Source organism: Chinchilla lanigera, unplaced genomic scaffold, assembly GCF_000276665.1.
Source record: "Chinchilla lanigera isolate Chin_1 unplaced genomic scaffold, ChiLan1.0 scaffold00060, whole genome shotgun sequence".
Taxonomy (NCBI): domain Eukaryota; kingdom Metazoa; phylum Chordata; class Mammalia; order Rodentia; family Chinchillidae; genus Chinchilla; species Chinchilla lanigera.
The window spans coordinates 4586900-4637961 of record NW_004955461.1 but is presented as its reverse complement, the minus strand read 5'-3'; the positions used below and the strand labels follow the sequence as shown (position 1 = coordinate 4637961).

The window sequence follows — 51062 nt, the reverse complement described above, 5'->3', positions numbered from 1 at the left end:
TTTTTTTTTGGTTTTTCTCCGGTACCGGGAACCGAACTCACGACCTTGCGCTTGCCAAGCAGGCGCTTTTGCCGCTGAGCTAAATCCCCAGCCCCGGTACAAAGTGTTTCATAACTAGCTTTTTCCTCTTCATGTTGTCTTAATTTCTGGGTTCATCAGTACAGATCTGTATTGTTTTTGTGCATGTCTTATAATGAAAATGCAGCAGTCATTAATTTCATGTATTTTCTTAGATCTTCAGGTAGTTACTGAAGCTCCTAAGAATACTAGAATATTTTTAAATGAAAAATCTTAGCACTTTAGAATGTCTTGCGTATAGAGATTTAATTGGTAGTATAATTTTCCTAACCTAAAGGATGATTTTCCATTCTTGATTATTTGGGATTTAAACACAAAAATAAGTGTTTGTGTAGTTTATATGTTTATGTCATAAAGCAAAATGTAGTCTGTGTTATTTCAGCTCAATGACAGACACCTTTGAATCATTATTAAGATTATGAAATGTGATTCTAAGCAGTGATTCCCTGTATAAAGTAGATCTGTTCCAAATGAACATTAGAAGGGTTAAAGAACTTAATTGAAATCCATACGGTGTCAAGCTATTTCACCCATAGCTTGGTGTTTACACCTCCCCTCCTTTTTTTCATTAGTACTGGGGATTGAACTCAGGGATGCTCTTCCACTGAGCTACAATCTCTAGCCCAGCACAGCCCAATCTCTTGGGATTGGCTGTGTTCAAGGACGGCTCTAAGACCTGCTAGAAGCACATTTGCATCTCACAGAAGAGAGAGGGTAGAGAAGAATGCACTGGCAACTCTTTGAATATTACAATACACTGCTGAGCGGTAATATTTCTAACTTCAGTAGATTACATTGTACACATTCTTTGGCTCTTCACTGAAGAATAGTGAAAAAGAAAGCAGTGGGTGTTAAGACATCAGTAGGATTACATGTAGCTATATATTCCTTATCTATGTAGGTAAGACAGAACAGTTATTTCTTTGCCCCATCACTTTGCCCTTCCTATAAATATTCCTGTAAGGATTTTTCTTTTCAACTTGGCAGCCTACTTTTCCTTCCTTCCACAACACTTACTGAGCACTTAACTTTATACCAGCTCTCCAGTGTGTATTCACTAATAAGAGAAGAGTTTGGAAGCATCATTGTAGAGAGTACCTAATGTCAGGTGCTTAATAAGTATGTGTGTGTGTCTGTCCCTCTCCTCCCACAACTGAAGACTGAACCCAAGACCTTTGCGCTAACCCAGTGATGTCGAACCTGTTAGAGCTTTCAGAGATAACAAACAACCCACTGTAGCACGCATGTCGTAGGCTCGCCACCACTGCACTGAGCTACATCCCCAGCCCACCCTCCCTCCCTTCCTTTTTCCACCCTCCCTCCCTTCCTTTTTATATTTTGAGATTGAGTCTTGCTACATTGCTAAGTTGCCCAGGCTGGACTCAAACTTTGGATTCTCTTGCCTCAGCCTCCCAGAGTGCTGTGGTTACAGCTATGTATCACTGCACCTGGCTTATGTTTGTTTCTTTGCCTGTCCAGAGATTTACTTGAGTACAGGAAAATTTTAAAAGTTAAATTTTTTAATTTATTTGAAATGAGCCTAATAGTTTAAATTTCTTTAACACAGAAAGATCACCTCTGTGTTGCTACTTAAAATGATATAGTCCATGAAGATTGTATATGGGATGGCCAAGCAGTGTTGCTTATTGTGATTCCACGTACTCCAGAGGCTGAGGCAGGAGGGACACAAGTTTAAAGCTGCGTAGACAATGTATGGAGACTCTGCCTGAAAATAGAAACAGGGCTGAGCTGGTGGCTGAGTGCTGCAGCACTCGACTGCCATGCACAACGCCTGGGTTCAGTTTGCAGCATAAAAAAAAGTGAAATTTTTGTAAACTAAATGAATCTGTGAATTATCTCCAGAGTATATCTCACAGTCAAGCATCGCTACTAATGTGGTCCAAAGCCTTGGGCATCTCTCTCTCTGTTCTCAGTGGATGCTCCATGACGGGTCTCCATCTGCTCCCGACTACACTCCCTCAACAGCCTGAACGAGCCTTTAAAACAGTCACAACACTCCCCTGCTTATATCCTCCAGTGGCTTTCATCACACTTAATCGCCAGGCACTGTGGCTTCCAAATGTCCACGTGAGCTGGGTTTTCCCTGTCACTGTGGCCTTGTCTAGTACTGTCCTTTTTGCTCCAGGGTTACCCCTTCTGTAAGGTTACTGCCTCGTTATCTTTCTCCCTCTGCTAGGTGGGAAGCTTCTAGAATAGTGCCTGACACAGTAGGCTTGCTCATTGGAGTTCTGGTATTTGAAGAAATCTGTGGTGAATCTTCATAATCATTCTATTATTAGAGTGTTTGTTTTGGACTCTTAGTTTGGATTTGTGTGCATGAGCAAACTACACCTGCCTGGAAGTTTAAGGCACTCAGAGAACAGATTTTTTTAGGGATGTGAGCTGTAGTAGTAGAGCTGTTTTAATACAGAGTAGAGCAGAGCCAGTAAGGGGCCAGAAAGTGAAAACACGTTTGGGCTTTGTGGGCCACAGGGTTTGTGTTACAGCTACTTAACTCTGCCATTCAAATATGTGTGGCCGACTTCTCGGATAGAGCAGTTACTTTTCTCTTAAGTGAGAGGTTGCTCATTGTTAATGTGATATTTACTCAGTCATTTCAGCATGGTAGTTAGGACTAAATGAAACAGCAGTTGCCCGTTCTCCTAGGTGGTGGGGAGGATGAGCTGTGCAGAACCTGCTCGGGTAAAGCCTCAGTGAGAAGGCAGCTTTCTGTGAGATTTGACTGACCAGTTGCTCATTTGTCAGTTACAGAACTCAGTGCAGATTTTAATTCCCTAAATTTGATCAGTGTTTGTCTTTTAGGTACACAACAAAACATTTGAATGATGAGACTACCTCCAAGCAAATAAAATCCATGCTGCAATAACAGTTCTGGAGTAAGCCCCTGCTGTAGACAGAAGACAGTATTCTGCAATGACTGAGAATGCACAGTTTTTTAGTGATTGCAATTACTATCTCATTTACTCTTGCTTTTATTTCTTTCCTCTGTTCCTCTTCCCTCTTTTTTAATCATGTTCTCGACTTCTTTTCTGTGCCAAAATCAGTACAGTTATATTCTGAAGGGAGAGTGTCCTTTCAGACAGGCCATCTAAGGCAGCTAATTATGCATTGCATTAGGGTCTCTACTGAGAAAAATTCCGTGACTTGAACTAAATATTTTTAAATGTGGATTTTTTTTGAAAACTAATATTTAATATTGCTTCTCCTGCATGGCAAAACTGCCTATTCTGCTATTTAAAAACCCTCAATGACTTTATTTTCTACTGCCGCTTTTTTCATGTGCAACCAAAATGAAAATGTTTAAATTAACTGCATTGTACAAATGGTACCCAACACAAACTTTTTTTAAATTAGTAAGATTTTTGTTTAAAGTTTTAAGTTTGCATTTTGACCTTTTTTGTAAGGATGTATGTTGTGTGTTTAACCTTTATTAACTAACGTTAAAAACTGTGATGTGTGCGTAGAATATTACGTATGCATGTTCATGTTTAAAGAATGGCTGTTGGTGATAAAATAAAAATCAGCTTTCATTTTTCTAAGTGTGGCTTGTTTACTGATGTTTTGTTTTTAGGCTTCTGAGGTTTCCCTTGTGTATATTTTTATGGAATGCATATACACATTACATAATTTCTCCTTTTTTCAGAGAATAGATAGCAGTGTCTTTTCCATGGTATTTTTCTCCCATTGTCTATGTAAATAATTTTAATTGCTTTTACTTTGCTGTGTATAATAAGACCAGGGATACCAACCTGACTTCTGTTCTTGATTTGCTCTTGTACAGACACAGTGGTAGAAAGAAAGCCAACTTGCTTGATTTTCAGTTTCAGGAGTGAAAGGGCAACAGTGTAAAGCAAAGTGGTGTGGCAGGAAGAGCAGCCCTTAAAATTCATAGGAGCGCGAGCACAAGAGGGGCTTCCATGAAGAAAGCAGGAGGTCGTGAGATCACTAGTGGGAGAAAACTACTGTGTTTGTACCTTTAGGTCATGAAACCTAAATCGTGGAATCCAAATCTTAAGGCTGGGAGAAGCTGCTAGAAGGCTGTCTGGTCCAGCCATGCCAGTGGCTCAGTGACAAGAGCACCTGAGCTGAGTGAGGTCTGATACACTTGAGATGGTCAGCCGTGGAAGAGACTCCCAGAGCCTGCCCTCGGCCTTCTGAACTCACAGTGCCAGGTTGTGGCACCCAGCCCTTCAAGAGCAGATCGTACCGCCTTCTCACTGCTCTCCTGCTTCACACCCTGTCCTCCAGCCAAGCTTGATGGCCTGCTGTGTACAGCTTGTTTCATTCAGGTGGTGTTGCTTCCATAACTGATCTCACTGGAACCTGAATCTGACTTCCTTTTTCTCCTTCATGTCTATCTGACGAACACCAACTCTCATCTTTCAGGGATCAGCTTATGTTACCTCTTTTAAGAAATCTTCTGGGTAATGTGGGCCATGTCTGTCTGCACATCTAAGAGAACTGTAATGAGTTGACTTGTATCTGGAACCTGTACCTATGACCTTATTTGCAGATGAAGTGCAGGAGCTGGAGGTGACATCATCTGGGATTCAGGTGGACCATAGATCCAATGACAGTTCCTTAGCAAAGAAAGGGAAACAGATGCAGAGTGGAAGCCGTGGGAGGATGGCAGGAGAGGCAAGCACTGTGTCTGCAGCCAAGGAAGGCTTGAGAATTGCTGGAGCCACAAATACAAGGGGAGAGTCCTGAAGCCTTCCTCAGACCACTCAGAACCAATCTGACTGCTGTTTCCATTTCTCACTTCTGTCCTCTAGGATGTGAAACAGTGAATTTCTATTGTTGCAAGCCACCCAGTTTGTAGTAATTTGTTATAGCAGCCCTAGGGATTTCATGCAAGTATCTCATACAAGATTTCTGCTATTTAAATGCACTTTTGGCTGTCTTTTTTGATACTATGAGAAGCATAGTGTCAGGATCTGAGAAGATGGTATTAGAACTTTACAGAAGAGCCATGTCTTGATATCCTTCAGTGTCCAAAGGAAGGATCTTGCACAGAACCCAAATCTGAATAGGTGCCAAATGAATGACTGAAGTGAGTACTGTAAAGTAATAACTCAGCTGAAGTAAATGTAGTGATACCACTATGGCCTATTCAGGTAACAGGTCATGTTCTGCATGTTGAAGAATAAGTTAAAAAAAGTCTCAACTCTAGCCCAGGAGTCAGCAAACGTCAGTGGGCCAGTCTGTCCACTGTCTGTTTTTGTACATCCTGTGAGCTAAAGAATGATTTTAAAAGGTTAAAAAAATGATTTTTTTGAAAGTTGAATATTTTGTAGCATGAGAAAAGTATATGAAATCGAAATTTCAGTGTTCATTAATAAAATTTTATTGGAACATAGCCTCGCTTGTTTATATTTCTTTGGCTACTCTCTCATGATAACAGCAGAATTGAGTTGTGACAGAGGCCATGTGGCCCTTAGAGGCTAAAGTACTTACCTGTCTCCTGCAGAATTTGATTGCTCTCCCTCTAGTTACAAGCTCAAGTTTATTTGCGAACCTAGAGTAACAGAAACACTACTACAGTATGATAAAAGGAGAATGGATTCAACCTCAGGGTTCTGACTTGCTCCTGAGCCCAGTAGAAGCAAATCGGCATCTTGCCTCCTGCCAAAGCTTGGCCCTACAGTGGTGTCAGCCCTAGGGATGAGGGTTATGGGTCTGGGAGCGGTCTCATTGGGAGGAAGGCTGTGAGTAGCAGGGCTTGCCCTGCCTGAGATGGGTGTGAACCCCCTCCGGTGGAGGCAGATCATCTGCTCCAGGCTGACCTCTGCCTGCTACCTCAGCTCAAGTACATCTCTGCTCAGTGTGCTTAGCCGTCCTTAGCCGGCCCTTGTGCCACTTGATCACAGCAGTGTAACATCACATCAGCTCTTCTACCCAGGATTATCTTTTCCCACTCCTCTTTTCTGCAGCCCTCAATGTGGCTGAGTGACGCTTTCCAACCAGCTGTTTTTTCACTTACAAAGATTCAGGTGACAGTGTTCTGAACTATTTTAAGATTGTGTCGAGTATTAGACACAAAAGGATAACTGCTATTGTGCTCACCTTTAGGTTTTTGAAGTGCCATGCTGGTTCATTCCATTTGTGGTTGCAGGAACTGCCACCCCAAGAATTCTAATTCCTCAGCATTTTTCAGCATCTTTAGAATTTGATGTAATCCAGGAAAATGTAATGGAAAGATGAGACCTAAACCAGTTCACAGATGACCTTTAACATTGTTTGATTCCTTGTCATAAACATACCTGTTCTCTGTACTATCTGCAAAGGTGTTACTGACGTGCATAGCTAATGCATAAGCTTCAGGCAGTGGGCTTGGTTGTATTTTGGCCTTCTCTTTAACTCAGTATAACTGGTTAAGTCTCTCGTGTCCTCACTTAATAGGGGATTCTCCAAGTACTTGTGTCTCTAAGATCACACTAGTTTATGCCCATAATGTCCTGTGCATGTTGGAAGTTGAGTTCTCACAGCAAGGACTTCGTAAAGAATACGGATAAGCTCACTTCGGCATTTTAAAGGCACACAAAGCGATCCTTTTATATCTCCTTGATGCCCTGTGAAGATCTTGTCTTTGGAGACGTTTTATTTCTGCTTTCTGAGCAGTCCCAGCCTGGAAAGTAGTGCTGTTGGACAGTTAGCTCAATGGCAGCGGGGTCCTAGGGTGCGAGCAGCTCTGCGGAGCCTGTCTGCTGTTAGAGCCCTCAGTCTCGGTGAGGGAGGTGCAGGCAGGGGTAAGGGTCAGATGGGGAAAGCCTTCAGCGCCGCCACACACCTGCCGCTCTGTGGCTTTGGAGGGTGAGAGCAAAAGAGTGACAAGATCTGTTTGAAAAGTGCTTCCACTGCCCCTAGAAAACGAAAGACAGGAGCAGGGACACCACTTCAACAAGCGCTATAATTGAGCAAGGAATGACACCGAGCATAGTGGCGCATGCCTGTAACCAGCACTCAGGAGGCCAGCCTGGGCTACATCGTGAGTTTAAGGCCAGCCTGAACTACATGATGAGACTTTGTCTCAAAACAAGATGGCGGGTCATTGCGGAGGACTTGGTGGCTAGGGAGACTCAGGATGTATTTTGAAGGCTTTCCAGCAGACTGCGTGTGGGAATGAGAGTGGCAGAGCGAGCCTAGCTTTTGGTTTGGGTACCTGGAAGGGTGCACAGGCATGGGAGGGCTGGAGTGGAGCAGACTGTGGGACTGAACAGAAGGGAAGCTCTCTGGGCCTGGTCAGCACTGCTCTTGGCCGTTGGAGGGCCTCTGTGGAGTATTCTGCAGGAGGGGCTCAGAAGAGGGGGATGGGATGGACCAGGCGGCCCAATGCAGGAGAGACTCCAGAATGAACTTGACTTCATTAGTACATTGTTGCTTCAAATTTTAATCACTTCTACTTTCAGGCAAAGGTTGCTCTTGAAGTTGGACTCAAATGGATACATCATGCAAGCTGGAATCTATTAATACATTCAGCAAACCCCGAGGGAAAGCCTGGGGTCCATTCCCTCTCCTCTGCAAAAGGTCCAATTCTTGCTGGGAAAGATTAATCGGGCCGGGGAGATAGCTCAGTGACATAAGCGCTTGCCTGGCAAGCGCAAGGTCCTGAGTTCAATTCCTGGTACCAAAAAAAAAAAAACCGATGGGTCAATCTGAGCAGTAAAATTCAGAGGGCAGGGTGAATAGAGAAGGCTGGCCAGAGGCTAGGGCAAGGGCTGGTGAGTGGGGCAGGGTTGGCTACAGGAGGTGAAGGCAGAGGGGAAAGAAAGGATTTTAATGTAGATCGCGTGCAGGGAGTATTCATTGTCCTTTAAGACATGAGGAAATCAATTCCTTTGAAGTTACCTGTGGCTGCCTTACTGTACATCTTGATTAAAAGGGATTTGATTGATTTGATAGATGAGACAATAGCGGAAAACACGTTCTCACCTCTGCAAAAGGAGCGCGTGCCAGCCCTGCCCAATAAGATGAAACCCCAAAGGGGCTGTTTGGTGGAGGTATGGCAGGGTGCATCTGTTTCCAGAATAATGGATCTGGCAGGGTTTCCTTGCCTAAAACCAGCTTTCATGTTACAGAACATAATTTACTAAAGAAGTTTGCATTACCGAAGTCTACAAGTTTTCCTGCAGGACAGTTGATGTGCACATGTGACGTTAAAAAGATAAGGACCCAAATGTGTATTCAATACCGGGCATACCTGGGGCCTGGAATTAGGTTAAAATGTTCTGAGGCTGGGGGCGTGGCTCAGTGATAGAGTGCTTGCTCGATGAGTGCAAGGCCCTGGGTTCCAGCACTGAAAAGGGTGTTTATAACTTGCTTGTTAACTTTTACCATTAGAAAAGAACATACAAGGTGATTCTGTTCAGTGTGGGCAGCGGCAGGGGCTCTCACTAACTCATCAGCCCTGGCTTAATGAGGTTTGACTCTGTCCAGGATGCTTTGTTAGGAAGAGGCCAAGGGCAACGTGCTGGGACAGGGAAGATAGTCCTGGGCTGCTGGCTGTGACATGTCCTCAATACTTGCCCTGCTCATTGTCCACGGCCCCCAGCACACACATGGTCATGGGGAGTGTGAAGTTTACCAGAAACACCCAATCACAGAAGAAAGCAGTCCTAGGGAGATGCTGGGAGTGCCCAGGAAGTCCACGGGCAGAAGACTGAAGCCAGGCTTGGGGGTCTGTGCCTGTCACCTCGGAACTTTGGGACTGAGATAGGAGTTTGGAAAGTTTGAGTTCTACCTGGACAATTTAGCAAGACCTTTTCTCAAAATTTAGAAAAACAATTTAAAGAGGCCTGGGGATGTAGCTCAGTGATTGGATGCCCCTGGGCTTACTCCGCAGTAACACACACACACACACACACACACACACACACACACACACACAACATACCAAGAGCCCTGTGAGGCGAGGTCCCAGCCTCTGTCACATGGGAAGGACTCCTCTCTTGGCCCAACCTCTGCCTTGTGCCCCTGCTTTGCAGTTGGGCAAGACCTGGGCAGTTCACTCCGTCTCTCACCTGTTACTCATGGGGAAATTGGGGCCAAAGGAAAACTGCACGGAGGTGCAGTTGGGGTGGGAGTTGTTCTAGTCCTTTGTTACCCTGCAGAGCAACTTGCTTCAGAGTGGTGTTAATATCAACAGTAATGGCTGACAGCCAGGTACTCTTCCAAGCACTTTAACACAGTTTTTAGAATTTTCACTGCAGTCCTATGTACCAGGGGTTATTACCACCCTCACTTTACACGAGGTGATTTCATAGGTAGACAAAGATTGGTCTTACTCAGAAGGTAACATATGAGCCAAGACCGGAAGGAGGGAAGCCACAAAAAGAGTTGTAGCTCCAAAGCTATCCAGCTGTCACAGAGCCCAGTTGTTCTGTGTCTTAGTTACTTTTCTCATTGCTGAGACAAAATACCTGACCCCCACAGTTAGAGGAGAGCTTGTTTGGTGCAGAGCTTGTAGAGGGTGCAGTTCGTGGTTGGCTGGCTCTAAGGCAGGGTGGCCTGGCAGAGGGGCATCACAGAAGACAAGCAGCAGAGGCAGCAGCGGCAACAAGCAGCGAGCAACAAGTGGCAATAGCAGCTTCTTTGTGTCCACTTACATTTCATCCAGTACTCACACCCTTGATCCCAGCATCACACTTCCTTGATCTAGCCACTTCCGAAAAGCCCCTCTATGGACCTGTGAGGCTGTGGGGGGATGTTGACATGAGCCACAACATCCTGAAGCCAGTCTCCATGGCTCACAAGAAGAATCTTGATCCAGTGTGGGACTCTAGCCCAACCCTTGTGGACAGGAGTTTCTAATGTCTGGGAGCCAGCCCTGAATTGTGTGACCCTTGGCCTCATGGAGCCTGTCATCACCTGTGGCTGCCAGAGGGTCCAAGAAATCCTGCTTTGCATGGAGGCTCTGGGCCAGTGACTGCCTAGAGTTGGGATGGCTGTGGCCCCAGGGACAGGATGGGGCTCCCTCAGGTACTGACCTAGAGCAGGGCCAGCCAGCAGCTGCAGCCTCCTGAGGCACACGTAGTACAGAGAGCTCTGGCACCCCAGGGTGTCTGGTTGAGCGGGTGACTGGGTCCCTGCAGCTCCAGCCCACACCCTTCCACCACGCTCAGAGCCAGGGTCATATTCTCACTATGCAGGGCCCAGAGGACTTTCGGCAGGAGGGAGAAGGTTCCTCCATCTGATTAAAGTCAGGTTCTAAGATGCTGGCCACCTGCAAAGAACCAGTCGCAAGGAACAGAGGGGCCTCCTGACCAGGCAAAAGGCAGGAAGGGGTCTCAGACTTGTGCTCCCCACCACAACCAAGCTGCAGCGCTAGGCCTGCTTCCTGTGGAATTTGGTCCCTGGGAATGTGCAGCTGATGCTTGCCCACTCTAACACTGCTCCTTACTATGGCTGGCTGCGTGGCTGGTTTTCAGTGCTCCCCAGAGCCCCCCATTCTGTGCACCTGCTATTCTGTGGGGTCCCCTGTCCCTGTTGCTTTACCTGGTCATTCACGAACTACCAAGGAAGCTGCCCTTCTCTGGGAAAAACCTGCATGAGTTTAATTAAGTGTTGTCTGCTATCTCCTGTCTCCTCAGCCCCCAGAGCAGACCTGAGCTGTGAGGTCACCCCTTTCCTGTGGGGCAGCCTTGTACCCCACATAATCAGTGACTAAAACCTGAAGGACTGAATAGGGCTGGTCCACAAGAAGCCACAGGGATTTGGGTCCTGGGTGGTTGGAGTCCATGCCTTGTGCCCTCTGTGGGAGGGGCCTGTCCAAAGGGGCTGATGAGGGGCCTGGGGACAGGTTCTCCAACAGACTACTTCTGGCCATTTCCCGATGACCCCCCCACCACCAGCACCCCTTGCTTTGACCATTCTGACCAGCTGCAATTCCTGGGACTGAATTGTCTCTTCAGGGACTGGGCCAAGAGGCATTGCTAGTGTCCCTTGGTGCTAGGGAAAGATGTGTCTCCTTGCAGGCCTGGTGGGCAGGGCAGGAAGTCTTAGATGCCAGGGCCCTGTTAGCTCCTAGCCCATCTGGGGCTGTATTTCCTAAGAAGGTTATAAAAGGCAGGAGCTGTGTCCCCTGGGCCTAAGGCAGCCTTGGGCAAGTTGTTACCCTTTCCCCCATAGACCCACCCCATACCTCAGTTTCCCCAGCACATCGTCTATTCAGGGTCAGGGATGGTCCTTTCTTTTTTTTTTTTTTTTTTTTTTTTTTTGCAGTACCAGGGATCAAACTCATGACCTTGCGCTTGCCAGGCAGGCGCTTATGCCACTGAGCTATACCCCCAGCCCAGGGATGGTCCTTTCTTTACAAATGGCTTTCCCATGTACCAGGTGCTCTGAGACTTGTGGCCCAAGAGGTGCTTATTAACCTGTGTTTGGTGAGACTTAGCCAAAGTAGCTCATGCTCATAATGCAGAACCAGGAGCCAGGACTAGACCAGGCCAACATGACCCCAAAATCACCCCACCTTTGAGCAGCAGCACCATTTCCAACCCCATAGGGTGGGCCCAGCCGTGCCTGCCTCAGCATCCTGGGGCCAGGCACTGGGCGTCTCTGCACCTTGCTGTCCTTTTCACTCATGAGGAGGGAACCCCTGGATGTTAAGCACCTGCTATGCACAGACACATGTGCTGTGGAACAGGTGTCATTATTTCTCCTCTGATAGGAGGGGCTTCTAGTAATACTCACATTCCCCAGCAAGGCTCTGTGTGTGTGGATAATACAAATAATACTGCTTGCTTTTATAACTGGATCTTACCATTATGGCAGGTGAAGATGGATGATACACTGCTACGGCAAGCAAGTTCAATGAGAAAGACACTCACAAGAAAACCAAAAACGCAGGAATGAACAAAGTCTCACCAAACACAGGTTAATAAGCACCTCTTGGGCCACAAGTCTCAGAGCATCTGGTACATTATTGAGCTGGTGGATGGACAGTCTCTAACCAGGAGCCAGAGATATCCACTCATAATTTTAAAAATTCTCATAGGATATTGATACACATTGTACTCAATTTTTAAAATTTTTTTAATTTTTATTTTTTTTAGTACCAGGAAACAAACAGCACTTTGAACTTGCCAGACAGGCACTTGTGCCGCTGAGCTATATCTCCAGCCCCTACACAGTTTAATTAAGCAAGAGTTTCACAGACTTTCTCTCACTTGTTAAGTGATTTTTTTGCTTAAGTCCTCATTCCATGCCCCTATTCTCACTAAATTTAATTGCTTAAAGACAGTGATTTATGTCTTGTCTTTATTCTGTTCTCAGCACATACTATCACAATAATGATCAATTACTGTTCCAACAAATATTTATTGGTTAAATGACAACAGTCAATTGAATGAGTCAGTGAACCAAGGAAGGAGTATATAAGAGGAATAGTATAATCTGGAATGTTACCGTCTTCATTCTGAGTCTCAGCAACAGAGCCTGCTCAAGGCTCCTTTACCCGTGAGCACAGCATCTCCTGTGGCTCTGTTGACCTGTCCTCTTCCCTCCAAAGCCTCCCCTCTTTGGAAGGTCTTTCTGGTTGGGGTGGGATGCCAGTTTGATACTTGAAGGAAGTGCCATAAACCTCAATATCCTCCGTAAAACCTCACTTCTAGCCCAGTGTTAACATATTATCCGTCTTCTGGCTCTACATAATACTGTCACTGGAGAGGAATGATTCTACCAAGACTGTCTCTGAGACAGAAGAGGCAACCAGAAGATTTAATAAAGAATTTACTCAGTTTGTGAGGGAAATAAAACAACTAAACCCTATTATATCCTAATCCCACACCATTCTCTTAAATCCAGCAGTAGAGAAGCTCCTGAATCAGTTAATGTAAAAACTGTTGAGACCAAGTATTTGAATCTCCTTTGGGTTAAATAGAAGGGATAAAGTCTTAACCCTGAGAAATGGTTATGCCACATGCATAGTATCCAGGAGGTTCCTGGCTCATCGTTTTAGGCATAGCATCCAGTCCCAGGAGGTGGCTCCCTGGAACTGAACGTGTTCAGCCCTTGGAACCAGACAGATGTGGGTTACAGTCCTACTTCTGGCAATTTCTAGCGGTGTAAATTCAGATTGTTTTTTATCATTTTTAAAATTTTAATTGTTCAACAAAATTGAATGCTCAATTATTTTTACTTGTGTTTGTTCTATTGTGAAATGTGCATCAGACCTGTTTTTCTTAAAGCTGATATAAATATTAAAGAAACTAATGAATAAATACCCATACATATAATCGATAGATTCTCAATCTTTGTTCCTTCCCCCTTGCTTACACACAGTGCTGATCCTGATCTACATCCTGGTGCCGCAGAGACTCCCGGATGCTGAAACCCTTGCTTTCCACTTCTCGTCCCCTCTGTCCCTGGATGGCAATACCTGGGATGGAGGAACTTAGCTCCAGGGTGTGCGTGAGGCACACAAGTGGAACATCAAGTTTTCGCTTTAACCCTAAGGGAAGATTTTTTCCTCCCAAGAGAGATTAAGTTTATGGAACTTAAACAGCTGGGATGGGGGAAAGGAGAAAAGGACACACACACACATATATATATATATATATATATATATATATATATATATATATGAGATAGCTAAGATAATTGTTCTACTAATTTCTAGTGTTTTATTGAAAGGAACAGTTAATGTTTAATTGTTTGATCAATCTTCCATTCTTACATCTGGTAATCTGAGCAACTTCACTGAAGATAACAATTTATAGCATAACAACCATTGTTAATTTCCTATCATCTTATTTTGAAATTCTGTATTGTCTTTATTGTTTTTGTGTTGTTTTGTTTTTGTCTTTGTTATTATTACTGTTTTTGTTTTCTTCTCTTTAGGATAAAAAGATGGCACTTGAGTAGCATTTGATAGGCCTCAGTCTTTGTGTCCCATCACTTTGAACCAATTTTTGCTATATGCACAAAGTTGGAGGAAATGTTGCAAGATAGTGTTCAGTTGGGACAAGGAAAAACTAGATACCTTTTCAGGGATCCTTAATGTATTTCCAAAAAGAAATGACAAATACGAGAATATCCAGTCTTAGAGTATCATGTCATCCATGAACACTGATAATTTAATTCTTCCTTTCCTATCTTTATTTATTTTATTTCTTTCTCTTGTCTAATTGCACCAGCTAAAGTTTCTAGGACTATGTTGAATAAGAGTGGTGACAGTGGACATTCTTATCTTGTTCCTGATTTCAGAGTGAATGCTTTCAGTTTTGGTCCATTTAGTATGATGTTGGCTATTGGTTTGTCATAGATGGCTTTCATCAGATTGAGATAAAGACCATCTATTCCAATTTTCTGTAAGGTTGTTATCATGGGTGCTGGACTTTGTCAAAAGCTTTTTCTGCATGTATTGAGATGATCATGTGAGTTGTATCTTTGGCTCTGTTGATAGGGTGTATTACATGTATTGATTTAAATATGTTGAACCATCCTGGAATCCCTGGGATGAATCCTACATGGTCATGGTGTATAATCTTCTTAATGATTTGCTGAATTCTGTTGGTAAGTATCTTGACATGGGTTTCTTTTTTTTTTTTTTTTTTTTTGTCTTTTTGAGACAGGGTCTCACTATGCAGTTCAGGCTGGCCTTGATCTCACTTTGTAGCCAGGCTTGTCTCGAACTTGCAGTGATACTCCTGCTTCTGCCTTCCAACTGCTGGGATTACAGGCATAAGCCAGCATGCTCCTTGTATGTAAGTATCTTATTGAGGACTTTTTTCATCTATGTTCATTAGGAAGACTGGCTTGTAGTTTTCTTTCTTAGTTGGGTCTTTGATTTTGGTATCAGGAAATTGCTTGCTTCTAGGAATGAATTTCAGAGTATTGTTTCCCTTTCAATTTCATTAAAAAGTTTGAGAAGTAGTGGTATTAGGTCTTCTCTAAATTTCTTGTAGAATTCAGTGCTTCAAAAACACATGGAAATTAAATAGCAGCAAGTGTCAAGTTCTCAGATGGGAGTAGCCAGCCCTGTTGAGATGCTGTAGCAGCCCATTGTGGTTGTGATATAGGACATCCAAATGATATAAGGAAAATATAATTTCCAACCTGCTCAATGTTCAGTATGCCAAGTTCATGTTTCCCAAAATTGAAGAGTGAATTCTAAGGAACAAGAGGTTAAAAGTAGGAAGACCTACTGAGGGAGAAACAACTTCTGAGAGAGACAAGAAGAACCCAAGTGGGCTGCCAATGAGCCCACTTCTCAAGGGAAGCTTTATAGAGCAAAATCATGAGGTGGGTGCAAAATCATGAGATAGGTACAATGTGGGACAAAATTGTGATCAACCAATAAGATTACAAGCATAGCTGCTTAGGTAATGTTATTCCAATGGGAAGTAGGTTGTGTAGCAAATGTACACGGAAAGAACAAGAACTCTTTTTTTTGGAAGAGGTGAATCAGGAGGTCCTCGTCACCCGCCTGGATGACTGATGTCTATCTAGATTTTATTGAACCAAGTGATACCAATTATATTATTTATCCCTGAGGGAGGCATGCAGAACTGGTCATTCCATCTTTATCCTGAGGCCTTGGTCCATATATTCCCCTTTGCATTATCTTCCCAAAAGATTTAGACGTTCTATTTCAGTGATACATGCACAACCATGTTTATAGCAGCACAACTCTTACTAGCTACCTCTTGGAAACAGCTGATGAACAGACAAAGAAAATGTCGGATTTGTGCAGAATCTGCTAGAATACCACTAAGCCATACTAGTTTGAGTCATTTGTAGGGAACAGGTGCTCCATGAGGCAATAATATTAAGGGAAATAAATCATACACATGGCGCTAAATATTGCATAGTTTCTCTTATATGACAGCACCAAAGAATTTAAAGGGAAAAATAAAAGACTGAGCTTAGGAGACAGAAAGATTTATCTTTTGCAAGTGAGAAGGGAAACAAGAGGTAGAGAAAGGGAAGTGAGAGGGGAGAAGGGGAAATGAAAAGAATTAAGGTGTGTTAGGTTCATTACCAAAATCCCACGAAGAGTGGAATCATCAGGTACTACAAACATACGCTCATAAAAATATAAAAAATTTAAAAATTAAAATAAAGGTGAGGTATTCCTTCAGCTTCCTCATGCTCAGAATGAGAACTTGTGCTACACCAGGGAAGGTTTGACACAGCCTAAATCTCATCACTTTTCTGGGCCTGCTGGTGAGTCTGAGCCTAGAATATTCTACATATGCCTGGCCTTTATTCTACCTGCAATTGATTCTACTTGCTGTTCCTGGCCTCTATTCTACCTGCAATCAGTGTAATGTTTCTGTTCATTCAAATTGGCCCAGTTTGGCCACGTTGTGAGTAAGTTCATTTGTCCATTTTTATGGGTTTGTCACCTAACACTCAGGTCAAAAAAATGAAGCTAGATATTCAGAAGACCCAGATTCAGGCCTCTGGCCAGGTCCCCAGTAACAACAAGGCAAATGGCAAATAGAAATAAAATATTGACAGAAATATGGCAATAAAGGCCTATTCTTTCTAACATAATGACATTTTTTAAAAGTTAAGGGGAGGGATCAAAACATGTTTTAAATGTATGGAATACTTTAATAGACAACTTATATATAAAAAAGTGGCTATTCCCCAAAAGTGACACTATTTGGAAAGATAGTCATCTTCAGTTGTAGTAATAGAAATGCATATTGGAAGTACACAGCGACACTATTTCTTAGGCAAAATTTGAACACTGGCTGAGGCAGGAGTGAAACTGGGACTTTCATTCCTTGCTTGTTCAGATGCATAATCAATGGTCTGTGTAGGGTAATCTGGTAATTTCTAACAAATACAAATGTGTGAAACCAGGGACACAGAAACCTCACTTCTGAAATGATTCTGAAGATAAATATCCAAGAATACAAAATACGTATGCAGGGGCTGGGGATTTAGCTCAGTGGCACAGCACCTGCTTGGCAAGCGCAAGGTCATGAGTTTGATTCCCGGTACCCAAAAAAAACCAGAAAAAAACACACAAAAATAAAATACATATGCACAAGATTACTAAAGCACTATTTGTACATAGAAATTATGGAAAGTCACATAAATATTCCAAAGTAAATTGGTTGAATAAACTAAGGTACATAAAAGCCATTAAAGAATACCTGAAATCTCTATAGGAAGTAATTTTCAAGATCTGAATACGAAAATATTTCTAGAAAATAGAAAAGTACAAAAGAGTATACATATATATTCCCATCAAGAAAGGAAAATGAAAAAATATACACACGTTGGCTTATTCTTGGTACGTGAAACACTTGAAAGAAAACCAGAAACAAATGAAACTAATAACCTACAAAAGTTTGGGAAATTAGGTGAAAGATATAAAAGATTCCTTTAGTAACATCTTTTTATATTATTTTATATTATTTTGACTTTGAGAATTATGGTAATGACTAAATGTTTGAAAAACTAAATTCATTCACCAAGGATAGATACAAAATAAACTCTGAAGCTGTATGTAGAAATAAACAAATGAAGCCCCCTTAGTTTCAAATGCATAAAATAAGCCAATGGAAGGAGAAAAAAACCTACTAGTCTAAATAATTTTGAATACAGTACTATATTCTTACAGTCTAAAGAAAGCAAAACAAACTATAAACTAATATTAAGCTCTTCTTTACAATTTGGTTTGCTGCTAGAATCTAGCAATTCAGAAACTATTTTGTATCTCCTATAAAACTGAGAAAATAAGTAAACATGTTGGTATTGCTGGGAAGAAGAGAAGCAGGATTTGTGGACTATGATAGGAGGAAGGAATTCAGGTAGGACTCGGAACAGAGATACAAGTACAAACTCATGGTTTCTAAGACAGCTTTGGTCAGGTATCCCAGGAAGCAAATGGAACAGGAGATTTGTGTGCAGAAGCTCACTGGATATTCCCTGGGAAGCAGTGACTACAAGGAAATGAAGGAATTAGGAGTGGGTAGATGCAGTTGAACCAAGATGCAGTTAGAACAAAGACCTCAGGTGATTCCTGGGGGTTTGTGCAGCTTGAATGGCCCGTCAGAGCTTCCACACCCTAAGGGTCAGGGGTGGGTGTTTTTACCTACACATGCATTAAACATTAAACATTCACTGACGAGGGGTAAAGGTAAAGTGTGAATTTATGAAAGATGACTTGCTTTGGTTCATGGCAATTCCCCCTAAGTGACTCAAGTAAGAGCAGGAAAAGGCATACATTTTAATACAGCGGGGAGAATGTGGAAGGCACAACACACTATCTCTGATGGTTGGTGTGACCATTCATTGTGCTATCTTAACTTGAATGGAGTGAGACAGGCCCAACAAATTAGTACAGATCTTGGTGTGTCTGTGGATAAATGACATGTAGTCCAGCAGACTGCAGGGGAAAGACTCACCCTACATGTGGGTGACATCAACCAACAGGCTTGTAGCCTGGCCAGAACAAAAAAGAAATGAAAGAAAAGGGAACTTTACCTCTTTTGAAAAGTTCCAGTCTTCTTGAGTGGGTGCACCTTTTGTTGTCATCAGCTTTGGACATCAGCCTCTAGGTATCCAGTTTCTTCAGCTGTTAGATTCTCACTGGTGACTCTCCAGGGAGCTTCTCAACCTCTGACTTTGGGCTGGTGTTGCATGTTTGATCCGTGTTATTCTTTGACTTCCACTTTTGGCTAAGCAACTGCTGAAGCCTCTGGCTCTCCAGCACATAGATGGCCATTGTGGGCTCTCCCACTTCTGAGCCTATAAGTCTAATAAACCCCATTGCAAAATTATGCATTTCTTTTCTATTGATTCTGTTTCTCTAGTGAAGCCTAACAATGCATTCTGGGTCCAAAATGCCTACCACAAGGCCAACTGTGTTCGAGGGAAGTTGTCAGTTGATGGGGTTTGGGCAAGTAATTGGATCATGAAGGATATAACTCCACCAAGTGGTTTAATTCATTGATGAGTTCCTTAGCTGAATGGATTTATTACGAGGCGAGGCTTAACTGCATGAAGCAAGTTACTGAAGGCCTGGCTTTGAAGAGTATTTTTGTACTGGTCGCATCCCTCTCTGATTTTCTCTCTTGTGGTCCCTCTCTCTTTCTCACTGGCTGAACTATGGTGGGTAGTTTCCTCTTTCCCACCTTTCTGCCATGATGTTCTGCCCGACCTCAGCTCAAAGCAATGGAATCAACCGGCCACAGACTGAAACCACAAAACTGTAAGACAAAATAAACATTTTCTCTTCTCCTTTGAGTTAATTTTTCTCAGGAATTTTTTTTGCCAGCAATGGAGAGCTGATTAACACAGTATTTAGTCAAGATCACTGCTTGTATATCTTCAAACAAGTTTTGGGAACAAATACTTCAGGATCCTATGTTGGGGACCACAAATTATAAATTGAGTCTAGAGGACATCCAAGTCTGTCCTTGTCCTGCCCTTTGAGACTGACTGGAACACAGAAACTCCCTGCTCTTTTCTGGTCACAGCTGGAAGCCCTAGGGCTAATGACTGCTGTGACACTCACAGGGAAGGTAAGACCTGCTGAAGATGATAAGGTACCTGGGGAACTACAGTTTCCTTATTGTCTCTCTGTCTCAACCTTGTCCTTGCAAGAATGCTTGTTCTTACTAGCCCATCAGAGTCACCATTACTGTTCCCAGAAACACTACCTTCACCTATTGTCCTTGACACAGCCATTGTCCTTGACATAGATGTATCAATAAATACCAAGGTTCTGGGTGCTTTGGGACTTTCTGTTTCCTGAGAGCCACTGCTCATCCCATATCACTGCTAAACCTCCCTATTTTATCTCTTGCTCTTTCTTCCTTTCCTGACGTGCTCTGTAACTTCATGGAGGAGATTGGGGCCCCCAATAACTAGTGCTGTAAAAAGGTCATCAATAATCCTAGATTCCCCTTTTCCCTGGGGAACTTCTGGAGTGAAATACAGCCTTCAGTAGTGGACCTGGTCTACAGACCTTAAGTAACACTCACCATTTCCCTCCTCTTTTCCTTGGTTTGGATTTCCCCCATCCTTAGCTGCTGCCTCTGACAGCTTTAACAGTTTGCCTGGTGGCTTGACTGAGACCCTCAGCTTGAAGCACCCTAGGACTCTAATCATCATGATCTTTTGCAGATATGGCTGATACACTTGCACATTTTCTATCAAAATTGGCCAGAAGAAATGTCACAAAATGGCAGACTAATATGTTCCAAGTTATTGTTTCTCCACAAAAGCATTCAGAAAATAACCCAGACCTGTCTGAAACAACTTTATGGAAGCTCTGGAAAATAGCCAAAAATCTACAACAAGCAAACAAATGTCCAACCAAGAAAAAGTATTCTTCAACACATTAGAATGTTTTTGTGACATCTTTAACTATCCTTGACCTATGCTTCCCCTGTGCAGGGGCAATCCAGTTCCCAGGTCCCATGACCACCACCAAAATAAGACAGCACAGAGAATAGCTTATTTGAAATTTAGTGTGTGTGTCTACTCTAACTTTTCTGGAAGACACCCAAAGGACAATTTGGGTGTCTCTGTTTTATACACACAGAAATGAAAGCAGACAAGGTAAGAGGCACTCCTCACAAAAACTACAACACGTTTATGCACATACCTATGATAAGAGATTACAGATGGAATCATCATACCTAAGGCTCACAGAAAAAGTTCTGCTGTGAGGAACTGATGGGGACCACTATGAACTGGCTCCAAACAAGATTTAAATTAATTGATTGGCTTTCCATGTTTACTTATAAGTCCATCCAAGGCCTAGGCCTCTTGTTTGGAGAAGGGCAGCAGACTCAGGACTCAAAGTAAGTGAACCTCTGTGACTCACTGGTCCTGGCTGAGGCCTGTAGTGGCCTGTGATGCCATGACACTTTGAACGACAAGACAAAGCCACAGCTAAGGACACCTGGCTCCAGCTCAAATCAACTAGATAATGACTATAGCAGCAGATGTATCAACTCCTGAGCTGAAGGTCTTCCTGGAGATAACATAGTTCTGAATTAACATAACCCATTACTTGGAGAAGTCCTTGAACTGACTCCCAAGGTCTTGCTCAGATTCCCAGGCTTTTATCATTGTCTCTCTCCCTTGTTTGAAAACCAAATAAATATGAGCTACCCAAAGAAGTTATTTCTCCCAGTTTCCAGAGAATCTTGAATTTACTAAAGAGTTTTGATCCTCCTGGAGCAACTCATACCACTTGTCTCTTCTATTTTTTTTATTTTTTTATTTTTATTTTTTGGTTTTTTTCCGGTACCGGGAATCGAACTCAAAACGTTGCGCTTGCCAGGAAGGTGCTGTGCCGCTGAGCTAAATCCCCAGCCCCCTACTTGTCTACTTTTATTTAAGCTTTTGCTATCCACTCCTTTAGGAGGTTGTGGACCTGATCAGTCTATGATAACTGGCACCAGAACAGGGACCTGAAATCCTTGGCCTGGGAATTTTAGCTTGAATGACTAAGTCTACTTGGAGTGGAAAGTGTGGGAGACAGAGAAGGCCTTCACAGGAAGAAAACTTCACCAGGGATGCCTGGAAAAGATAGGGAAGAGAAGCATTCCACAAGGAATAAGGTCTTCTAGCTGTGAACAGGCCAATTTATCCTGGAGTAAAATGGACCACAAATTTTCAGCAGAGGAGTAAAGATACATACAGCTGCTCCAAAGCCTACTCAAATGCTCAGCAGCTCATGTGCCAATAACAGACCTAACAAAAATGTTACAAGAGTTAACCAAATATAATCCATGGTTTCCTCAGATGGGCTGTATAGATATTGACAATGAGGAAAGAGCTGGAAAAATTTTTTAAAAGGCACATAGTAGAGGCAAAATCATGTCCCTTCAGATGTTCTCAACTTGGAATCTAGTTCATTCAGTTTTGAGTCCATTACAGAGCTCACAGTCAATACCTCTGATTTGGACACCGAGGAGACAAAAGAGATCCCAGAAGAGGCGTGTGTCATCAAAGCAGAGTCATCAAAAGGATCACCTCAGCAGGAGCTGGAGCCTTTAGAAAGAAAGAACATCCCATACAGCACTAGCCAGAAACTTGCAGGTTTAAGGGAAGAAGTGGCCACAAAAGGGGAAATCATTGACCCCCCCTGCTTGCTTCCCAGTTGGAACTCAGGGAAATGATATTAATGAGGAGTTTTTGTTCATACACTGTTTGAATTACAGAGTGCAAGATTATGTCTTCCTGCATGCAGCTTGCAGAGTTACTCTTATCAGAGGTGACAAACCTACCCCAATTCCCACAGGAGTTTGAGGTCTCCCACCTAAGGGAACAGTTGGTCTTGTACTGGGAAAGGCTGAACTACATTTAAAAGGAATAACTATTGTGCCTATTGCAATTGATAGTGATTGTGGAGATGAGATACAAGTTTTTGCATGTGCTATGGTTCTCTGGGTTTTTGAACAGGGAGAGTATATGATGCAGTTGATTTTGTTACCTATAGATAAACCTTCTTTGGGTAAATATAGACATCTCATGAGGGAACAAGACCCTCAGAATAAGGCTACAAAAAAAAAAAAGACATTCATTTTACACAGAAAGTGACTAAAAACAGGCCTATATGTTTTGTAAAGATTAATGGAAAATGCTTTCAAGGTTCAGTAGACCTGGAATGGATGTGTCTGTTTTTATATTAGAACAATGACCCACCACATGGCCAACACCTGCCACATGGCCCCTATCTCTTTAGTAGGACTGAGGTGTTGCACGTACACAGATCCAGGGAATGGGGAACAGCCAGGCAGGGAACCAAAATAAAGGCACCAATAGGCTGTTAGAGCTAGAAAACCCTTAAAAATCATTTCAAAAATTTATCTAAGATATAAAAATCAAATTCTGTAAAAATTCAGTGTTAGCCTATACTACACAAAAGCTTCAATCAGATTTAAATCTTGTAGAGTTTTTCTGTTACTAAGAGGATACAACCAATAAAATCTATAGAAGCTCAACAAAAATTAAATTCTTAAATCCTTAAATTCTTTTGGTAAGATCAGCTAAAACTTGAGACACTTGTGCCAAAACATCAGACTCCATCAGTTGAGAGATCTAAGAGACAGTGGATTGCAATCACTACTCTAGTCCCATAAAAAGTTTCTAGACTTGGCTCTTTCCCAAATCTGCTCTCCCACTGTAGTGCTCATGCTTTGGTCATACATGTTCTCATTTCTCCAAAAATTGCTTTATTCTTGCCTAGAGACTGCGAAACTCCAAGTGACCATGCAGGTAAAACCAACAATAAATATGCTAGATTCCTTCTACTGTGATCCACCAGATCCACTTCAAAAAGAAAGTTCATAACTGGTAAACTACAACAGGACTTCTGTCTGAGGCTATTAGATCTAGCTCTCCGGAGGGGGTCCCTGATGGTGATCTCCCTTTACATCCACCCTTCTCAGTTTCAAGCAGTTAAGGTGGAAACTATATCTAGTCTTCCTTGACCGCAGTTAGTGATATCTCTTCAGAGGAAAAATATTAGGGACAGCTAAGTTAGTCACAAGTATGACAGGCAATTAGACAGGGCTGAGCCTTCAATTATGGCCAATGGACGCATTCACTAAAGGGCAGGCTTAAAAAAAGGGACCAATACAATTAATAACATCAGGACGAGGGTACATTTGTGCAGTAAGAGGTCATAAAACATCATCCTAGAACATGTGGCCATAGAGAAATGAGCTCTTCAAACCCATTAAGTCTGCTGCCACCAGACGTATCTTGGAGTCTACAATGCACTGAGTGTATAACACGCTTTCATCTTTTACTCTGTTCTTAGTGTGGTACAGGGGACGCCGAATCCACCGAATCCAATTCTGTTCTTAGTCTGCTACAGGGGACCTGTCCAACCTCAAGTCCTGTTTCAGCTGCTGCAATTGCAAAAACAAAAAGGACAAACTGATGGAGACCACTATGAATGGCTCTGAGCAGGATTTAAAATTAACCGATTGGGGGCTGGGGATATAGCTCAGTGGCATAAGTGCCTGCCTGGCAAGCACAAGATGGTGTGTTTGATCCCTGGTGCCACCAAAAAAAAAAGAATAAAATTAACCAATTAGCTTTCCATCTTTACTTTTAAGTTTGTCCAAGACCTAGGCCCCTTGTCTGGAGATGGGCAGTGGACTCAAAGTAAGTGAACCTCTGTGACTCACTGGTCCTGGCTGAGGCCTGTAGTGGTGTGTGATGCTGTAATGCCTTAAAGGATGAGAAAAGGCCACAGCTTAGCCTGGCTGCAGCTCCAATAAAGACTATAGCAGCAGATATCTCACTCCAGTGGTGAAGATCTTCCTGGAGATAACATAGTTCTCCTGAATTAACATAATCTATTACTTGGAAAAGTCCTTGAACTGACTTCCAAGGTCCTGCTCAGTTCCCACACTTTCCTCAGTATTCCCCTCTGTTTGAAAACCAAATAGATATGGGCCACCCAGAGAAGTTCTTTGTCTCAGCCCCCAGAGAATCTTGAATCCTACTAGAGAGTTTTGATCCTCCTGGAGCCCTAAACTCATACCACTTGCCTCTTTTATTTAAGCCTTTGCCATCCACTCCTTTGGGAGGTTGCAGACCTGATAAGTTCGTGATAAGAAACCTTTGAGAAGTTAGAACTCAAAAGAAGACACGCACAAGAGGATGCAGAAAGCCAAACACAAACCCAAGCAAGATGCACAGTCAGATAGTTCTTTTAAAAACCTCAGGCAATCACTTTGGACCAAGCCCTACTTTACACAAGGTAGCTCTGTCAGGAAGGAGCCTCCCAGCTCAGAGCTGACTTGTAAAGACTGAGAGCAGGCACTGTCTCTGTTTCCTCCCTCCGTGTTGAGTTCCTCTTTGTTTCTTTTGTTGTATAGCCTAGCATGTAAAGAAATCTCTGTCAAACACCAGATTGTTATGCTAGGTGAAATAAATCAGGCAGAGAAACACAAATGCCACATGATCTCACTCATATATGAAATCTAAACTATTGATCCATGGAATCTGAGCATAGACAAGCAGTCCTGAAACACTAGGAAGAGTATAGGAGAAAGAAAAACAGGGAGAGGTTGATCAACAGATACTAAGGTACAGACTTTAAAAATAAACTCCCGGAGTGCTGTTGTGTGGAGAAGGACATTCTTTAGTTACTCTTTCAATGTATTGCCGTAGGACTGACCAAGCATTGATTGTTGGCTTCCAGAGGAAGTCTAGCAAAAGCACTGGTGGAAAGGAAAAGATTGCAGTATTTGTGTCCTTGTTAAAAGCCCTGGGGTCAACACTAAATGCTTTGCTGAAATGTGCCGGAAGGAATGATAACATGATGGCTAACTAAGTCAAGTCTTATTTATGTGATAATTGAGTTATATTGTCCTTGCTAAATCAGTTGGTATCCTCCCATTTGCACTGCTGCTTCCTTTGTTCTTTCTCAGTAAAGAGTTACTGAAGTTGGTAATCAGGGCTGCAGTCCAGGAGGCTGTAAGTGCCCTGATCTGAGAGTTATGCCTCTCTTGTTTTTCTTGTTTTTCTCACTTTTCTATTCATCCATGGGTATCTCGTTCTCGGGACAGGTTCACCCTGGCCAGAAATGGATTATGAAGCTGACACTGTTGCGTTCCACTATTCAGTGACTAGAGATAATGATGCCATGCTGTATATTTCAAAAGAGCTAGAAAAACGGTTTGGAGTTCCTTGCAAGACCCAGCAGGTCAATGTCTGCTCAGATTGACTAGGGCGGACGGGGGCACTGCTAACTCCAAGGAGCTGGACCATCTGGAAGATGGGATGTTTTGCCAACTCCAGCAGAGATGGGCCTTTCAGGGAAAACAAGGATGCTCCCTAGGGGACAGTCAGATAAAAGAATAATTCTGTCAAATTTTCACCATACCTTGCTAACCTAAAACTCACATCTGCGCTCAGCAGAAAGCCATGCCTTTGTTGTTTCTCAGTAAATCTGGGAGTTTGACTCAGCTCAGGACCTCATTTAGGTGGAGTTCCCCGACCCTCCCCAAAGATATTCTGTCTCCTGTGTTTTCATTCATCTCCCTGTCAGGGTTTGCTGGTCCATATCCAGCAGAAAGACTTTTGAATGTTTTTGCCATAAAAGTAATACATGTTTGAGGAGATGATATGTTAACATGTATATGTTTATAGACATGTGCTGGGGGGCACATACCTGTAATCCCAGGACTCAAGAGGCTGAGGAAGAGGATTACCATGAATTCCAAGCTAGTCTGGGCCACATAGTGAATTGAAGGCCAGCCTGAGTTATATAGCAAAGTCCTATCTCAAAAAAATTAAAACAAAATACACATGTATCAAGGGCTGGGGATATAGCTCAGTGGTATAAGCACCTGCCTAGCAAGTGCAAGGTCCTGAGTTCCATTCCTGGTACCAAATATATATATATACACATATATGTATATATCTCAAAACATTACATGGTACCTCATAGATATGTGTAATTTGGGGGTCAATTAACATGAATAAATTAAATCATACAGAAGTACACATTTATTCCCTTGCTGTAATTTGAATGTGTTTTTCCATAAAGCAGTATTGTACACATAATTCACAATACAGTAGAGTTGAGAAGAGGGGCCTCATAAGAGATGTTTAGCTCAGGGGCCTCCATCCTCATGAGTGGATAATGCTGATTATAAAAACACTTGAGAGCACAAATTGTATCTCTTGCTGTCTTGTGGGCAAATTTTCTCTTGCCTTTCCATGCACTTATGGGATGACACAGCAAGAAGGTGCTCAACTTACACTTCCCAGCCACCAGAACTGTAAGAAATAAATCCCTGTCTTCATGAATTTCAAAACCTCCAGTACTCAATTATGGCTTTACAAAATGGACTAAGAAAATTGATACTGGGAAGTGGGACTATGGTCATAGCAAATATCAGGAAATGTGGAAGCATCTTTGGAACTGGGTAATGAGCAGAGGATAGGAGAATTTAGAGGAACAGGCTAGATACCTATGAAGGAAGTATTAGGGGGAAGTCTGTAGAGGACTCAGAGGAAAAGTGTAGAGAAAGTCTGGAAGTTGTACTTGTGACCAGAATACCACTCAGACAAGGTACCAGATGAGGTTGAGGAATAGAGTATTAGAAACGGTGTAAAGGACATCCTTATACAGTCGCAAAGAACTTGGAATTGTGTCTGTCTCTGTGGTCTGCATGGAAGACAAAACTCAGAAGTGATGGACGAGGCTATCTGGCAGAAGCAATTAAACAGCAAAGCATTCAAGGTGTGTCGCTCAGTGTGGCTTGTGGGGACGCTTGCTGTAAAATGACAGAAGAGAGAAATTATTTAAAAGTGAAATTTGTAATTAAATGGGAAACAAAGGAAAGATGTGGGGAATTCTCTGCTCTGGCATGCAAGGAGTGAAAAAGGACCTTCAGGAGAGCAAAGAATGTGGCCAAATCCTTTTTGCTAAGGACTAGAGTGGACAGAAGGGAGCATGGCGTTAGTCATCAAGGCACCAGGAAATCGACCCAGGAGACATTTCAGAGAACCCCGAGGCAAGCTAGGACTCTGAGCATGAGTTTTCCTCTTCCTGAAAGGAAGCACTCACTGCATGGGGCCACACCACAGCTCGGCTTCCCAAGAGTGAACGGAGCTCTTCAGTGGTCCCAGCTCTCTCTAAAGCCTGCTGAAGGGCAACTTGCGCCCTCATGCTAGAGGGTGAAATAAAGCAGCCTCCACTCTTATTCCCCAATTATTCACAGTTTACCGGTTCACAGTTTTTCACAGTTTTTATTCAGTTTTTCTTGGTCACGTTTTGATGCATTTCAAAATTCAAAATATACCCTATTGACTACAGTAAATAGTTGTTAATCTTATTTTGAAGTAAATGTTACACTGTTTAAATCTTTAATACACTTTTGAGGCATTTCAAAAGATTTATTAACCTTTATCAACGAAGCATTTCCATCACCCTAGAACATTCCCTCAAGTCTCTCCCAACCCCTGTCTCCACATGTATCAAGGTCCCGGGGAGGAAATGGGAGCAGCGGGACCTCCCAGGCCTGCCAAGGGTTCTCACTGAGTGGGCTGGGCCAGGCCCTGGACTAACTCTCTGCCAGTCCTTAGCCAGCTGCAGCAGCAGTGACAGAGCTGCATAGAGGGCAGACAAGGGCATCTTGGCTTCCAGGTGCCAGGTTGACCGGGGGCTCCCCAGCTCCATCTCAAGGCCGCACCCCTCCAGCAGGGCATAGGTGATGCGCAGGCCCTCTCCCTGGAGTGGGGAGAGGAGCTCTGCTGGGAGGGTGAAGGGGATGTGCCAGGGGTACTTGAAATTTGGCTCTAGGATGCTCCTTACCTAGAAGAATTACCAGATTATACAGATCAACCTTTGGGACTCGGGGAGAAACTTTCCATCTCAACATCCGGGGACCACTGAGGATAACAGAAGAGGATTTGGGGCCAAGCTCTGCGCCAAGCCTTGGTGTGACCAGGTTATTGAAAGACCATTGTGCATTGGCTCCTCCGCTACAAAAGAGGGATACTGAACCTACCTTCTAGAATAGAAATAAATACTGGGAGTCTATGATGTATACATATGTGTGTATATCCACAGGTCTATACACATGTAGGTATTTATAGGTACATATCAGGGAGTAAAAAATGCTTAAATTTTTAAAATGTACAAGACACATTGCGATTAATCCCCTTCAAAATATTCCCCCTAGGGGCTGGGGATTTAGCTCAGCGGCAAAAGCGCCTGCCTGGCAAGCGCAAGGTCGTGAGTTCGGTTCCCAGTACCGGAGAAAAACCAAAAAAAAAAAAAAAAAAAACAAAAAAAATTCCCCCTAGCTCTGAAGACATTGGCCCAACCATTCTTGCCAGTTCTAAAAGTTGTCTTTTCTTAGGGTCCTCAGTAGACCTATAGTAGCTGCCTCAATAGCCTGGGCATTTTGAATAGACTCAAAACGTTTACCTTTCATGGTTGTTTTGACTTTGGGGAAGAGCCAGAAGTTGCACAATACATAAGGAGTATGAGGGCCACTGTCATGCTTTGATGAGTCTGTGTCTTCACTGGTTGGCACTCAGCAGTAGCATACACCATATTTTGATCACACAGCACAAAGACATTCAGGAAAGAAGACTTCCAGAACTGATTCACAAAGTGGGAAGAGTGATGGGACCAGTATGTTCGAACCAAGGGTAAGTATTTGGGGGCAGGGACTAAAAAGTGGCAATGTGTCTTTTAGTGTAATAACTTTTTAATTTAAATATTCAACATATATCTTGACTATACCTCCTATGTGAAGAAAGAGAGCAATTTGTAAATGGAAACTTTGTAATAATATCAAGATATATGTCAAATCCTCTTAGCTTTCAAAGACCTGGCCACTTAAGACAAGTTGGGGTCATCTGCAGGTGTGTTCACAAAGCACAGACACTCCTGATGTAGACTGAGGCTAACGAGGCTGCTGTCCAGAGAGACCTTACTGGGATCTCATCTACCCTCCCAGGAAAAGCTGATCACCTCTCCTTCCCCAGAATCATCCCCCCTCCTGGTTCCATCACCCTTCTCCCAAGAGTGCTAGAGTCTCGGGATATCTCACCAGCTCTCGTTGCTGAAACAGAATTCTCTTCTCCACAGATTGGACCAGCAGAACAAACTGGGCATCACTCAGCACTGGAGAAGGGGACATGATACAGAAGGAAAGTGGTTCAGACTCTAGACATTTTTCTCTCACCGTGAAGGAGACCCAGTGACAAGGGGAAGCTGAGATAGAATAGCAACCCCTGTTATACTGAATGTAAAGCCCCCTGCACTTGGAGGTCCTTCTGCTCTAGAGATGATCTCAGGGACGTTAAGGAACGTGGTCCAGGGGCTGGGATTCTGAGGGTGGAGGTTGGGATCTGCTTCAGAGGATGTTATATGATCGGTGGCCACTTGCTTTCTGAGCCTGGAGCTCAGTCTGTGTTGCATGAGGCGTTGGCACAGGGAGCCCTCCTGACCTTAGAGAGAACGGGGATCTGAGGATGAAGCGCACGATAACTGAAGGGCTTGGGAAAGACGGCATCTAATGCTGCATGTACGAGGTCTGGGGTGCAGAGTGAGGATTCTCCCCCACTTCCCTCCAATCACGCTTACCTAGTAAGACTTCCAGGAGGTAAAAAATGAGGTTCTCTAGGTTAATCCAGGGAGGGCTTGATCCTTGTCGGAGCTCATCTAGGATCTTACCACCAGGGCCGTCCAGATGACTGAAGTTTTCCATTTCCAACTACAGAAGACGGGTGTTCTTGTTAATAATAGTCGCACCATCATTGTCATGTGGGGGCCGCACTTCTGACCTTTCCCACTTTGGGGAAACTTACTGCTCCCTCTTCCCTCAGGTGTACTGGTAGCCAGATCTCTAACATCCCCCTTACAGCCCAATCTACCCAGGCAGCTGAGGAACCCTCACCATGTCCATCAGCTTCTGCAGAGCCTCTCTGTCCGCCAGCATGGCCAGGATACTATGGAACATGACATCCCTTCCGTCCTTTGAGACCCAGGCCAGAGCCTTCACATTCTCAGAAACCTCCTCTTCCAGGAGTCTGAAACCTGTCCTCAGACAGTGACCAGAGAGCAGAGGCATCTCTTTAGTTAGTAGCCCTGGGATCATAAAACCTTCCCTATCCATAGATCCAGACTCCTCTATCCCTCTCAGATCCTGATTGAAATTTTGTCTGCTCATGGCTCAGGCTCTGGCAAGGAAACTGTCCTGAGAGTCTAGGAAGGTGGACAAGCTCAGTGCTCTGGAAGTAGGGGATAGAATCCTGGGAGCAGCCATAAAGATTCTGAATGGAAATCACTGGAAGTGGAAGAAAATGACCAAAACGTCATCTGGGGTAGTCAGGAATGGTGTAAAATCCAGTACTTGGCTCTGGATGTGAAAATCCTCGGTGCTCTGGGGCCCATGTCTACACCTGCTCAACGGGGATACGGCGAGGATTAAATGAGCCTGTCTGTGTTCCCAAGGTGCCCAGCACAGAGGAGCCTCCCTTATCATCTCACCGCTGGGCCGGCATATTCAGTGTCTGAAGAATGGATGTTCTGAGCTCTCTGCTTCTCCCATGAGGCTTCAGGTGGCCTTGGGCGATCCACTGAGACTGAGTGATCACCACCGCACACGCTCTAAAGAAGTGGGCCTGCCTCCCTGTTTGATTAATTGACATATTCAGGTGCTGCAACAATGACTGCTGCCCAGGGAGTGGTCAGTAAGTGTCCATTCCCCCACGTATGAATAAGGGGATCTAACCAACACGCACACTTGGAAGTAGAGCTCAGTCTCCTGAGTTGCATAGAGACTTCTAATTTCAGTAGTGAACTTGATTCAGTTTCCCACCCAGAAGCCCAGCTTCCCTCCCTCTTCATAAGCCCTTACCTTTCCCAAAAGGTTCCTCTATTCTTCCTAGAAAGAGAATCAAAATATGACCTTTGTCATCCCCAGATCTGTTTTTGAGAACCTCAGGAGTCTCTGCCCTCCTACTGAGACCTCCTACTGTTTGGCCTCCTTGCCGCCTCCATGTTCGTCCGTCCCTTGACCTCGCTGGGCTCCCTGGGCCTCCCATTCCACGGGACCCAGAGTCAGGGCAGAGGACACAGCAGCCAGGCAAGGGCGAGTTGCCCTGCTGGCTCAGTATGTGCCGGCTGGGACCCACCCCCACCGCCAGAACACGCTCACTCACCTATCGGAAGGATGGGACTGAACTCCATCTCTAGAAGGAGAAAATAAAAGGCTCAGCCAAGAGTCAGTCTCAAAGGCTCGGCTTTCCCAGATTCTGCCTCTGTTCTCTCTGTCTTGCTCTTTCCATCTGCCCCTCTCCTATGCCCAGGGGTCCTGATTATGCCCGAGTGCAAACAGTGGGTAATGGCAGCAAAGGCATCGTCAGGTGGATTCCCCTTGTGTCAAGAAGAGGATCCAGTTCTAGGTTTCTGCGTCTCCCACTGGCACCCCTTCAGCTGGGCCATGGGAGCAGGCAGCTGTGGGTGGTGGGAAATGTGTGCTCAGACAGGGAGAGACGCTGCTCATCCCGTGCCCTGGACAGGCAGAGCAGCAGAGGTGGTAACACTGGCTTTTCCTCTGCTCTTTCTCCTCAGAAGAAGTAACCCCCACCCAGCTGCGTCCCTTGGGTTCCTGCTCACTGTAGATTTCTCTCCTTAGCTCCTCCGGCGCTTCTACACAAATGCTTCTGGGCGAACACTGAAAGTGATGCTTTGTCATTTCTGCACTTCGCAGTGTAGGTTGCTCTGGAAAGACAAAGGGAAGTGTTCACTCGTGAGACTTAGTCTCCCTCCCCTTCTTCTGCTTTCCATTCTTCCCTAGTCTGCTCACCTTTCCAGCTCCTCCCCCTTCCTCTTGTCTCTCACTATACACTTCCATAGAGCGATTTCTCTGGCTGAGGACACCTGACAAAGTCTCACTTATCCCAGAGTTCAAAGGACCAAAGCTGGTTTCCCTTTGGTCCCCGGGGTCTGTAGCTGGGTTGAAGAAGAGGCCAGTGGCAGGGGATGAGAAGCCTGGCATGAAAAGTTTGCCCGTGGCTCAACTCAAGAAAAGCTCATGTGGTATATCCAAAGGGGGTCAGCACTCAGCAGGGCCCTGGGACTCACCATACTGAAAGGTCCTCTGCTTCGTGTCATCGATTACAAGTACGCCTGAATGGAGAAGAAACCCGATTAGCACCACTGCAGTTACTCCTGCCTGTCATTCCTGTCCCCTGCACCTGCAGCTTAGGGAGCTGTGTCTGCCACCTGGGGCGCTCGTCAGATCAGAAGCCCCTGGGTCTCATGAATCAGGTCCTCTGAAGGATGCCCTAAAGTCTCCATTTAATTAAGCACCTTGGGTGATCATTATTCCCTCCGACATTCATGAAGTAAAAGAGATGGGCTGCCTCCTACCACACCTTGTAGAATCGCCTTCCTGTAAACCTTTTCTTGGCATTCTGCTGTTTACTTACCAACTCCCAGTCTTGCAATCTTTGGTAAGTAGAGGTTTCATCTATAGAAATGTGCCGAGGTCTTACACTTGTCTAACACCAGTTTAAGTGCCTGGCACAGTAAAAGAGCCCAGGAAGATGACAAAGAAGATTCCAAGTGTTGGCAAGGGTGAACTGAATGAATTTAGACAAAAGGTTAACCTCCAGAGAGTGCATGCAAGTCGCATTGTGGCCACCAGGGGGCACTGGGTTATCTGTTTACACAGTGTAGGTCTAGCTGAAAGGAGAGAAATCAACGCCGTAAAATGTGTTTGACTTAGGAGAATGAATTTCATCTTCATAAAAAAATCTAAAGGGAAATAACGTGAAGAGCCATTTAACATTTTACCGTCGCACTGTCCAGTAACTTCAGGGACAATTAGGGTCCCTGCGAGCGTCGGCCTTCTCATCTGTGAAATGGAAATGAGACCTCATCTATGAGCAGACATGGGGAAGGGAGACACATTGGGGATGTGACTGACTAGGGTTCAGCCTCTTCAGTTCACCAGGCTCCATCCTGGCCTGGCGGAGAGGTTGGGCCTCTGCAGCTTCCGTACCCACCCATCACCCCTCTGCCCCCTCCAGGTGTGGCTTCTCTCTTCCCCTCCACTCACAGCCAGCTCCCCTAGGGGTCTGCGCTGTGTGCTCAGTTTTCCCTGCCTTCCCACCTCAGTCACTGCAGTTCATCCTCCAGGGAAGTCCCCTGGCTTCAGTCGCCAAGGAACACGGGTATAATTCTCCCTGGATAGCACCAGCATGATCTCTGGGGTCTCCTTTAATCAGACCATTTACTTTCTGTTTTGTTGTTGTTCATATTTTTGAAAGTGGCTCCCTCTCACCTCCTCCCTGCGTTAAAGGCACCTTGTCATTCTCCGTCATCTTTACCAGCACTGCCATCTCGGGGGGCCCTGGCAGTTGTTTCTGACCTCCTTTTCTCCTCCCTGCTGAGCCCCAGTGGCGATGTGACTGCGCGCAGTATCCTCCGTGGGAACCAGAGCCCACCAACTGCTCTCGATCAGAGTCCGGCCTCCCTCTGCCTACTGCCACTGACAGGTCAGTGGCACCAGCACCGTCCCTTGACCAGATTTGCAGGAGATCAGAGACCCAGGACTCAGAGCCGTACTCCCATCCGGCACACACCGCACACACACACAGATCAGCCCGGAGGAGTCAGGACAGGGGACGGCATGAGGCGCATCTGAGGGGCAGTGAAGGAAGAGAGATGTAGCTAAAGTTCTGAGTTATGTTGTTAGGACATTACGTCTGGGATTTGTTTGCGATTGTGCTGTTGACTTTTCCGGCTTTGGTGTGACTTTCTGGGTCACCTGGGAGGGCTCGGTGGCTCCCCCTGCTGAGCTGCTGAGAGTGGCAGGACATGGAATGACTAGAAATGGCTGGGATTAGGGCCTGACTGCCCAGTGCTGCGGACATCTCCAAACAGGGCATCCTAAGTGGGTCCGCGTCTGTGTAGGAGGCAGTTTGAATCTTCCAGCAACATTTAAGCTGGGCCATGCCAGGAGGTGGCTGTGGGTGGGGGGACATCTGTGTGTCCCAGATGGGGAGAAATGCTGCCTATCCTGCTCGCTGGACAGGGAGAGCCTCAGAGGCTACACACAGTGGCCTTTTTGCTCTGCCTCCCTCAGGAGAAGGGACCCCCCCCCCTCAGTTCCTGCTCACTGCAGTATTTGTCCTTGATGACCAGCTTCTTCTTCCTGTAGGCCATCACCGTGCCCTGAAGGACCCTCATTGTTGTCTCCCGCTGGCCTTGTCCTTGGCCTTCACCCTGGGAAGAGAAAACAGTTCTTAGTTCTTTTGAAACACCACTGAGTATCATGCTTACTCTTAATCACAGTAACACATGCATGCAATTTGAAACTCAAATACATCTAGGAAATGCATAGACAAAAACACCCACTGTCCTGAACTTCCCCACTCTGCCCTCTCCTTTTCCCCAGCTTTTGCCTTTTTTCTTCCTGTCGTCCAGTATTTACCAATATTTACATGTCTCCATCGTTATATTGCACTGTTGTGATTCTTGCCAATTAAGTTTACAATTAGCTTTCTCTTTCTGCTGAAATGGGTCTCATTTTCCTCCTCTTCCCTCACGGCCTCCCCTCACGTCGCCCCCAGCCTCCTGAAAGATTAAGTTCCCAAGGTTGTGTACGTTTACATTCACTGTCTGGGGTGGGGATGCTGCTTCTCCCCACTGCGCGTCTTGCCTTTATCACTTAAGGTGACATTGTCCTCTTCTGTCACTTGATGCATTCTCTCCAGGGCAGATGGGGACATGGGCTTTAGCACCTTGTATACCTGAAGACATCTGCGACTCACGTTTGATTGATACTTTGATTGGACACAGAATTCTAGGCTAAAGTTACTTGGAATACCATAGTTCTTTTCTTCTTTTAGAACCAGGTGCAGTTTTCTTTTTGAGGTGACTGTCCCAAAACTCCCTGGTTACACTCTGTGATGCGGATCTAGACAGACTCAATAAACTTGGGTCCCATTACCTGGGTGGAGCTTGGGCCTCCCCCAGGACTAATTCACCAACTGTAGGAAAGTGAGTGTGTAGCTCAGGTTGTTCTTTATTTTTGAATTTGAGAGAGAGGACCAATGATACAGAAAATATAGTGTGGAAAAGGACATAATTCTCCAGTTCATACAATTTGAAAAAATAGTTGATAAATCAATTTGCTTATATTAATTAAAACATTATATTAGGTTATGGTGAGTAAAGTATGTAAATTGTGTGCGCTTGAAAGTATTTAATTTTCACTCCTGAAAGCATTTCTTCTGAGGTTACCATAGAACTAAAGTTACTTTAATGACTGAAGTTTGGTGTTTCTGGCCCCTTGTTTCTTCCAGCCAGGAAAGTAGTCGTGTACCTGGTACCAAACTTTCACATTAGATGTTTTAGAGTATGTTATTTATCAAAAACAAAATCAAACACCAAAGCCAGGTGTGGTGGCTCACGCCAGTAATTCCAACACTCTGGATGGCTAAGGCGGGAGGTTTGAAAGTTCTACTCAGCCTAGGCAACTTAGCAATTTGACAAGACCCTGACTCAAAATTAAACATAAAAAGAGGCTGGGTATGTAGCTCAGTGTGAAGGTCCCAGGTTCAATACCCAATATTACAAAAATAAAATAAATAAATACCAAATAATTAAATCTATTTTTCATTTTACCAATGCTAAACAATTCTATATATAAGCATTGTCCATGAGGATTTTAGGATGTGGTCACAGGTCAGAGGGCAGGCGATCTTGGCACACGGCCAGTAGGAAATAATGAGCAACCACCTCTGACCCCCTCAGAGCAGGTTCTGATCGCGCTCCAGTGCCTCTTGGGAAATATTAAGCAGCCTAGGCTGGCTGCATTCTTGGCGTCCCCATTCCATACCTTGACAGAAGTAACCTGAGGGATAGACACTTTTCCTGAAAGAGCCACACTGCTGTTGTCACACAGAACAGTATCTTTGGTCAGTTCAACAGCTTCTGTCACCACATATAGGTTGTCCCCTCTCCTTCGGCAAATACTCAAAAATGATGGCTCTTGGTCCAACAGTTTCCTGAGGGCACACGAAGAGCAAAGCTCAGCATGGGCATGTGGTGCCCTTCAGCACTTTCTAGGTTACACTTTTCAAGACCTGGAAGGGGTGCAGTTCTAGGGGGGAGGGACATATTGGATCACGAGACTGAGGTGCATAGGAGAAAGAACATCTTTGCTAGGCACCATGGAAGTGACCCTGTTGTCTAATAGTAGTATAGGTGTGAGAGTGTGTGTCCTGTATTGTTTAGGCTACCTGCATTTTACTAAGTTACATTGATCCCAATACTGGACAATTTATGGATTTTACACCCTAAGACCTTGCAAAAGGCAAAAGTAGAGGAGTCCAGATGATTAAGAAGAGTCCTCAGAAGGCCTTATTTTCAAAGTTAAGCATCCACACTAACATGTCCAGGTTACAATCAGGGTGGGCTATGGAGCAGAATCAGTATTTCCAGGCATGGTGGGGCACACCTGCAATCCCAGCACTTGGGAAGCTGCGGCAGGAGGATGACTGCAAGTTTAAGGCCAGCCTGGACTACACAGTGAGTTCAAGACCAGTGTGATCTATGTAGGGAGACCCTGTCTAAAAGAAAAAAAAATATAAGTATGACCTAGGAGGAAAGAGGCTGGATGATTTTATGAATAACCCATGTGGGATTTTAAGGACTGACCGTCTACACAAAGTGGATTGGTGGATGACACAAGCATGTTAGTTCTAAAGGATGAGACAGGTTTGAAATGCTAAGAACAGATTTCTTCTCCATTTAGTCCTGGGGCTCAATTTTAAATCTACTCAAAATCCCAGTGGAGTTGGTGTCCTGACTCACATTCCTGTGGAACACAGGGATCTTTAATGTAACTTGCTCAACAGGGAAGGTCACAGAACATCAAATACATGTGCTAGGATTTCCCCTTGACATTGGAGGGAAATTCAAGCCCCTTATATGTCTGAAATAGAAGACTCAATCAAACAAATAATAAATCAATAAACTCAAAGAAAGTTAAATGAAGCTATCTATCCAGAGGAATAAAGCACCAATCACACAACAAATAACATCACGAATCAACAAATGGAACAACAATGAAAAGAATGAAAAGGAGTCAAGAATGTTTACAGGATTTGTGGAATATCACTGAGCAAAACAATACACAATATTCTTCAGATGGATTAGAGAGAAATAAAATTTATTTAAAGAGATAACGGGTTACAACTCAAGGTACATTCAGCTGTCTGATCTTTGACAAAGGGGCCACAAACACATGGTTAATGAATTATAGTGTCTCTAACAAGTGGTTCTGGGAAAACTGGGTATCCACATACAGAAGATATCTCTTACTGTGTACAAAACTATAATCAAAATGGATCAAAGATCCAAATTTTAAAACAAAAACACTTAACCTGCTCAAAGATAAAATCGGTAAAAGTCTCCAGTGACCTCACCTGTTTTGAAGGATTTCCAGATTGCAGTTCGGGATGCTAACACTCTGAATCTCAAGAGTGGATCCATGGGACCGAGTGACTCCTCCTGACACACTCACTTCCACACCAACATTGATACCCACATCAGCAGTCAGCTTCTTGACTTCAAAGTCCACGGTGCTAAGTGGACCAGATATTACAGAGTCTAGAAAGAGAAAGGGGACCAGAGAGATGTAGCCAAGATTTCATCATGGAATAGTTGGTAATGGAAATAGAAAAAACAAGGGGCAATTTTTGCCCCAACCCTCTCTTCACTTAAACCAAGAAGGTAATTAATATTAGAAGTAAATTAATCAAGAAGGTAATTAATATTAGAAGTAAATTATCACAGAGGGCAAGTGCTCCAGTCCATCCCAGTGTTTCACAATAGGGGTAAATTCTTATCCCTAAGAGGCGGAAGCATCAATTTAGTGTCCAGGAGGCCATGGGTGCAGCATCCCACCTCCAGGGGCAGCTCACAGGAATGGAAAATGTTAGGGATTTGGAGACAGACTGGCCTGGGTTTGGGGGCCCAGTTCTACCAGCTCCCAGGTGTAAAGCTTTGAAAAAAATTATCTTATAAACCTCTATTTACTTTTATGGAAAATGAATCCACTCATAAGGCTCTTGTAAACATTAAAATCTAATGAATGCCTGTTAATGTTAGCACCTTGTCCCTTGCCCTCAGGCAAGGCGGATCCTGAGATCTTCTTGTCTAAGGGGATTCCTGGATGCTGTACGATATTTGAGTACTTTGTTTATCACACCAGGAATCCTTTCCCCTGGCTGATAATACCTGGGACTGAAGAACTGGGTTCCAGAATTTGCATGAGAGAATATCCAACTGGAATGTCATCAGGACCTTCCCCGATCAAAAATCGAGATCTCTTCAGTATTATACTAAACTGACGGAATTTGTTGGCATCCAGCGCACATGTGACAGGCCTCATGTCTTTCCCACCAAGACGTTTGATCATGTTCTTGCTCGCCCGCTCAAATATGTTGGACATGTTGCTAGAAGCAGATAAGAGAGAATATTTTGGTTATGATTAACTGGAATTCTATATGCTTCACTTATCTGGATTTCCAATTTTTTTTCCATGCCTGGGAAATTTTCTGCTATTATTTCTGCAAAGAGTCTTTTTATGTCATTTGTGTTGACACCTGCTGTTTCATTAATACCTATTCAACTGACATTGTTTTTCTTTGCTTCGTATTGCAGTTGTTGAATTGTTGTTTCCTTGCTCCTTGTTGTTTTTAAGAGATCCCTGATAGGAAGGAACATAAAGAGCACCTGGGAAGAGGAAGAGAAGGGTTAACTCTCACTGACTTCAGATATTTTCATAAAGGACAAAAACCTACACATGAGAAATCAAGTCTTAGCATGTCAACTTGATCATAAGTCTCTTAAGTGTTCTAAGGACAACCTGAGCCTCTGACAGAAGCACTGCTGTGAAATTTGCTGCTCCTCCTCGTTGTAGAAACACAGCCTGCTGCCCATCATCTCTAACTCAGGTAGAGCAATCAGCTACTGCAAAGTCTGAACCCATGCATGTCCGAAGAAATGAGCAAAAAGAAAGCTGACAGGGTCAGAAGAAACAGGGAACAAACTGGCGCCCAGTTGGCCCCAGGTGGTCTTTGTCTTCTCTTTCCCTGACTTGCAGTGAGAACAGGAATCCTCAACAGGGTGAGCCCACAAAAGACACATCTGGTGCGCCAGTTGGCATCGTGCCTGTGGTTACAATAGTGAGGCAGTAGGGTGCACAACTGGGGTGGTTTTGCTATCATCTAGGTACAAGTTGTCAGTGGACTAGATCAAATCATTGCAGGTGAAGTGGTGAGAAGTGACCAGGTCCTGGACTTGCACTGATGGTAGAGACAATATCTAAGAAAAGAGTGAGGAGTGAGGTGGCCTCTGTGAGCGCTCACAGCTCCCATACTCGGAACAGCTCAGGAAAGTGCTGTGAATGTCAAGAAAGCAATTCTGAACCGGCTTCTTTGCCAGGAAGTGAGTGAGTGAAGGGAGGTGCAGAGCAGAGAGTGCGATGTAAGCAGAGAAGATGACACGGGAGCCATGAGTCATGGCACGGAAAGGGTAAGTGGCCGGGAAATTCCAGAGAATAAATGATGTGCCATTCTGTGTGCATTTGGTGTACTTGTGAGGGCAAGGTGGGTTTTCCTTGTGGAGTCCCTTCGCCGCTACAGGAGGGATTAAGTGGGCCTTAATATGTCATGCAAGGAGAGTGACACAGTCAGTTGAAATCTTCCCAGGGGGTTTTGGTCTTCATCACAAGTGCACAGGAAAGCAGCATGCACACCCAAAAGATGCCTGGAATGGCTCCTAAGTGGTACTCGTACAACTACTTAGCAGATGGCCATCCAGGAACAGAGATGAGGTTCCTAGACTACCTGTCCCTGTCAAGGTCGAGAAAACTACTGAGCACATATTTAATTAGTTAGAGGTACAAGGAAAAACATTTCCCTTCCCAAAGGTAAACAGATATTAGCTGAGTTGTTCATTCAATTATTAGTCATTCAGTCAGCAAGCTTTTTTAATGAATACCTATTAAACGCTACACCCTGTCCTGGAAATATTTCCCTATGTGAGTACAATAGAAATGGTCTCTCATCTCTCAGAGCCCAGCACACTGACATAGACAAGTACTCACCAAATCATCTTGCTAATAAATACATGCATCATTATAAATCATCATCAGTGCCATCAAGGATAGTTATTTGCCTGGTCACTTTATAAGAAGAACATTCAATAACTCAAAGCATAGGTGAGTCTAGCAAAGTAGCCTTGAAAGTTAAGAACAAATACTATTAAAGTTAAGAACAAATACTGTAATTGGTTGATTAAATATTTCTACAAATCACAATGACAAAGAAGACATGAACAATGCAGTTATGAAATGCTGTAACGGGCACAGAGAAAATGACACACACCTTCTGAAAAGATCGCGCATTCTCATCACACATATAGAGTAAAAGTTCATCAGACAGAACCCATGTCACAAAGCAAGTCTATGAAAATCAAGAATCATTATTACTCAGGTCATATTTTTATCTCACCTCCATTAATTTTTACAGAATAGAAATATACTAAATGCCAGGATATATGGGAATAAAATAAGACATATCCATGTCTAAATAATTCACAAGTTAAACAGGAAATAATGGTAAAAATTTATGGAATAAAACTAATCTGGCACAAATATATTAGAAGTTTGAAGTTTTTTTTTTTTTTTTTTTTTTTCAGAAAATAAGAAGAATGGCTGAAAATACATGAATTAACCATTCAAACCAAGTTTTTAGCAATAGGAACAATAAAGTTGATCCAAAAGATTGAAAGAAAAAAATAAAGGTAAAAATACAGGTAAAATAAAAGTAAAAATTTAATGAAGTAATGAAAAAAATATGCTAGTGAAGCCAAAAAGGCTTCAAAGCTGGTTTTAGAAAAAGACAAAACAGATACACCAGCAAGGCATGGTGGTACATACCTATAATCCTCACTACCAGGTAGGCTGAGGCAGGAGGATTCCAAGGTTGAGGCTAGCCTTGGCGATGTAGTGAGACCTTGTCTCAAAATAAAGCTTTTAAAAAGGGCTGGGGATACAGCTTGTAGTACAGTACTTTTCTAGCACATAACAGCCCCTGGACTCAATCTTCAGTACTACAAAAAAAAAAAAAAAAAAAAAAGACAAACTTTGTTCAAGCTTGAGCAGGAAAGAAAAAAAGAAAATGCACAAATAAACTGATTTAGGAAGTAAAAGAGAATATAATCACAGAAATAACCAAATGTAAATTTTTGCTAATAAATATAAACATTAGATGGACTGAACAATATCCTAGGAAAAAATAACTTATACAAACATAATTAAAAATAAATACTTAAGGGCTGGGGATATAGCTCAGCAGGACAAATGCCTGCCTGGCAAACACAAGGTCCTGAGTTCGATTCCTGATACCAAACAGAAAAAGAAAGAATCCTAAAAATAAATACTTAATCTTAAAAGACCTGGAACTATTAAAGACATTTAATCAAGTTAAAAAATACATACCAATGTAAATCTTCAACTAGGTCCAGGTAGATTTTAGGTGAACTATCAAATATTCAAGGAAATGTAAAAATTTATATTTTTCAAGTAGTATTAACAGGGTTTGGCAATTTCTGGCTAAAACCAGATGAGGATTGTACAAAAAGGAAAAACAGCCAGCCAGTTAAAAAAAATATTTTTAACAGGCAAAAGTCCTGAGCAGACATCTCATCAAAATAGATACAAAAATAAAAAAGCATATGGAAATATGTTCAACATCATGTATCTTAGCATATTGCAAGTTTAGAAAGTGAGAAATCACTCATGCCTATTAGAGCAGGCAAAACAAAAACCACACCAAATGCTAATGGGGATATAAAGCAAGGAGAACGCCATAATTGGGCCTGGACATGGATGTATAAAAGACATGGCCCACAGCCTCCATGGTCTCAGGAATTCCTCATTAATTCTCCCAAGCAGAATGTAAGGCAGAAGCATCTTCTTTTTTGTTGGTCAAATTCTGTAAGGAAACCATCTTTGATAAGCCTCTCCTGAACATTCCTGTCTTTGACTGTGTAGCTACCTTTGCTCATTCTCTGACCTCCACTACACTCACCGGACTGTGTGTCGCTTTTGTCTTGGAAGGGGAGAGAGCAGCTGAGCAGGGTCCCTTCCAGTCTTCAGGCTTTCTGATGACAAGCAGAATCTGTCACAAACTCTAGGCCAGATCAGTGTAATTCTCCTCACTGTGTTTTCTTCCACCAATGTGACTCAATTTTCCGTGCAGTCTTCTGGGGAAAGGAGCACAGCAAGGGCCCCTCTCTTTCAGGAGACCAGGTCTGGACCAGAGTTCTGGAGCATAGCACCTCAACTCTCAAGTCCTTCCCAGCCAGAAGTCTACAGAGCACAAGCAGGGGTATTTGAGTCTGTGAGGCTCTAGGTTCAAAGCAGGTTATGTCCTCTGGAAGCCATTCCCCTTTCTTTGCATGCACACCAAAAAAAAAACCAGCTGAACAAGTCTTTGACTTAGGGGTTCCCAGCAACTGAGCTGGGAACAATTCATTTGGCTCATCCCCACCTTGTAACTGCACTGCATGACACCATAACTGAGGGACAGCCTCAGGGAAAGTGTGGGGGCATTTCCTTGCCAGATTCTGGGTGGAGCCTCAATATACCTGTATATGAAGCTCTGATACCAAGGAATTAATGTTGCTGACACTGCCTCTGTGTCAACTGGCAGTCATATAATTACACAATCCAACCTTGCCATAATCTTTAAAGATAAAAGAGATTTTTAAAAAAAAATTTAAAACAAAATATGCTCCCAATCTACACATCTTCCAATGACTCCCTAGTCTAAGAGGACTGAGTTCTTTGCCTATGTAAAGAGATTGTTGGACCTATAAGATCTATGCACATCCTGGAACTGACACTCAGAAAAGCAACATTTGTTTCCCTCAACATTACTTCTCCTTGCACTTGTATTACCTTTGCTTCCTTCCACTCGTCATAAAAGTCCCATGAATACCTGTTTCTGCCTTAGGCACCTGGTATCGCCTCTGTTTTAGTTGCTTTTCCCATTGCTAAGACAAAATACCCAACACCCAAAGTTAAAGGGGAAAGGTTTATTTAGTTCACAGTGTGTAGAGGTTTCAGTCCATAATGGGCTGGCTTCAGGGCAGGGTAGCTTGGCAGAGGGACATCGCAGAGGAGAAGCAGTTCTTGACAAGCTGAAAACAAAAAAGCGACAAGCAAGCAAGGGATCACCACAGTTCTTTCCATCCCTTGTATCTTAACCAGGCCACTCAGGGTGGGTAGCCCTCACACCGTTTATCCTAGTGCCCTCAATCTTAGCATTGCACCATGAAGCAATCCCAGCAACACACACTCTAGATCCAGCTACCTTTGAAAAAGCCCCACCTATGACCACATGAGGCTTTGGGGAACATGTAGACAGAAGCCATAATATCCTCCAAGGAGGCACAGCTTAGAGCTGGGCTCTTTGCATATTAAACAAGAGTAAAATTTGTCAAGATTGATTTTTTTACTTCCTCTAATTTGTATTATAAAAACTAAAGACTTGAAATATCAGATTTTAATTATATACACAATTTTTTATTTACCATCATTCAGAGGGCCCTGTGCTGCAGGTATTCTAAAGTCAGAAAAAAGTAACACAGCTATTTGAGAAGGTATGGGCCCAGTGAACAAAGTTCTTTTTGATTAGCCTTAGAACCGATGCAGATGAAGACCATCAGGATAAAAAGCCCAGAGCTTTACTTCCACATGTCCCAGAGGACAGGCATGGAGCAGGGCTAAGAGTGCCTGATCATCCTATGCTGAGCACAACATCTCTTTAGGGAGCTTGTCATAGATGGAAATGCCCTCCAAATTCCTTCTTGAAGGAATCTGACTAAATGTGCTCGTAGAACCCACATGTTCTTTGGTTCAGGGCATTTAAGAGTCCCAAATGAGATCAAAAGGAATGATAGTCCAGAGTTGGAAGTAATGCTGCTTTGGTCGGTGGTCACCTGATGTGAGAGGAGACACCTGAGAAAGACGTGAATGATGAGAGTATAGCCCTGGCAAGGACTGGAGGGGTAACCTAAGGGAAACAAGCAGCCACTATTCTTTTTTTTTTTTGCATAAGTTGTCTATTAAAGAATTTAATGCATTTAAAATATGTTTTGATCCCTCTCTTTAACTTTAAAAAGGTGTCATTATAGTAGAAAGAGTAGGCCTTTATTGCCAAATTTCTGTCAATATTTTATTTCTATTTGCCATTTGCCTTGTTCTGGGGGACCTGGCCAGAGGCCTGAATCTGGGCCTCCTGAACATTTAGCTTCATTTTATTGGCCTCAATGTTAGGTGATAAACCCATAAAAATGGAAAAATGAATTTATTCACAACTTGGCAGAACTGGGCCAATTTGAATGAACAGAAACACTACACTGGTTGCAGGTAGAATGGAGGCCAGGAACAGCAGGTAGAATCAGTTGCAGGTAGAATAAAGGCCAGGCATATGTAGAATATTCCAGGGTCAGACTCACCAGCAGGCCCAGAAAAGTGATGAGATTCAGGCTGTGTCAAACCTTCCCTGGTGTAGCACAAGTTCTCATTCTGAGCATGAGGAAGCTGAAGAAATACCTCACCTTTATTTTAATTTTTAAATTTTTTATGTTTTTATGAGCATATGTTTGTAGTACATGATGATTCCACTCTTCGCAGGATTTTGGTAATGAACATAACACACCTTTATTCTTTTCACTTCCCCTTCTCCTGTCCTCTCACTTACCTTCCTCCACCTCTTGTTTCCCTTCTCACTTGCAAAAGATCAATCTCTCTGTCTCCCAAGCTCAGTCTTTTTTCTCTTTAAATTCTTAATGCTCTCATATAAGAGAAATTATGTGATGTTTAGCCCATGTGTATGATTTATTTCCCTTAATATTATTGCCTCATGGAGCACCTGTTCCCTACAAATGACTCAAACTAGTATGGTTTAGTAGTACTCTAGCAGATTCTGCACAAATCTGACATTTTCTTTGTCTATTCATCAGCTGTTTCCAAGAGGTAGCTAGTACGAGTTGTGCTGCTATAAACATGGCTGTGCATGTATCACTGTAATATGATGTCTAAATCTTTTGGGAAGATAATGTGAAGGGGAATATACAGATCAAGTAGATTTCTATTTTTAATTTTGTGTGTGAAATCTCCATACTCATTTTGACAGTGGCTGTACTAGTTTACATTCCCACCCATAAGTTAGAAGAGATCCTTTTCCCTCAGAACCTCATGAGTTTTTGTTATTATTTTTGGTTTCTTGATGATACATTTGTTTATGGAGTGAGATGGAATCTCAGTGCTGTTTTAATTTGCTTGTCTTTAATGACCAGAATGTTGAACATTTTTTTCCCTTATATTTATGGGTTCTTTTTACTTCTTGTCCTGAGCAGTCTCCATTCATCTTGTTGCAGAAAATTCTCTCCCGCCCCAGCCAGTATACTTCAGTTTCTTAGTTGCCCAGGTAATAGTTCTAGTTACAAGCTGGGTGTGGTGGTGCATGCCTGTAATCCCAGCACTAGAGAGCTGAGGTAGGGAATTATTGTGAGTTTGAGACCAGCCCTTTGAGGGCTACAAAGTGAGCTCAAGGTCAGCTTGAACTGCATAGGAGACCCTGTCTCAAAAAGACAAAGTTTCCAGTTACAGTTCCTGTTACTTTTGTTTCTTAGAAATGGACGGTCACTGTGATGCCTAGCTGGACACTATGATGTATATTATGAGAACCAACCCCCAATTGACAAGCCATTTTGCCTCTTTACTCCCTACTTGCTTACCCCTTATAAACTCTAGAACACCAGATATCAGGGCCTGATATTTTGGGAATGATCCTGATCAGTGCCTGTTGGTGTATATAAATCTGCCTCCAAATCCTGAGTTTGGTTCAGTGTTTCTGTTTTCCATTGCACTCTCAGTAGTCTATTTTAAAATTGGGTCCTTTATTTTGAGAATTCTATTTTTTTTTGAGTTTTTAATATATTCTAGACATTAGTCCTCTGAGGAATATCTAGCAAAACTTCCTATTCTATAGGTTGTCTCTTTACTCTGGTGGTTGTTTTTTTTGCTTTGCTGAAGCTTTAAATTTGATATAATTCTTTTAGAAGATTCTTGATGTTATTTTTTCTGCAATTGTGATTTTGTTCAGAAAGTCCTTGCCTATGCCTACGGTTTCAAGAGTTTTACCTCTCTTAACTTCAAGCAGATTTAATGTTCTGTTTTAACATTTAGATCTTTGATCCATTTTCATTTCAGTATAGCACAAGGTTAGAGACGTGGGTCTACATTTAATATTTTGCATGTGGATAGTCTGTTTTCCCAGCATATTTGTTAAAGAGGCTAACTGGAATCATTTCATTCATCCTCATGTCTGTTTCTGTGCCAGTACCGTGCTGTTTTCATCACTGTAACTTTGTAATATAACTTGAAGCTCTCAGTTATGATGCTGCCTGCTTTGCTCTTGTTGCCAAGGATTGTTTTTGCTATTCTAGGTCTTGCCCAGTTCCACATGAGTTTTAGGATTATTTACTCGAGATCTGTGAGGATTGGTATTAGTGCTATGATTAGGATTGTGTTAAATATATACATCAGTCTTGGAAATATGGCCATTTGACAATATTGTTTCTCTTATCCAGGAACAAGGGATTTCCTTTTTGTTTTCCTTTTTCATATTACTTTAATTTTTATTGTAGAGGCTTTTGACTTTTTTATTGGTTTTGTTACTGCCTAAATATTTAATTTTTCTTGAAGCTATTATAAATGACAGTTTTTCTTCTAATTTCTTTCTCAGTGAGCTCACTTTTGGTGTCCAGGAACACTACTGATTTTTTGTGAGTAAATTTTAAATGTCACTGAGCTACTGAATTGATTATTAATTGTATAATTTTTTGGTGGAGTGTTTTGGTCTTTTGTTAAGAGGATTTTGTCTTCTTTTCTTGACGTATCTCTTTCATTTCTTCCTTTTGTCTGATTACTCTGACAAAGTTTTGGGAAATGTATTGGACAAGAGTGGTGATCATGGACACCACTGTGTTTTTCCTCATTTTAATTGTTTTTTGACAGTGGGACTCACCATGCAGCTCAGGCTGGCCTTGAGCTCCCTTTGTAGCCTGGGCTGATCTTGAACTCACAGTGATCCTCCTGCCTCAGTCTCTCATGTGCTGGGATTACAGGCATGCACCACCATGCCCAGCTCCTTTCTCATTTTACAAGGAAATTTTTCAGCTTTTGCCCATTTAATATCAAGTCAGAAATAGGCTTGACATAAGGGGCTTTGATCTGACTGTGAAAAGATCTTTCTATATTTATTTTCTTCAGTATTTTTACCATGAAAGGATGTTGGATTTTGTTATAGGCTTTTTCTGCATGTAATGAGAAGATCATGTGATTTTTGTTATGGTTCTGTTTGTGGGATGTACTGCATTTATTGATTTGAATATGTTGAACCATTCTTGCATAGCTGGGATGAAGTCCACTTGGTCATGATATATGATCTGTTGATAATTCTTTGCATCCATTTGTGAGTATCTTGTTGAGGATTTTTGTGTTTATATTCTTTAAGATTGGTCTATAGCTCTCTTTTTGTTTGGATACTCATCTAGTTTTGAAGTTAGATTAGTAGTAGCTTCCAGGAATGACTTTGGGAGTACTCCTTACCTGTCAATTCTATTGAAAATCTTGAGCACTTTTGGTGTTAGAATTTCCCTGAAGTTTTTGAGAATTCAGCAGTGAATTTTTTTGGAGTTGGGCTTTTCTTGGTTGGATTTTTATTATTGTTTGAATTTAGGTATCTGTTATTGGATTATACATGACTTTTAAGTCTTCTTGGGGCTTCTTTGGTAATTCATATGTATCTAGAAATCTACCCATTTCTTCTGAATTCTTTATTTTATTGCCATACAGCCTTGTGACGTAGTTGTTAATAATCTTTTTGATTTCAGCAATGTCTGTTGTCTTTTCACTTTTTTCATTTCTAAGTATACTGATTTGGGTCTCAGAAATTCTGGTTGCACTGGCATTATCATTTATTTCTAACAGCTGTCTTATTTATCCCTTAATTTGTGATCCATTATTTATTTGAGTGTATTGTTTAGTGTCCATACATTTGCATTCCTTCTCTATTTTCTATTTTTTGGTATTACATCACTTATCATTTTTTATTAGTATATGTATGGGGTACATATCTATATTAATTCCTTTTTTCATCTCCTATCCTTTTCCTCCATCCCTTCCAAATCTTGATCCCCTTCTCCTTTGAGAAGATCTATCTGTCTAACTCCTTTTATTTATCCATTATTTTATCTTTTTCATGTTTTGAGTTTCTCATATAACAGAAATGATGCAATATTTAACCTTGTGTGTCTGATGTGCTTCACTTAACATGGCCTCAAGATACATCCATTTTCCTAGAAATGTCTCTAGTTTCTTTTTTTTTTTTTTTTTGGTACCAAGACTCAAACTCAGGAACTTGCACCTGCCAAGCAAGCCAATATGCTGTGGAACTACATCCTTGGCCCTTTAGTTTATTTTTCATTATGGCAGAGTCATATTCCATGGTATGTAAATATCACATTTTCTTTATGCATTCATCTGTTGGACTTATAGGCCACTTCAAAGATTTAGCTGTGATCTATTGTGCTTCTATAAACATGCATATACCTATATCACTATACTATTATGTTTTTAATTCTTTAGGGAAGATGATGAGGAAAATAGTTGGGTCAAGTGGAATCTCAAGTTTCAGATTTTTGAGGAACCGCTACACTGATTTTCATAGTGGTCGTACTAGTTTACATTCCCACCAACAGTGGAGAAGTCTTCCTATTCACCTGCAGACTCTCAGCATTTATTATTTGATTTCTTGATGGTCATTCATTCTAGGATAAGATGAATTCTCAATGTTGTTTCAATTTGCATTTCTGTAATGGCTAGTGATATCAAACATTTCTTTATATACTTATTGGCCACTTGTATTTCTTCTGTGAAGTGTCTATTCATTTCACTTGTCCATTTTTTGACTGGATCACTTATTTTTTGGGGGAATCTAATTTATTTGAGTTCCTTATATATTCAAGAAATTAGTCCTCTGTTACAGAAATAGCTTGAAAATTTTTTTCTCATGTGTAGATTGTCTTTTCATTGTCTTAATTGTTTCTTTTGCTGTGTGAAAGCTTTTAAAATTGGAATGATCCTATTTGTATATTCTCAGGGCTATTTCTTGGGGAACCAGGATTCTAATTATAAAGCTCTTGCCTATGCCTATTATACCAATAATTTTACCTATTTTTGTCTTTCATTAGGATAAGTGTTTCTGTTTAGTTCTTGATCTATTTTGATTTTAGTTTAGTACATGGTGAGAGATATGAATATAGGCTCAGTCTTCTATGTGTGTGTAGCTAGTTTCCCAGAACCATTTATTAAAGAGGCTACCTTTCTCCCATTGTGTGTTTTTAGACTATTTGCCAAAGATCAAGTAAAATGTACTTGGGGTTGTTTCTACATCTTCTATTCTTTTCCATTTATGCTTATGTCTTTTTTTGTGCTACTACCATGCTATTATTATCACAGTAGTTTTGTATTAAAACCCAATGTCCATGTTTGTGATGCCTCCTGCTTTGCTCTTGTTACCAAGGGCTGCTTTAGCTATTCTGGGTCTATTCTGGCTCTGCATGTATTGTAGGATTGTTTTCTCTACTTCTGTGAAGAATGTTGTTGGAATTTTGATTGGAATTGCATTAAATCTGTATATCTTTTGTTTAGGTTTTTGTTGCATGGAAAATTGTTTTCTATCTTTTGAATTTTAGTCTGTGAGTTTCTTTTTTGGTTAAAAGTGTTCTTTGTACACAGCATGAAACTGCATTTTGTTTCTTAATCCATACTGCCAGCCTGTGTCTTTGACTGGGGAATTGAGACCATTCACATTGAGAATTATTACTGAAATACATGGCAAATTCCTGTCATTGCAGTTCTTGTTGATGTTTTCCTCCCCACGTGCTTAACTTCTCACCCTGCCTCATGCATTCATTCTATTATACTTTGTTATTGTTGGATGCATTATCACTTTCTGTGACATCCTTGAGAAATTTTTGGAGTGCTGGTTTGGTGGTCATGAATTTCTTCAGGTGCTCTTTGTCATAGAAAAACCAATTTTTCTCCATCATTTTTGAAAGATACTTTGGCAGGATATATTGCTGGGATTGGAAGTTGTTTTCTTCTAGAACTTTACATACTTCTCTTCAAACTCTCTTGGCCTTTAAGATTTGTGTTGAGAAATTTGCTATAATTCTAATGGCTTTTCTTTATAAGTGATTTGTTCCTGTTCTCACAGCTTTTAAGAATCTGTTCCTGCAGACTGGAAGAAACAGACACAACCAAAAACACACTCAACCACCTAATCTTTGATAAAGGGGCCAATCAAACTCACTGGAAGAATGATAGCCT

General features: G+C 42.6%; 2 protein-coding genes across 7 annotated transcripts in view; one reads left to right on the top strand and one right to left on the bottom strand.

Moving 5' to 3' along the window:
• Positions 1 to 3638, top strand: part of Fam49b (family with sequence similarity 49, member B) — a 152400-nt gene extending 148762 nt beyond the window's left edge. For all 5 annotated transcript variants that reach the window (XM_005397991.2, XM_005397993.2, XM_013521326.1 and 2 more), the window contains one exon: positions 2902 to 3638. In XM_005397991.2, the coding sequence (XP_005398048.1) occupies positions 2902 to 2965 (64 nt within the window). In that variant the 3' untranslated portion in view covers positions 2966 to 3638. The remainder of the gene's footprint in view (positions 1 to 2901) is intronic.
• A 24286-nt stretch (positions 3639 to 27924) lies between these two features.
• Positions 27925 to 42995, bottom strand: Gsdmc (gasdermin C). Of its 2 annotated transcripts, XM_013521296.1 has the most exons (13): positions 42685 to 42995; positions 38825 to 39042; positions 38011 to 38194; positions 36420 to 36588; positions 34696 to 34801; positions 32654 to 32698; positions 32186 to 32290; positions 31729 to 31758; positions 31425 to 31451; positions 30462 to 30601; positions 30149 to 30278; positions 29613 to 29686; positions 27925 to 28363 (listed from the first exon to the last, which is right to left on the bottom strand). In XM_013521296.1, the coding sequence occupies exons 2-13, from the start codon at positions 39036 to 39038 to the stop codon at positions 27959 to 27961; spliced, it is 1629 nt and encodes a 542-aa protein (XP_013376750.1). In that variant the 5' UTR covers positions 39039 to 39042; positions 42685 to 42995; the 3' UTR covers positions 27925 to 27958. The 2 variants fall into 2 exon arrangements, with proteins under 2 accessions (XP_013376750.1, XP_013376751.1); XM_013521297.1 differs by lacking the exon at positions 31425 to 31451.
• Positions 42996 to 51062: the final 8067 nt, after the last annotated feature.

What these genes read in the sequence shown, in the direction of transcription:
- Gsdmc (XM_013521296.1), bottom strand. Translation starts at nt 39,038, where the DNA reads ATGTCCAACATATTTGAGCGGGCGAGCAAGAACATGATCAAACGTCTT. An exon ending in CTGGAAATCCTTCAAAACAG is followed by an intron (nt 36,589 to 38,010) that starts GTGAGGTCACTG and finishes GTGTGCCCTCAG; the next exon opens with GAAACTGTTGGACCAAGAGC. An exon ending in AGAGGAACCTTTTGGGAAAG is followed by an intron (nt 30,602 to 31,424) that starts GTAAGGGCTTAT and finishes GTCTGAGGACAG; the next exon opens with GTTTCAGACTCCTGGAAGAG.